The sequence below is a fragment of the Uloborus diversus genome, chromosome 5 (genome assembly GCF_026930045.1).
Source record: "Uloborus diversus isolate 005 chromosome 5, Udiv.v.3.1, whole genome shotgun sequence".
Lineage (NCBI taxonomy): Eukaryota > Metazoa > Arthropoda > Arachnida > Araneae > Uloboridae > Uloborus > Uloborus diversus.
In genome coordinates, this window is record NC_072735.1 from 93547978 (window position 1) to 93619844 (window position 71867).

Below are 71867 nucleotides of genomic sequence, written 5' to 3' on the forward strand. Positions count from 1 at the left end.
AATTTGTTTCAAATCCAAATTTGATGCGGAAGATCATAATGCGTGGCATTATTAAAAAAACATAACACAATTGGCGATTTTAGTTAAACATGTAAGGGCTCTTAAAAGCAATTTAGGAAATGAATTTCCCAATGCTGTTTCTAGCAACGAGATTCGAGATGATCCAACCCGTAATTTAAAAAGACAAAGTTATTTTAGCTTAAACCAAGGTGAACCAAAATCAGACGTCTTGTCATTTCTCTGATTTTGTAACTTTGCACTAGCAAACAAATCTCAGCATTATTTAATTTTGTATTGCGAACCACGCTTGCAAACGAACATTTTCTACAGTACAGCATACCCGGCAGGCGATTTTATGGAGCCTTAGGCTACAATTCTGTCCTCGCTGTGGATTTGGCAGACTGGAATCGGAACCAAGTAGAGCTGGATGCAGAAGTCAGGTCATTGAAGCTGAGAGCGCGAACAAACTGGTAGGTAAAGTAAATTTATCTGCTGTATACCACCGCCCACCGGCCTCTACAGGCGCGACTGTCCCCCGGTAGCCGCTTTTTCTGGTCGGTGGCGTCCATGTCCTACATACACGCACGCTCACACACACGCATTGTTACGCACATACACACTTCCACACACAAGCCGTTACACACATACACACACGCCTAAGTGCATACACACAGGTTTACGCACACACACAAGCCTACACATGCACGCACGTGCGCTGCACACGCAAACCGAAATATACACACATAACCCCAGAAGGAAGGGCAGGCTTGGGGGGACAGGAGTCGTTTCTAGTAGCAATAAGTCTAATGAGTAATGTCCTGTCGTGATTGCGAAAAACATAATTTGAATTCAAAATTTCAGAATTCAAATTTTTTTTTTGGTTTTTTTTGTTTATTCTATCAATTTCATTGTCTAAAAGTAGTTTTTTTGACTGAAGGAGACATCCCATTGCAACCAGTTTCTTGCGCCAGCAGGTTTAGTATATCAAACACATACACCACTTTTGCGGCAAATGTGTTAAAATAAAATTCATCCCGTGTGGGCAAGAATAATTATCACCCCTTTTATCTGGCTGTATTATAGTAAGAAATAAGATGTATGTAACTGTTAGATATAGTTGCTTATTGCAAAAGATTTTGCTTTCGCGACCCCGTCGTTATGCGAGAAAGGTTCCAGTTGGACTTCAAATGGGAAGTAATTGGTTTCAACTAGTTTTACATGCGATGTGAATAATTACGAAACTTATTCAGTTTAGAATTTCACTTTTCTCACCTTTTTTTGATGTGCAATGGAGTTTACTTCCATTTACCGTATAAACCCTGCATTCTGGAGAAAATGGAAAAGGTTCAGCTTTTTCATTCAGCTAATTTAAGAAGATTTAATTGGAAAAAGATTACACCTTTGTGTGTATTTTGCGTGAACTCAGCGCATAATAAAACTGCTTGCATGTAAGAAATATCATTTGCTTGTGTCATTAATAATACTCTTGGTTAAGGCTCATAACTAGTAACCAATTATTCATAGCATTGACAATTAACTCTGCCCTCTGTACACTCTAAAACCCAGTCAAGGTTTTTTTTTAACCCTTTTGAATACTCGCGCGGTTGAAAGAGTTAAGGAGGGGATTTTAGTGTTCCGCTTTTACATTTCGGAAATCTGGCATAGGGTTAGTTAGTAAGTAAACATACTAAAAGTCCTTACCCCTGGGGGGTGAGCTAAAGGTGGGAGGGAGGGGGGGAAGCAAATTTTGGGTTTTTCGAGAGTAAGTCGGGAACGGTGAAAAAAAATGCGTTTAAAATAAAAATTCAAGCTAAATAAACTTCCTATAAAACTGTTTCTACTAGTGATGGGCATAATCGAGTACTCATAATCGAATCACTCGATTATTCAAAATCATTCGAGAACTCGATTATCATGAGTTCTCGATTATCGTATCTCGAGTTCTCGATTATCACTTTTCGAGTTCTCGAGCGATGAACTTCTCGAGTTCTCGATTATCACTTTCCGAGTTCTCGAGCGATGGACTGCTCGAGTTCTCGATTATCACTTTCCGAGTACTCGAGCGATCAACTGCTCGAGTTCTCGTTTGTCCTTTCCGAGTGATCGAGCGATCAACTGCTCGAGTTCTCGCTTTGAACTTCTCGAGATGTTGAGTTCTCGAGATGTTGAGTTCTCGAGATGTTGAGTTCTCGAGATGTTGAGTTCTCGAAATATTGAGTTCTCGAGATCTCAGTCACTCGAGCAGTGTAATTTTTGATCGATTTGAGAATCGAATGAACCTCTCAATACAGTTGACTTCTGACAGGGGTGCCCACCTTGGAAGATGGGGATCGTGGCGCAGACTGCGCCATTGACATTTTTAGGGAGAAGGGGTGTTTTAAGGGGTATTTTTCTTATTTTTCGGGGGGCTCTGTGATATTGAGGGGGTGCGCCCTAACGTCAGGGGGCACCCCTGCTTCTGAAGTGATTCAACTGCAGGGGTGGATCCGTCATTTAGGGGGTCAGAGGCCTGGCTTTGAAAAGTTAATGATTTTATTTATGAATGGTCATTGTTTTTGTTGCCTTCCGAAAAGATATGCATTGAGACTCTTTAACCCTTCCCCCAGAAAAATTTGGAGTGACGGGTTGAGCTGAGGTGCCCACAGGGGAGGTGGGTCATAGCGCAGACTGCGCCATTGAAATTCTCAATGGACGTTAATCTTTTTTAGGGAATGTCCTTTTTGAGGGGGGGGGGGGTGTTTTAAGGGATATTTTTCGCTTTTTTTTCGGCGGTGGGGTTGGTCTATGCGATATTGAGGGGGGTGCCCTTGTCTTCAGGGCGGGTGGGCACCTCTGCTTCTGAAGAGCTTCAGTTGCAGGGGCGGATCCGTCATTTAGGGGGGTCAGAGGGCTAGCTTTGAAAAGTTAATGATGCTTCATTCGAATAATGTTATAATTGAATGTATGCTGTCGAATGCTTGATTATCAAATGATTATTTGGGATGCTTTGGTAGTCTAATGATATGTTTGGTGGAAGTGGGCGCGCTAATAAGGTTCCAACTTGAGAGGCATTAAAATTAAAATTATATTTCAGGTAAAAAGGTGGAATACTTAAGTTGAAAACCTGAGGGAAGTCTTTCCCCCTTACGTCCACCTTCGACTATACCATTAGGTAATGATACAAGTGTAACAGGCAACAACAAACGTTTTAGAGCCCAACTATACAGATTACTGCAAACACGTGTTTCGGGGTTTCAAGGAACCCTTTTTTCAACGCAAAATAGTGAGATTGTGGATGTAAGGACATTACTGGATGTCTTTAGGGACCATTCATTAATTACGTAAGGGTCCCGAGAGGGAGGGGAGCTTCAAACCCATTCTCACGCAATATTTTCCAAGTTGATGTTTTACATTTGAAATTGTGCAGTCAAGTGGTTTGACGGGAATTATATATTTTATTTGCGTTTGGAAAATAAAAAACTTATTAGGATGAGCTGTTTTTTATTTGTTTTACGAAGAATGAATCGTGTAAAACATGATAAAAGAATCGCACTATGCATAGCATGTTTTATTTTTAATAATTATCGCATCATACACAAAAAAAAAAAAAAATGTCGAAAAAACATTCAGTCTAGATTCCAATTTTTTATTAAATATTTCATTATACAAAAAGGATTAATTTACTAATAGTGAATTTAATTTCGATTCCCAGTGATGTTAGATTCGTTATTTTATTGTTTTGAAAAACGGAATGGAATCAATCTTACCTAAGAATAGGGGGGAGCGGTTTGAAAAATCTTACATACTTTTACATGGTGGGAGGGGGGTCAAAAAAATGCCAAAATCATCCTTACGTAACTAATGAATGGCTCCTTGCACGCAAAAGCTTACTATTTTGTTGAAAAAAGGGTACCTTAAAAACTCCAAAGCACGTTTCAGCAGTACTCTGTATATTTGGGATACAAAACGTTTGTTATTTCATGTTACTTCTCGGCACTAAGGTATTTACTTATTCCTTAATAAAACAAGTGGTTTACTTCTTGTGTAAGTCCTTCCTATGGGTGCAAATAAGAGGGGAGGGGGGGGGGGGGAGTTTTGACGCAAACTGCGGGATTGTAATTTTTAGGCGATTTTGTCTCATTTGGGGGTGTTGCTCTTTGGGAAGAGCTTCATAGGTGGTGCGCCTTCGCTCTTGGGATGGATAGATTTGGAATGATTTTAAAATACAATGAATGCTTTTCGCTTGCTTTATTCGAATGGGGTTATAGTTGAATGTTTGGCGTCGAATTTTCGATAATTGAGAGATTCCTTAATAATCAAACGATATTTTTCGAACGAAAATTGTTTATTATCATATGAGCGGATTTATGGAGGGGTGTGTGTTGTGTGAGTGGCGGATACAACGGGAAAATCATGGGGGTCATGTCCCCCCCACCCTAAACTGTCGACAACAGTATCCGTACACATTGTGTTCAAACACTTCATGCATAAAATGTCAACGATGACAGTATCTTTTCATCTCATTAATTATTTTTCAAAGTAAATATTTGAACTACTACTTCGTTTCATTGCTCATGAAATTAATTCGCAACGTTTATTCCCAATCAGGTGCCTTATTCCTAACCGATTTGGTGCTTTATTGACTCCCAAACAGATTCAGACATTTTTCGTACCAAAAACGGGAATTTCGTTCATGGGCGTGGGGGTGGGGGCTTTCTTCAACATGAGCCCCCTCTCCCCCCAAAAAATGGTTTTCTGTATCCGGCCCTTTAGTGATCCGGTAGTGAAATCTTGAAACAAAGGGTAGAGAAACGCTTTCCATACTGTTTTGAACTTGACAATTATTAAGATCAAATATCTTCAATTTTTATTAAAAAGTGAGGGATAACGATAATATGGGCGGGTCTTTGAGCGACACTAGCACGTTTGAACTTGAGAATTGTTAAACTTAAAAATATATTGAACCAGTAAGTAACCAGTAGTGTAATTGAAAATTTAAGGTGGTCTTAGGTCTTTTTCGGATTATTGTTTCTTAGGGGGAGGGGGGAGGGAGAAATTTTCATAAGATGTGTGCCATTGCTCACAGGGACGGACGGACACCCCTGTCATTCTCTAAAGTTTCAGAATCAAATAATAGCTTCTCAAGTGCTTTTTTTCGAATGGGGTTACTCAGAGAGCACACTTTGTTGAGATAAAGGTTTTAAAACGATTGTTAACGCTGTGACAGTCATGTTAAAACGTTTAAACGCAATGTGTTTAAAATGCAGTGGTGCCCATCCCCCCCCCCCTGGCGATGACATTCATCTCTCAAATGCGACGGAGAACCGAACGAGAGCCCCATAAAATAAGACTAAATGCCCTCTTATAAGTTACCCTCTCCTCCTCAAAACTTCAATGGCATGGTCTGCGCCATGAACCCCCCCCCCCCCTCTGCCCTCTCAATCGTGGGGGATCCTTGTTTAATATATTGCTTGTTGTCGAATGTTCGGTTATCGAGCGTCTCGGATGATTTGAAAACCGGATACGTAATCTGCTTTTTAGAGAAAGTTGGTAATCAATTTAAACCTTTTTGAGGACCAACGCACGGAAAATCCAAGCGCAGCTATGAAACTAAGTTCCGAAATGGACCGTCGCGAGCCAAAGCATTTTCAGCAGTTTTGCCTCAACTTTACATTAAATAAATAAATAAATAAATCTCATAAAATCAGCACATCAATTGACTCCAAATTTTTAAGTTGAGTGAATAATATACTAATCAACATTTATGAAAATATAAGGAATATCACATTGAAAATATAAGGAATATGACTTAAACAGAAGCGAGTAAAACAAGAAAAACATTTAAATTCAACTACGCACGCGAAAATAAATGCTACGCACAAAAGTCATAAATATCTTACGTATGGAATTTGAAAGAAAAAAAAATCTGTATAAAATGTTATTTTTATTTTTAAAAAAATGGGCCAAAGAGTGGAAGCTAATATTAATTCCACACGACAAACTTCCATATTTCTTTTTAATGCACTCAGAAATATTTCAACTTTACTCCCTACACTTTTATACTGTTATTGCATATTTCCCAAGTCAGCGAATGAAAAAGAAAATTACCAAAGAGCGAATCAAGAAAGAAAAAAAAAATAATCATGAACTTCAATGCAATAGGGAAGTTGCAACCTATTAAATGTTCATATTTTGGCTATTGCATATTGTTAATTGACCCTCAAAACTAAAAAATTCACCATCGCCGAATTTTAAAACACCGTGGTTGATTTTTAATGAATTTTTAAAAATCCACGCGCAAAAGTGCGCTCTTCTGAAACGTCACGAACCTACGTCACAGGGCGCGAATGGGCAGCCTTCCGCCGAAGATCCCTTGTTTTCGCTAGGGACATTTTTAGCGCGCTGATATTTTTATTTTTTAGAAATTCAATAATCCTTATGAACACACTATGGAGGCCGGATTCGTTAAAGCACAATGTAAATAATCTTCCTCAAATAATATCAATGGTGATATTCGAATATTTCCGAGAGGATGAGAGGTTTAATGTTCCAGAAACGCGAGGAGATAAGCCTTTTACGTGTTATGCGAAGTCGAATGCACGTTCTTCGATTTCTCCCATGACATGGGAACCGGTTCGCTAGCGTTTCTCTCCTATCGGACGTCACTTCCTATGCCATCTGACGTCACAGGCGCTTGAACTTTAAAAATTAATTTAAAAAAAACTACTTATCGTATCGCAAAAAATTTTTCACCTATGATGTTCATACATGTTACTCTATCATATAAAAATAAAATTGAAAAATCGAAAACTTCCCTATTCAAGCCACCCTTATAACTTTCAATGCGCCGGGAATCCCAATCTGCTGGAAAACGCAGTCAGAAATATTTTACCCGCCCTCCGCATGTATCAGTCAGATAAATATAATTCCACTAATAACAAGAACATAAAAAAAGCAAAGCAATAAATAAGAATAAATGAGTCCTTTTGCGCAGAGAGAGCAACGATTCCCCTACTTGTTTACAATATTAACTTTGTGTTTGAGTGCCCGAAACCATTTGAAATAACCACGTGATATCTGAGAATCATTAGTTTAAATACATGACCGTTCGAATAAATCACTCAAAATGAATAAAAACTAGTATGTTGTGGCCATCACGAAACTTTCTTCTATATTTTTCCTTTTTCTGATCCCTCCTCATGCTTGACGAGGAAGCAATATTCCTAACAAAAACAAAATTACACATGCAAAAACTTGACGACCATCCCAATGTCTGAATTTTTGTAATAACAAAACAAAGAGCAAAAATTGAAAGTTACTTTAAAAGCCTTACTTCAATTATTTACAAATATTTTATTTATTAACAAACATAAGATGGAAACAGTTAAAAATTTTAAATCATTGAGATAATATTTCCGATCATTTCCATACAATTAAAATCACGAGAAATACGCAGACGACAATCTATTACGATTTATCTTTCTTATTGTTGCATTAATAAAACTATTTTTATTCAAAAAAAAAAAAATCAACACCTCTTGGAGCGATTGGAGTCAAAATTGAACCAAAGCCTGTTTACGTATGGATTCACATATATTCCAAATTTCAACCAGAACGTAGCATTACTTCTTGAGATAGGGCACTCACAATGGAAAAAAAGAACGGGCGATTGCGCTACCCCCCTTTTTAGCTGTTGACACCAAAATAAAATCAGCTCTTATACCCACTAAGGGCTACTTGTCAAAAAATTTTTGTTTGATTCCGTTCGTTATTTCTCGAGATACAGCAGTCACAATTGACGACAAAAAACGTTCTATAGCTCAACCCCCGTTTGAGTTATTGACACCAAAATTGAATCAGCACCTGTTCCTGTTAATGGCAACATATGGACCAAATTTTGTTTGATTCCGCCAGTTACTTCCTGAGGAATAGCAAGCACGCGTAACTCAAAAAACGTCCCATTGCTCCACCCCCCTTGGAGGAATTCGCGCCAAAAACTAATGGGCACAAGTTCACATAGGGGCACATATGTGTACCAAATTTCGGTCAATTTCATGCGGTAGTTTTTGCTGTAGAGCGGCCACAAAAAACTGGTCACACACAGACGTGACACACACACATACACACATACATACACACACACAGACAGACAGACATTTTCCAAAAATAGTCGAAATGGACTCAGCACACCTCAAAACGTTCGAATCCGTCAAAATTCAAAATTCGAAAATTTGCACGAATCCAATACTTTCTTCTATATATTAGATATAGAAGAAAGTAAAAAAGAAAAAAAAAGAGAAATCAATCCGTTACAGAAATTGAAATGCAAGGGGGAGGGGGGGTGATACCATTTCAATCGCTACGGGGCGTCCCCTAAGGGCTACCAACAGTCAAGGGCACATTGCCAGTTTTCTAGCCGCTACCAAGCCGGGTCGCCCAAATACCGAACTCCTAGTTTCTGACAAGCTAACAGGGAATCTCGTCGAACCAGCATCCCCCAAGGATTGCGACCCCTAAATGAAGACTAAAATCTATCAAATTGACCCCCTAAAACAGTCTTGCGTTTCGAACTTTTCCGGAGGGTAGGGGGACAAGGGTGTATCTGCTCATTTTATCGGAAAACAACAAAAAAACTAGACCCACTGAAACGTAAAAACTAGATTTTTTTTAAGGAATTGGGGGAGGGGGGCAGGCCGTTATTTCGAACTTTACAAGAGAGGAGGAGGGATTAAAGAGTATCCTACGAGTTGCATATTATGCCGAATAAGAGTAAGAATTTCATTTATATGAGTACAATAACTTCTAAAAGCCAGGGGGGTTCGCCCCTTATTATACCCCTAAATGATAGGCTTGATGGCACATTCCTATTTCGAGCGCACCCCTGCCAATACAACTCGGGAATTCAACTGTTCCAAAAGTCAAAGGTATCCACCCCCCCCCCCCTTCGCAGGGCGATGGTGCACCCTCTCAAATGTTACGGAGCATCCGTCTAGAAAGAGCTCCCCCCTCCCAAAATGCGATTTAAAAAACCCTCTCAAAAAACCACTTTTATAGAAATTTCGGTTTCGCAGACAGCGCCATGGACCCCCCACCCCCTCCCGAAAATGAGATTTAAAGAACCCTCTCAAAAACCCAGCCCTAAAAATTTTAATGGCACAGGCTGCGCCATGCCCCCACCCCACCCGAAAATGAGATAAAAAACACTCTGAAAAAACCGGCCAATTGCGCAGGCCGCATCATGCCCCCTCCCCCTTATAGTGGGGCGCCCCTGTAGCAGTCTACTCAATTCTGGAAAAGCTCAGAAAATGAACTACTTGAGTACTCGATTCAAACGTCTTGAGATCTCGATTTGAAACATCTCGAGATCTCGATTAAAAACATCTCGAGATCTCGATTTAAAACATCTCGAGATCTCGATTTAAAACATCTCGAGATCTCGATTTAAAAGATCTCGAGAAGTCCATTGCTCGAGTACTCGATTCAAAAGATCTCGAGAAGTCAATCGCTCGAGTACTCGATTCAAAAGATCTCGAGAAGTCAATCGCTCGAGTACTCGATTCCAAAGATCTCGAGAAGTCAATCGCTCGAGTACTCGATTCCAAAGATCTCGAGAAGTCAATCGCTCGAGTTCTCGAATTCAAAAGATCTCGATTATCAATCACTCGAGTGATCGACTTGAAAATATCTCGATTATCAATCACTCGATTATCAGAAGTACTCGATTCCTGAGATCTCGATTATCAAAAGATCTCGATTATGCCCATCACTAGTACTTATGCTATTTTTTAAAACCAATAGCTTGTCTTCGCTACCAGTTTATGTTTTGTACTGATCTATTCTTATGTACGTAAACACATGTACTGATTGTCCTGTATTTGAAATGAAAAAATAAATGAAGGTTCCCTTTGAACTTTATGTTAAGGAGTATTAGAAGGAACTGAAAAAAAAAAATTACTTTGGCGGCATAAAAAACGTTACATGTATTTGAATCTACAGAGGATATGGTATATAGCATTCTATTAGCCTTAGACGTTGCGAACCAGTTAGAGTAGCAGAATATTAGTACATCAAAATCTATTCAAATCTATACTAATATTATAAAGAGAGAAGGCAAATTTTTTTATGTTTATATGTTCGAGGTAACCTCTGGAATCATTGCAGCTGTTTGAAAAATTCTTCACTGCATGAAAGGTGCATTCTTACTGAGTGACATAGGCTATAAATAATGCATATGTGTACGTATGCTATTTTTTTAAATCAATTGTTTGTCTTCGCTACCAGTTTATGTTTCGTACTGATCCCTTCTTATGTACGTAAACAGATACACTGATTGTCCAGCATTTTCAATGAAAAAGTAAATGAAGGTTCCCTGTGATCTGAATGCTAGGCAATAAGAGCAACTGAAAAAAAAAACTTTTTGGCGGCATAAGAACCGCCAAAACCGTTACATGTATTTGAGGCTGCAATTTCCAACAAAAATTTCTTATGCCATCACCATCATCAAAACTGAAGGTCGAACGTACGACGTTACAAAGGGGAAGATTATATTGTTCACGGGGAAGTAAAGGTTGCTCTCTCGTGAAGTGAATCAATTTCGTTCAAAACCTCATAAAAACGAAACAAAAAGTGTTTTATACCATGATATTTAAAAAAAAAAAAAAAAAAAAATCTGCACAATATTTATTTAAGACATAATTTTTCGTCCCGAGCTTGTTCGGGACGAAAAATTATAGCTAAGCCCCTAGCTAAGCCCCTAGCAAAATTATAGCAAAAGCCCCTAGTTAACATAATAAAAGGGATTGAAATAAAAACTTTGATAACATTTTAACGTTATTTTCTTTAATTGAAAAGTATGAACAATAATTTTACCAACATGTAAAATTATAAAATTGAAATGTAGTTTGAGACATTAGGATTTGAAGACTTGCCCTGTTTAAAATTATAACGAAGTCGAGCTCACACTGTCACAGTAACAGTTGTAAAAGTCACATAGCTATATATTTTGTGAATTTGATGCCCTGGGTGAGAAAAGACTCAACGAGTAGATGCAGGGTACATTCTCGATAAACCTGTGGGCTTATGGTCGGTTGCTTAGCAGTTACCATGGATGCAGGAGACTGGAGAAAATTTTCCTCCTCTTCAGAATCGTTTTCAAATTATAGAAGTGTAGATAACTGACAGGGCCGCTGAGAGTCAAGGCATGTCGCTGGCCCCTCCCGCCCCCCCCCCAAAAAAAAGGGAAAAAAAGAAAGAAAGACGGGGAAAAGAAAAAATAAACTGCCTACTAAAATCGATTGTTTTTTAGTTTTTTAATTTATATATATAACTCTATTTTAAGTGCCACAACAGTAAATGCCAAAAGAGTAATTTCTATTTAATATTTACGTTCTCATTTATTCGGAGTCTCCCCTCCTTTTCTTTCCTCCTTTCTTTTTTTCTGTTCTTTTCCTCCTTTCTTTTTTTCTTTTATTTTCTTCCTTTCTTTTTTTTGCGTCAGTGTCACCGGGCCCCCTCAAGATCCGGGCCCTTAGTTTCCGACTAGACTGACATGATCTCTTCGGACCTAATGACCGGTGGCATCATCTCTCGACGGTTATTTTAACTATACATTATCTGTGATAGGGGTAATGATGATCTACCAAACCTCTCAACAAATTACCTTGAGTTTTGAAACGTTGTAATGAGCGCTCCGTCTTTGAGGGGGATTAGTACTGTTGTGTACCACCTAAAGACTTATCATACAAAAAAGAAAAAAGAAAAAAAGAAAAGAAAAAAAAAGAAAAAAAAGAAAAGAAAAGAAAAGGAAAAAATCATGAATATTGCAGAAAAAGTTACTGTAGCATGAAATATATCGTAGCAAGTCACAAGGTAAGAGTAACCCATGAGGAAAGAGAAGCCAAACTTCATATTGCAATGATCGTGCACCTCGTTCGACATACATTTTATCGCACGAGACGTCTTCAAACTCTCCCTATGAGTGACTTCATTCATAAAAATATTGCAATTAAGGAATCTGGTGAGTGCACCTTAGATTTCATTTTATTCAAAAACACATTAAAAAAAGTTTGAAAGATCGGAAAAACTCGAAATGAAAAAAAAAGAAAAAAAAAAACCCCGCATATCTAAAATGTTTTATTTTAGACATGCGTTTCGCTTTATGAAGAAAGGCTATATTGTTCTAGCATCAGATAGAAGTACCGTTCTTCAGTTTGAAGATGATGCAATTGTCCATAGCTACTGTAGCCACAAAGGGTGATTTTAGGTATACATGCGGGGAAAAGTCGATTTGACTTACTTCCTTACTTACTCAATCATTTACTAAAACGCTTACGTATTCATTTATTATTTAATTCATTTACATTCCTTCATTTAATAATTCTCTTACTTTCTTATTCATTCACTCTTTTACTCACTCATTTATTTTCCTTCATATATTAATTGATTAATTTATTTATTCATTTGTTGCTCCATTTTCTTTTCATTTGTTCATTCAAAATTTCATTTACATATTCATTTGATCAAAAATACTTTTTATACTTAAAAAAATATATTTCGTTAGAAAAATAGCTCATTTTTCACTTTGCCCCATGAAAAAAAAAAGTGAAAATAAAAAATAATGTTTCAATGAAAGTTTTGTTATAAAATACAATGTTTTTTCGTTTTGTACTGTGGTTTTCAAAACAAATTTCCGATTTCTTCATTTAGAAAAAGGTCAGTCATCTTAACCATTTCACTTTGTCCCACATTCCCATACTATGCGGGAAATCTAAATATTGTATAAGGTCAAAAGTTTTTTTTAACAATAATATTCGACTTCATTGTTCATATCAGCCAACTTGAATTTCTTTTTTTTAATTGTTAATTTTTTTTAATGTATAGAAAAAATAATTTTTTTGTTGAATTTATATACTTTAGACCTCGTGCGACACACCTAAATATTTTTCGATTTGAATAAAAGAAAAATGGTATTCGGGTCTTTAAGAACAACTTTTTATCAACTTGACATTTTGAATTTTTAAAAAAAAGGGTTTTTTCGGGACATCCTACTATATAAAGAAGAGATGAGATGTAGTTTCAAATTCGAATTGCTTTATAGACATCGCCCTCAAAGTTTTATTAATAAACTCGACTACTTGAGCAAATTATTTAAAATACAAATAAGCTTAATATGAACTAAATAAATATGGCACCACATATTAGAAGGCCTGAATTAATATTTAAAATGTTAATAACCAGAGCTTTTTAATTTTATAATATCAAAAAAATTTTTTGACTTTCAACAAATATTACAATAAGAGTATCAATTTTTTAAATTGCCTGTATTATCAAATGCTTTTAATCTTCGGCGGTATTTTTTTCCTGACTGGAGTAGACTACATGTAGAACTACATTGTTAAAATATCACTAGATAGGTGGTGCTAAGCGCAGAGTAGATATTTCACCTTTTCACTTTGCCCCACATTACCCGACTCAAAAATAAGGATTTTTTTAAAGTTAAAAATGAATTTTTCATTGTAAACAAATTAATTACATTGAGAGGCATAAAAATGCTCAAAAATAAGGATAGTTAAAATTAAATTTTTCATTGTGAACAGATTACATAGCCATAAAAACGCTTCTGATACTATTTCTGCTGATTCTGATGCAAAATGACCTCCCGAATCCAAATACGACCTCCGTTTCCCCGCATCATCCACCTCTTTTTGAAAATGGCACACTCCAATTTTGTGTCCATTATTTTGATTTGTAGGGGAACAGAGCATTATATTAACCGTTAACATTTTTATGGGAAACTAGAAAGTGGGAAAGTTCAAAAGCATGATCATGTGTAGTGCTAATTGGAGGATTTATGGGGCTATTGCAGTTACTGTCCGATATTTTAACGCGAAACCTTATTCAAATTTGCGCATGCGTCAGGTCTCTTCTGATTTTATCGAAACAGGGGTCATAGCAAGAACGAAGTAAAGAGCAAGCGAAAAATGAATGCATCGGAAAGTGCGCTTCTTTAAACCATCACCCTTTTTTCAATTGTAACTGTTCGCAGCTGCTAGTCACGGAGCTCGAGAACAGACAGTACGTCGAAAATTTCAAGGAAATTGGTCTGGCAGTTTCCAAGTTTATCCCGGATATACAAACTTGGAGTTTGTGTTTCATTCAAATAAAGATATTGATGCTATATTATAAACTCATTTAATTTCATTTTCAATCTGAATTACATCTGCGAATGTGAGTTTCTTTACTGAAGATCTGTGGTGTGATTTATAAGCAACACGGTTGACTCTTCCATTTTTTTTCTGGTTGGTTTATTGGATTTTTATGGCACAAGAGCCCTTGAGGGCTGTACTGCGCCAAACGATTTTTTTGTTCTTTACTATTTATTTTTCGTTTAAGAATATGTCAAAAAGTAAAAGTAAGTATATTTTAAAGTAAAAAGCATAAACCTTCAAGTACTAGTATTAAAAAAGGACAGCCTTAAAAACATATAAGGAAAAATGGATGAAACAATATCTTGAAAAATAAGGAAAGGAAGAAATCACATAATGGTAAGACAAACATTAAATTAAAAAAAAAAAAAAACATTTTTCTTCCCTTACACAACTGAAGTCGATACTCTGATTCTAAAAGTGAAACATGGGAATGAGGTGTTTTCGCCGAGATCTTTCAAACAGAAACAAGTTTGTCCAAATTCGACTATTCCCCCAAAAGTTTTTTTTTTTTTTTTTTTTTTTGAACTATTCAAAATTGAGCGGAATTGTTAATGCAAACGAAAGGCAAAACGTGAGGAATAACAAGTTTACTGTTTGTCAATGGGGTCGTTTCCAAAATTTTAAAAGTATTTTTTCTGAAAGAGCACGATTAAAAACATAGAATCTGACCATTTTAAATAATTTCTTTAAGTTTAATAATTTTAAAAATTACTTAAATCGGTGCTCTTACATCGTTTAACGCTTCTGCTGATGACATCACAAATAATGAAATGCCATTCAGTGTTGCCATTCATGGTCCAAAATATTTAATTCGCATTTTTACTCACGGGTATTGGCAACGATATGGTTGATAGCAACCGTAGAGCGCAATTGTAATTCGCTTCTTGATCATCATAACGTGGAATCGCAGTAGAAAGATGTGCCATAATGCATCATTTGTGAAGTCATAAAGACCACGCTTTGTTTGAAGAATCGGACACTTTAAAAAATTAATTTGAAAATAACTGTTGGGAAAATGAAAGTATTTTCTGAGTTCATGTTTTTTTTTTTTTTTTGCTTGTTCTGTCAATTTTAGTGACAAAAAGTACTACTTTTGACTAAAGGAAACAACTCCATTATAACTTGTCACATGAACTTGCAAGGAATGCCTTTTTATATAGCGTCTTTTGTTATTTTTATTGTAATCTTTGCAGTGCGCGCTCTACTCTAAATGAAGAGCTCGGGGCAAAAAGGTGACAAGCCACAAGGAGTGACTTTTCGATCAAAATTTTTGTTTCTCATAACTAAAATTGAAATAAACATGAAAATGGATTATGTCATTTGGAGAAAAACATATCTAGTTTTAGTATTGCAGAATACAGAATGTATAATACCTTTGAAAAATTATACAAATATTTTTTATAAGTCGGAAATTGGCCTGCTGAAAAAATCACATCATGTGGTATATCACATCTTTGTCCCGAGCCCTTCAAATGCACCAGCTTTGCGTGTTTTTCCGTCACCTATGATGTCTAGGTTCCAATGCACGATTCACTTTCCTAATGAGTTGCGTGTTCTAAGTTTCAATATTACATACATTGATGCTTTTCTGCTGAAGTGTTTGCTCGCAAATGTGTAAATGAACCAGAAAAAAATGAAACAAACTATGCATCAGTAACGAACTGCGAAAATTATGTTTTTGTCCTACGTATTAGCAGAGTTGAGGATTGGGTATCTGCGCTATTTATGTATGAGATATTCAATGTGACAAAAATATTTTGCTCCAAAAAGTAAGAACCATTGGTAAAATTGTTTTATCTCCATAAAGTGATTTTCTATCTATCTTTCTTTTTTTTTTCCCCCGGATGGTAGGGGTGCAGAAGTTTTGAGCGAATTCAAAATTGAAACAAACACGCATCAATTATAATGAACAAAGAACGCATGATTTTATGTTTTGCATTGTCGATTTGAGGCAAGGTCTACCATGCCCGTCTACGAGAGTGAGGGCTCTGGGTTGGATTCTAGGTTGCAAGTAGGGGTGCGACATCAATGTCGATGTCTTCGATGCGCATTTGATGTTTTTTCGATGTCGATATTTTATCTTTGAACCAAAACTATCCTTAGTAAATGAATCTGTTTACAGTTTACAATTATAATGAACGCTTTATTATTAAGTAGTGACTGCGAGATCTATCTCATCGGAAAGAGTTTTCTATTGTTAGTTGTCTATAGAAGTAAACTCTTATATTGCCGAAAACTTAACAGCACACTATTGAAAAGAATATTAAGTGTTTCGAAAGTTTTCTCTAAACATAGACGGGTCATTCTTCAAAAAGTGTAACATTTCTGTCACACACTTTTTACAGAAAAAGAATTTAAGGAACAATTCATTTAACAATGCTTTTTACTGCTCTATTTAAACCTGCCAACAATTTTTGAATAATAATTTTTACTTTAGTATATTTTTGGTTAACAACATATGAATTCTCACCTCCGTGGCATGTCACACGCTTTGTGTGACTGTTTATGTTGCTTAATAACTCGTTTAATTAAAAGTATGTACTTATTTTTTATTATTCCTTTCACAAGTGTTTCAAATGCTAATTGTTTAAATATGTTTAATTTTTTAATATTGTGTTTTAGTTAATTTTAGTAGGACAAGGAGTCATGTCACACAATAAATTCTCACCTCCGTTACCTAAACACAAAATGCCATTCCTCATTAACACGTGGCAGTAATGACATCAAATTATATTTTCGATAATACAAGAGAGCTCCCTTAATTATTTTCAGCCATAGTTGAAGTGAGATTTTTGTCGAAAAGCAAGACGATAGATTTTGCTTTAAAAACTTAGTGTGGTTATTCTGACTTCGCACCTCCGTGAACTTGAATTTCAGGGATGTAAATTAATGTAAAAAAAGGAGTGAACATGTTTTCATATGCTTAACATGTGCCAATGGTTGCAAGGTAGAAAAAAAAAATTCCTGAAAAATGTATCTATTAGGCCTATATTAATGAAAAATTCCTCACCTCGGTAACAAACCTTATCAATGTCATTATTTCTGAGGTGAAAATAAATGATGGAGGGGAAATACGTCAATAATAGGCATTCTACCAAAATTATAAATTGCCAGTATATCCTCAAACTTAATAAATACTATCTTTTAACATACATTTGAAACTACTAATCAAGTCGTACTTTAATCAAGAGAGCTTAATATTATATTCCCACTAATTATTAAAATAGTGCATTGTTTGCACAATTAACAAAATTAGTAATTTGATATTAAATTGGCCTCGATTGTTAAATATTAAAACTTTTTTATTTTATTTTTTTATTTCGGTGAGTAAAGCAAATTTTATTTTTATTTTATTTTATTTTTTTTTTTTTGTTTATGAGTAAAATAATTGGAACTTAGCTAGGCCATTGTTTATGGTTACTTCTAGTAAGTAACACTTTCATGTAAGAATGAAAAAAAAAAAAAAAAGAAAGCAAAAGGTTTCGAAATTGAAAAATATTTGAGCTCAAAAGTTACGTTTTCTGGAGAATGACCCAGACATGAGTTTTTTTTTCTCTATTATAGCTTTCCTCTGTGATTTATATGAACCTATAATATATTGCGCCCCTCTCTCCATAAGTTGTTGATTTAAAAATCTATAACCTTACATAGGAACTTAACGTGCATTTCAAGTAGCTATAAATATTTATACTCTTTGAGTATAATTTGAGTTTTAAATATAATCTGTGCAATTCTCTCATTGAAAGTAAGTATGCTAGAACAGTCTTTTACATTATATTTCCTTTTCTCTTCACTTTTTTCTTCTTTATTTTTCCTTTTTGTTTGAACACTGAACATGTTATCATTTTTGAAAAGTAAAAAAAAAAAATTCTCTAATTGATTCTCATTACTTATTGAATAACAAAATTTCAGTTTTTGTGTTATTCAGGTAAGTATTTAAAAGGTATTACAAAACTGTTCCCCTTAATTTGTTTTGAAGCTTTAATTTTTCGTACTTTAAATGTATAAGTTATTTATTCTTTTACAATTTACCTAATTTAGAATGCTAATAATCAATCATCATGATTATTATTAGCTTTTCTGCTACAGCTCAAAAATATTCTTGATTAATAGACTAATTACTGTGAATTTAGTTCTAGCATTAAAACATTTTTTTCAAGTGTATTATGCTGGAAAATGCATTAAAAAATTAGATGTTCCGAAGCATCGATGTTTTTGTGTTGATGTATCGATACCTTTGATATTATAGTTTTGAACATCGATGTTTTTTCATCGATGTCTCACCATTATAGTTGCGCGTCAGATGCTCCGATTAGGTGGTCAGCTGAACGCGGAACCCCAGTGTTTAGTTCCCAAGCACACTCGGTACTTATTTTTTCGACGCACTGAAGGGATGAAAGGCTGAGTCGACCGTGCCCAGCCCAGGAGTCGAACCCGTGTTTGCAGCGTGGAAACGCAAAGAACTACCAGAAAGTCACTGGGCTTCAATTTTAAATCTTTACCAGCATAAACTCAGGGGTGCCTCCCCCCCCCAAGACCTAGAACGCTCCCCCTAAATATCGTAAAGAACCCCAACAGCAAGAGCCTCCCCCAAATAGAAAATTCTCCCTCGAAACACCCCCTAAAAATTTCAATGGCGCAGTCTGCGCCATGACCCCCCCCCCAGGTGTGAACCCCTGACAAAGTTAATTATTTAATTTTCTTGAGTGTAGGCTGGGGGGGGGGGAGAGTGAGACAATTCTTAGGTGATTGGGGGAGGGAAATGTGTAGCACTAATTAATTGAAAGTGGGTTAAATTCTTCTTTCCCGTTCGAATAGAAATATTATTTACTGGTGGTACCCGCACGGCTTTGTCCGTAATAGAAAATTAAAAGGTCTTTTGGTTCGCCTGTATATTTACAAATAATGTATGGTGAATTTCTCGCCAATTGGCTTGTGCCCATGTTACGGTTTCACGTTATGATAATTTCGTAATTTACTCGTCCATCTTATGATAAATCCATCTTTGTTCTTAAAATTGGAATAGGAAAAGAACCACTTCGAATTTTCGAAAAATCGCTTCGAGGCGCACACCCCCATGCTACAAACTAATGCTGTGCCAAATTTCATGAAAATCGGCCGAACGGTCTAGGCGCTATGCGCGTCACAGAGATCCTGACAGACAGAGATCCGGACAGAGAGAGATCCTGACAGACAGAAATCCTGACAGTGAGACTTTCAGCTATATTATTAGTAAAGATTAAGATTTATTTTTCAAACCAGCATCTCCCTTCAAATCGGTGTTTGATTTATGAAAAATGATCGTCACTGCAAATACAAAGCATCTATTTGTTCAAACCTATGTGTGATATTGACACGGGAGCTTTTTTCCCACATATACTCTTGCAGGCCATTCACGTTACAGCCCTCCGCAAACCGGGTGCACTGGACCATTGCGCTACATAATACATCAACAAGGCGAATGTCGTTTCCCATACTGAGTCATTTCACAGATTCGTATTAGAGGTGACACATAACTCTTCTTTCGATATCTGTTTCAATGGCTGGGACCGATCGTTTAACTATGACCGAATTCAGCTGCAAATCTGTCACCTGTGAGCTACGTTTATACGGAATTATTGTGGGTAATAAATATAGTTAAATATTTTTAAAACTATAAAATAGGGTTGAGTAATTATCTACAAATGTTCAGGTCGACATTTAATAGCGCTTACAACAAAATTGGGAGTCGGAAAAACTAATTTTGATTGATTTACTTTAAAAATCAAAAAAATTTTGTTCGTCTCCTGGTTTTGATTCGATGGTGTGTTTTCTTAATAGTTTATTTGAAGCCTCTGAGACTGAAAATTGAGTATTTGTGAGGTTTTTGTTCGTGGCTTGGATTGCAGTTTCAACAGCTGATATTAAACAGCATTTTAATTTTCATGTTCATCGAGTACATTGTCTGAAAAAACTATTTTGTTAACTTAAATAACGTTGTTTGTCATGAATGGGACAAAATATAAGTGAATTTTTAGAGTTAGTGTTTTTTGTAACTTTAGACGCTTTTAAAAAATCACCAACAAAGCAAGAACCGATTACAGAAGAATTAAAGACTCACCTTCAAGAAGGTCATTTTGAATGCTTGAAAGGCGTTCACTCTCAGTAGATTTTCAATTGTTATTTCGACCTTCCTAATCATTGCACCAATGATAACACTCGTTTGAGAAAAAAATATTTCCCAAGAGCTTTTCATTCAATGTGAAATTCTTAGACACATGCGAAATTAATTTCTGATATGACATGATCCCCTCGAACTCAGTGTAGTTAAAAATTATACGACATAGCACTTTTTCATTTTAATATGCACTTCGTTACTAGCAACTAATGTCAAACTAGACAAAAAGGAAAAAAAAATAACAAGGAAAGTGTCTCATTTAAGTTGACTATAAGTACGCTTTTGGGGAAGTGTAGCTTTTGAAAATATTTCTGTCTTGCGGCCCTTTCAATCCAGACTCAACACTAGGTACAACTACGTAGTTTTACTTTTCAGGTGTGATTTCATGAGTTACGTAAATGATTAACAATGGGAAATTGTTCAACGCGAATTCAAATTGAACAACTGTCAGCTGTTAAAAGAGCTAACGCTCGACTTCACGGTAATTTTGAGGCTAAAATATGTTTAATGCGCGGGAATCTATGGTTGGGGCAAACCTAACTTGGCAGCATTATGAAGGCTACGCATATCCTAGTCATAGCATTACGACGCTGCCAGGTAAGGTTTGCCGTAACTGTAGAAAAGATGCCTTATCTCCTCCTTATGTATAAATGGGTGTTTTTCAATTGCTTTTCAATTTTCGTTTTATACTTTATTCCTCCTCTTGAAAAAATTTGATATGACGGTCCTGCCATACCAGCCTATTGGTCAAAGGGATATGATACTTGCTCAGTCTTGCAGCAATGATTGGATAAGGCACCGACAGCTTTAGCAGTGATTCAGAAGACTCCTGGGACATAAATGTTTGAAACGATCGAACAACTATAGGAGAGTAGCTACGTCTACTACACTAACAATTTTGGCACCACTTGCGGATTCTAGGCCAAGTCAATTTCAAGTATGATTGCTTTTAACCTTTTAATTACTTAATTCGTTGCAAAGAAAAAATTATAACGCTTTAGACTACCGTTAACTTAATGATACCATAACGGGTTACAGGTTTGATGGAAAAGTAAACATTGAAGTCTTTGTCAAAACAGGGCTTGCACTTGGTGGCGAGCCACCCCTCTCAACACGCCACTAAAAAGCAGTAGCAGTGTACAAAATGCCATATTAAGTCACCCGGAACTTTTTTAATGTGATCCTATATGCAGGATCAACTAATAAGCGGCCTATTTTTTATGTGGACAACCTTATAACGAGGTTTGATTGTACTTACTGTAACGCGCACGAAGTTTTGTCTATTTCAGTCTTAAAGTCTATTTCAGTCTACACAATCTGCAATGAAAGTGAAACAATCTAAAAGTGTAGAAAGCAGAGTACAACTCATTTTCTGCGTTGTTCTACCTGATGTCCTGATTCAGTGAATCGCAAAATATTGACATTATGCCAGAATTGTTAAGTTATATTGTAAATTCAGAGGCTGTTCGCATCATTGAACGTTCCGAAAAGGGATCATCGGGAACGGAAGGATAATCAATTTTGTACAGAACGGAATTTCTGTAAATGTAATTGAAATGTCCACACTTATAAGACGCGTCATTTAAATAAATGCTTTTTGATAACCCCTGAAATGTTTTGCTTTGTAAATAAAGTACAGGCTGTAACAACAAGAAGGACACATTTAAAGATTTGTAGACTTCTATATACTAACAAAATGGTAAACAAATGGTATAAGAAATCCATTCAAGGATGGCCATGCTTGATCCAGTCCCTTCTTGTAGGGAGATCAGGGGGCAATATATGTTCCTGGCTTTGAGAAATCTATGTATTTCGATATTTGCGCTCGTAGATTTTGTTGTTTTTAGATGCTATATGCATTCAGTCCTTTGATCCCTCCGCGGAAAATTTTGAAATGGTGGGGCAGGTTTGAGCTGCGCAAAATGGTTTTTGCACTGGTTTGCAACTCTTCTCAATTGAGTTGTCTCATCATGTCGAGCCCACTCTCGAAATGGGAGCCACAGAACTGGCTAACTTTCGTCAAGAAAGAGAAGTACTCCAGAGTAATAGTGGTGGGGGACATACTTTTGCCACAAGTTATGCTTCATTTTTTTCGGGAAACATATTTGTTTTTTTATAGTCATGGTGTAAAAAAGCACGTTTTGCTCAAAAAAATAAATAAATACATGAATGAATAAAATAAATAAATAAGTAGAAAAATAAAAACTAACATTTTAAAACGCAATAAAAATATCCTTTTAAGTGTTTCAATTTTTAATAGTTATTTGTTTTAAACATTTTCTCTTGCAGAAATACGAAAACTAATAAACCGTGCCTACTCAGCTACTGTATGTTCCAACTGAACCAAAAGCAATTTTACAATATTTGTTTTTTGAATATAACGCATCAAGTGATAAGTATTCTTATTTTATTTTATGAAACAAAATAAGAAATCACTTTAGTATCACGTAGTGAAGTTTAATTCGTTACCATTCAACAATTTATCATTAATTTAATAGAGTATCTTTCAACAGTGAGAACCACTGTAGAAACTCTTCAGCTTGGTCATCCCAGATCTTTTGTATGTAGGCTGTTATTCCATTTGCCTTGCTAATAGAGACTGCAATAAAAAAGGCCCAAGGACGCTTGATTCGCAGCAAAAATGCATTCAAATGCCTCAATTTTTTTATAGCACCATGTCCCCCCATTCGTCACTCCTAACGACCCGTGTAAGTTGGGTAATAAAATCTACCAAGGTCCTTTTAGTATTACTGTTGACAAAACGGATTCAGCTTCAGTCACGAAGGTAAATCGAAGGGTCGGCTTTTCTTTTTTTCTATTTTTATCGTCCAGTCCAAGATGATGATATTGCATTTACGATATCATCCAGGGGGGGGGGGGTTGACATTTCATGTTTTAGAGCTCAATAATTCTGCGTAATGTGTCAATTTTGATGTTGAATAGGTCCACATTTGCATGTAATGTGTGAGAAATTCATAAAGTTATGCATGTTATATTAGTTTTTATTCACGGCATGCTGATGTCGCATTAGTGTTGAAATATAAAGTTTGAAAACTTCCGATGTTGGCATGCAATATCATCCAGTGTTAAACATGCAATATAGTGCCCAGTTTTGTGTAAAGAATATTGTTCATTGTTGTACAGTGTTCAGAAGATAGGGTGCTATTTTTATCAGGTGCTTAGTGAAAATTATTTTAATAGCACTAGCGCTAAAATTAATATCGTCACATCACACTCTAAGGTCCCCTTTTGCCGACCACTACACGTGGCTTTACCGGTTGCACAGCGGCCACGAATGCAGCGCCTTACCATCGAGCTACCTCAGCCCAAACTTACGACTAAACGGCACGACCTTGAGGATCACTAATTGGGACAAAATTCTAGATATAGGTCCATTCCCACTAAATATGAGCCCAGGTAAAGCGGTTTGACTGCAAAAGGGCCTTAGTTTGGCTAAAACGAGGGTCCAAAGTTGCTAGTTTGGCTCCAGAAATGCAGTGGCGGTTTCATTAGAATTTCAGACTTCGACACTCTGTTCGATGTCCCAACATATTTGGCATATTTTGTTAGTACAACGAGTGGAAGGGAGAACACCTATTTATCTATGTGCATTATTTAAGTTACTTGATGAATCGAAACGATCTTCTGTTTTTTATTTTTTATTTTTTATTTTTTTTTATGTGCCATGTATAGTTAATTAGAGATTTTTTTTTCTCCTCTCATTTTTCGCTTATTGTGAAATATTTTTGATAGCAGACGATGAATATCCAGTTAAAGTAAATGTTTTCATCAGCAAACAATTGATACTTTTTACTAGCAGATAAAACGAAAATAATTAGTTTCATTTGCAAACGATAAATATCTTGTAACTACACTGGTGTGCAAAAATTAAGGACGAAGTCGAAAAATTAGCATATCAGCTGAACGAAGATGCAGAGCGGACAGAAAGACCAATCAGGAGATTAAGTAAGGTGATGTACGGTAGCACATGCGCAGATATGCAGGCAGACGTAATGGGGGAGTGTCTGAGTAGTATAAAGCTTGTTGTCGGTGTAAGATCAGTATTTCTGGCAAAGAGATTGCACGCTGTATAGCAGTTAAAATCACACCGAGTTCCTGCCTCAGCGAAAAATGGCGAATAATCAATCTGGTAGACGACATCTGGATGCATTTACCCGAGGGCGAATCATTGGAAAGTTGGAGGAAGGCCGCATTGTGACAAGTGTGGCTGCAGAGTTCGGAATTGCTCACAGCATCGTTTCACGACTTTGGAGACAATTTCAAACTACAGGAACAGCTATCCGGGGGTTCAGTAGTGGTCGTCCACGAGGAACCACACCCGCAGATGACCGGTATATTGTCTTACAGGCCAGAAGAAACAGGCGGCAGACAGCGGGAGAAATCGCTAGATACATGACACAGGCGACTGGACGACCGATATCGCGTTTTACCGTGGCCAGAAGACTGCACGGTGATGGTCTGTTTGCACGACGCCCTATACGGTGTGTACCTGTAACGCCTGCCCATCGGAGAAGGCGTTCTCTGTGGTGCCGGGAACACCGGAATTGGAGAGACAATGAATGGGGACGAGTACTCTTTACAGATGAGAGCAGATTCAGTCTGAGCAGTGATTCTCATCGCATACTCATCTGGAGAGAGCGGGGAAGCCACAATCATCCCTCGAACATCATTGAAAGGGACAGGTATGGAGGTCGCGGTGTTCTCGTTTGGGGAGGCATCATGCTTGGTAGTCGTACAGAACTTCACATCTTCGACGCAGGTTCAGTCAACGGGACCCGTTATTGTAACGAGATTCTTTTTCCATATGTGCGTCTTTTTAGAGGCGCTATGGGTCCGCAGTTCCTTTTCATGGACGACAATGCACTATGTCATCGCAGAGTAGCTGCCGAACAGCTCTTTGAGAGTGAGGATATTGAACGTATGGATTGGCCGGCACGTTCTCCGGATCTCAATCCCATCGAGCATGTATGGGATTTTCTAGGCAGACGCTTGGCAGCTCGTACCTTTCCACCAGTAACGATTCGGGAGCTTCGATTGGCGCTGCAAGACGAATGGGCAGCAATGCCTCAACAACTCATTGACACCCTCATTCTCAGCATGGGCAGACGCTGTGAAACCTGCCTAGCAGTTGGGGGAGATCATATCCCCTACTAAAGACCGGATGTTTCTTGCTGGACACCCACCACAGGGATGTTTCGGCCTTCAGTCGCATTGCGCTCCATGCTACTTTTTCAATAAAGCTTCTTTTTATCCCTCTGATTTCTCTTTTAGTAAGTGTTGCTTACATTACACATGTCCTTACGTATTGGGGATTTTCGGTATTAAATGTGTTGATTTGGAAAGCTTTTGTACAAAGTTATATTGAAAAAACCGTCTCGTCCTTAATTTTTGCACACCAGTGTATGTTATTTAGTCATTCAAGTTATTGAAATTCAAAGTAGTATCCAATTTAAATTTGGGAACCAATTATTAAAAATTAGTATTCAACGTAATTAATTCAAAGGTGAGTGCATGCAAATAGCTCATACTGCAGTAACAATAGCAGAAAAAAGGGTAAAAATGGTAATTCTAACGAAAACTCCATTGATGGGTTCAAATTATCAACTTTGGACCCCCGTAGCAGCCGAACTTGGGCCTATGCAGTCAAACCGCTTTACCTAGGCTCATACCTAGTGGAAATTGACCTATATCTAGGATTTTGCCTAAATCCATCACCCTCAAGGTCAAGCCCTTTGGTAGTTAGAGTATGAAAACAGTTATCCAAAATAGTTGAGCAAGATCTATTTTGGATAACTGTTTGCTGATCGACGGAGTACTGCGCCAATTTATTAGACTTTTACTAAAGATTTGCTTTCTTCTGTATTTATTACTAAAAATTAAGTAAATTTGAATAATTAGATTAAGAACAAGATACAATTGAATTTGATTTTAAATACAATCGAGATTTAAAATTATTCGGAACTAAAAGTGTATTTTCTATTTTACTTGTCTCTGATTGGCAACAGTTTCGCTAGTGTTACAGACTCTATATTCGATTTTATTTTGAGTTCTTTATAATGCTGTTTTTAAATCAGTAAGAAAAACAGTTGACTACTTGAATAGCCAAAGTTGATGCTCATCCTACTATGAGATGATCCTGAACAAAATTTCATGAGTTAGCCTTTTATATTGCATAGCCATTCCACCGAAGCGTGAGTGACTTTTTGACGCTGGTTTCTTAGCAAATAACAATAAAAATGTCATCTTTAGAATGATAACAGAGAATATCTATCATTATTTCAATAGCAATATATTTGTTGTGGGATTGTTTTTTTTACAAAATTTCAAATGTAGCGTTACGCGTGTGACTCAGAAAATCCGTAAATAAGGTGTACGTCATTTTGTTTTCGAATTTCGTGTGAAGCTTTTAAAGTGAAATGAAGGGAGTTTTTGTACATGTGTCTATATTTATAAGTAACTATTCCATACAACAATTTTCTTTCTGAAGTTTATTCATCACCAGTTACAAAATAATACATTCTGTTATATGTGTGACCGTGACCAAAGAGAAACTCATGTATGACCGTGTGAAATGTGATTTAAAAGTCATTCTAATAGTAAAATATCATTTACTTAACTCAATTTTGTCTCATGTGAATTGCAATTGTCCATGAGTATTACCAGGGGTGCCCACAAGGGGGGGGGGGCGTGACGCAGACTGAAGTATGTTTTTTTTAGGGGGATTTTTTTTATAGATTTTTTTTAAATCTCTTTTTGGGAGGGTGGGTGCTTTATACAGTTCGAGGGGGCTGTGTCATTGCCTTTGGGGGATGGACATCCTTGCAATGGCTACACCTGACGGCTTTAATTTTTTTTTATACTTCGTCGCTCAGAACAAAATGCGGGACCACTTCCCTATTTCTCATTTTAGCTCAATAACAGTATTTGTTTCACTTGATTCATCACAAAAAGTCATTGTCAAATCAGGTACAGATTTAACATCTGCATCTGTGTGGTATAACTTTGCCAATATAATATTCATTTTTTGGAAGCCAATCTTGTGTAACTCCGAAGCAATATCAACTTGTAGAAACAAAAAAAAAAGTTGAAGGTCTAGGATCTTTTATTCTCTTAAACGAATCAGTTGATGACTAAACATTTATTTTTCCGAATTTACTAGAGCTTTTCTGCCTAACCAGAGATTTTGCTCTTTCTCCCACCCTATCACCTACCTCTTTGTTTTTGCCATACAAGTATGTAGATAAAAATGTTTGATTTGCATTGTTTTTTAAATATGGATATAAACAATTCTTCTTTCAGTTTTATTCTCATTTTTCAGTTCTAATCAGCTTTAAATACGTATAAATGCATTACAGAATTTACATATAAACAGCATTTATTTTTTCACTGAGGCCTAGTTTTATTACCAGCACACAGTATTTCCAGATGAATCATTTAAAACAGCCCAAGGTGTAAAATAACCCTTACAAAATCGTTACGCGTGTGACATCCTTAATAAAGCTCTCTTAAATATTTTTTACCTGATGACAGGGGCGGCAAATAGGACGGGTAAGAGGGGGTGGTCGCACCCCTAAATATTTTGAGCAGAATGATAAAAAATGGGTAAATTTCAACTCTTGTAAATAGTAAATTTCAGTAATAGTTGATGAAACTCGACACATTTCCAGGCACGAACAACTGTTTTCCGTTATTTCAAAGATGACTTATGTAGGATGTGTTCTATATAAAATGAGTTAAAATTTCGTCAAACTTTAATTCATTTTATAATAAGTCATCATGTTTTTAAACACTATTTTTGTTTGATATTAGACCCGTTTTATGACCGCCTTCTGTTAACCAGTATGTGTTTTGTACCATACTGAGGAAACTCATATTTAAGAAACTTGACCCCCCAAAAGAAGCGCTAAAATGCCGCCCCTGCCTGATGAAAGATAAAAATTAAGATTAAAAGAAAGTTATGTACCATAGAGTTTTTTCTTTTAGGCTTCTAATTTAGCTTTGGAGAAAAACTTGGTGCTTTATACACCCCGTGTGTGACCAAAAAAAGTGGTCTGAGTATTTTCTGGGATTAAAAGTCTTTGTTATAAATTATTGACACATAATGGGGTTGTTTCCTTCAGTCAAAAGTAGTACTTCTTGTCTCTGAAATTGATAGAATAAGCAAATAATAATAATAATAATAATAATAATAATAATAATAATAACATGGACCCAGAAAATATTTTCATTTTCCCAACAGTTATTTTTTAATTAATTTTTTTTTAATGTCCGATTTTTCAAACAAGGCGTCGTCTTGATGACGTCACAAATGATGCTCTTTGGCGCATCTTTCTATCGCGTTTCCACGTCATGATAATCCAGACGCAAATTAAAATTGCGCTTTACGTTTGCTATCAACCATATCGTTGCCAATACAAGTTAGTAAAGATGCGAATTAAATATTTTGTTCTGTGGATGGCAACACTGAAGGGCATTTCATCATTTGTGATGTCATCGGCAGAAGCATAAAGAATGAAAGCTCACCGATTTAAGTTTTTTTTTTTAAATATTAAACTTGAACAAATTATTTAAAAAATGGTCAAATGCTATGTTTTTAAGCATGCTCTTACAGAAAAAAAAATGCTTTTAAAATTTTGGAAACGACCCCATTATTCTAGAGCATTTGTTTCAATGGTATTTCATAGATTTTCCGAAAACAAGTGCTGGTCAAGAAAAATATCGCTTTTGAATTTATCTAACAATGCGTTTTTCTTTTTTTTTGTCACTTTAATACAAAATATCTTATCGCTCAAAATTGATTTTGAAATTGAAAACAACTGACACATTTTAGAATAAAAACGAGATTTTGTTTTTTACTTCATGTGAAAAAAATATTTCAGTTTACAAGTACTACTTTCAATGGAATGTCCCTGCACAATATTCTTAAAAAGATTCATATACATATTTACGTGTCTGTAATGTAAATAGTATTCATAAGCAAAGGACTATTTCGTTTTTTCTATTCTACTACCTTCTATTCTACTATTAAAAGTCATGTACAGTCGACTCCTGCTACAACGCGATCCGACTTACGCGAAATGGCTATAACGCGAGTTATTCAGGAGCAACGGATTTTAGAGCTAAAGCGAATTTCTCGCTCTCAACACGAAAATATTTGGAAAGGAATCGTGATGCTAAGTTTCGAATTTGTTATTGACTTCGTGAATGTACTTTCATCCTTTCACTATCACTGACTGCGCAAGTTCCCACACACCGCACTATAAACATAGCTCTATTAGTGTGTATCTATCACCACTCCTCATTTTTCATTTATTTATTCTAAATATGAAAAGTAATGCAATATTGTGGCACAGGCACGTTCATTCATCTAAAGTTTGAAGACAAACAAAAAACGAAAATTCGCGACAATTTAAGAAAAGATAAAGTTTCTTGATATACTAGAAAGTGGGTCGAAGTTAGCACGACAATTAGGTATGAGTGAATCTTTCATACGTATAATTAAAAGTCAAGAGAAAGGCAGTCCGTGTAAGTCCAGATCTTAGTTTTAATATGTTAGCTCGCAGAGTAGTGTTTAAGCAAAATGCAAATAATATGAAATTGGAATCTGCTCTTGTATTGTAGAATGTATGGAGATCCTGAAAGAAGGGTGGGTTATCGTAGATGTAAATGTTATAAAAGTAAATGCGAAGCTACTGTATTTAAAAATACATTAGAATGACGATCAGAAATTGCGAAGCATAAATCATCTTCAACTTTTAAGTTATAAATGTAACTTATTGTATCTTATGTATAGCACTCTTACAGTATAGTGCTTTAATATTACCACATACTGTACATACCGTACTGTTTTATTTTTCTCTCTCTCTCATTGATCATTGATTTTGTGCTTCGTAACAGTATTTTATGTTGCAGAATGCAGCTTTTTCAAAAATACAGAAAAAATTCAATTCTTTATGTAAAAAACGGTAATATATTGTTAAAAAATGGTCTAAAACAGTTTAAAAGGTGTTTAAAAATGTCTAAAATGATTGGGTATGTTAATAAAAAAATCATATGCACAACACTTTTCCACAACGCGAAATTTCAACTTACGTGAGGAGTCTTGGAACGCATCCCTCGCGTAAGTCGGGAACCGACTGTATTACTTCTGTCACAGGAAGGACCAGAGACGTTGAAACTGGTTTTGCCGACTGACTCCTAACATTTTGCCGACCCGACAGATAAATATGTACACACGTTATATATATATATATACATATGTACAGGGGCGGACTGACCAGGTCGGCTAGTCGGGGATACCCGACAGGGCCAACTGCTTAGGGGGCCAACTTAAAATAGTTGACTCTTTTTTGTGAAGCAAATTTTCTTTAAAAAAGAAATTAATTTCTTGTCTCTCAAATTCAAGTCGAAATTGTGCATAAAGTAAAAAATGAGAAAGTTCTACAGAACTGAGATTGATGCTATGCATCAGTGGTGCCCAATCTTTTTTATTTTTACCTCAGGTCAAACCTCATATTAAGAGGGATATCGCGGGTCAGAATAAATGTAATTTTTTTTCCTAAATAGAATGAGAAACCAAAGAAAATAAGACAATTATAAACCAAAACTTGCTTCCATTATTACTGCATGAATATTTTATTGATACGAACTTTGGATCTGTTTTTAAAAAATCAATACCTATATGACTAACTTGGCATCAAATTTTGCATCTATCATTCCTAAGATCGAATAAAGATGATTAGTGCGTTAGAAAGTTTTCAGAATATATTTTACGTTTCACATAACATTGAATACAACGGGTCACATAGATCAGCTTCGCGGGCCCATGTGGTCCGAGGTCGGGCACCACTGCGGTACATGATATTTCACTCGTAGACGAGCTATCTTTATGCATCCATTTCATGGTGACATGAATTTAGGGCTAGAATAACTTTTGAGAGAAATCAAAAACTTGCTCTCTGCAACCAGGAAAACTGTTGATTGCTCATTTAGAATTGGGGCAACAAATATAAGAGGACAATATCCTGAATTGCGGGTCAACTGGAAAAAGACAACTGTAATATTCACTATGTACTCAGCTGGTTGTGACAGATTCAACTAAATGCTGTAAGTTGGCAAGAGATTTCATTGGTCTATTGTATATTATCGCTACGAGTACTTTCATCTCAGAATCGCATATGGGGAAGCAAGACTGGGCTACTACGATAAATTGAATCAGAAACAGGACAAAATTTCAACCCAAAAGGGAGAGTTCCTAAATCTACCATTGAGTACTTCCCCAAAATCTTTTTGAAGCCTCGAAGTGGACAAATTTCCTAGGAAAGTCCCAGAATACTTCCCTTTACGTCATCAAACATAGCGCAGAAAACGTTTTTAGTTCTTCAATTTTGAAAAATTTCCTAGAGAGAGTACACGTACTTAACTTAAGACTGTGAATACTTTAACGTAGATTGTCGCAACGTGCTCTAGACAGCCAAAAATTGCATTTTTAAATCTTCAATCACGAAAAAGCTCTGGAGACTTCCTGACACTTCTACGTCCTCAAAGATAGCCTAAAAAAGACTTTCAATCTTAAAAAAGCATCCTTGAACCCTTTTATACCTTAAAAGATTTGAAATTAACGGAAAATTGAGAAAGGTTTTATGATTAAAGATTCGAAGAGGACGAACCTTGTACCCCTTCTCCCATCGTTTACAATTTAGAAAGTCAAATTCGAAAAACTTCGGTAGAGAGTCTCCTGACTCCACTTTTGGTAACGTCAAGGCTTTCTTCTAAAATCACCAACGATAGTCTATAACTGAGGACTTTGATGCAAGAACCAGGTAAGTCCTTTTTTTTCCGTAATTAATTTTTCAACCACTCTTACTCAAAATTATTATTTAATAATGATGATAAAACATAAGTTAAATTTGAAAGTCGATTAGTAAAAAATGCAGCAATAGAAATATTATGTTTATTTCTTTTATTTCATTTACTTATTTTTGTTGTTGTTCAGACGGACCTTTTAGATGCTATTTGTCAGTTATCCATGTTTTAATTTTAAAGTTGCTTGAATTGTTATGTCAAGATGCGTATACTGTAATTAAAGTATTTTTTTTAAATATTGTTGAATACCTTTTTATGCCTGTCCTGAAAATAATTTAATTCACCAAGCAAAACCATTTTTCACGGGGGTGTTTTTAGTGGTAAGGGGTCTTTCTCTTTTTGAGAGTCTGGTTCCTTAATGTTTCACGGTGTGCCACCCCTCTTGGAGGGAAGGGAATGGCACAGTTGATGAGATTAATATTTTTATTACAACATATTATTGTTATTACTGCTGTTAATATTATTATCAATTCGATCGCTTAAGGGAAGCCGAGTGTTTCATTTAAAATATGCAGGGTGTTCCGTTTTAACCAATAAGACCTTCATTTTCGCAACTGTTTGTTCAAGGTGCATACTTCCAATTGCAGAAATGTTCAAAATCAGATGCTGAGTTAAGATACTAAAAGTTTAAAGCGAAAAAAAAAAAGAGTCAAAAACTAAAAATAACTTTTTATACTGACCCTAGGTCTCCTAACTTACATTTAGGGAAATAATCTCAATTGAAATATATTACTAACAGAAACAATTTGACATTTATGCGAGCAAAACTCAAGGAGATATTCGAGTTTAAAGTTTTAAGGGACCAGATAGAAATGAGATAGGAACTTATCGTCCTTTCAGAAGAATGATAGGTTGTCAAAGTTAAAAAACAAAGTATTTATGTTTTTTAATGCTATTCAAAAACAAATGCAAATTTTATGCTGTGATACGCGAAAACACTACAAAACATTAATCAATTTGAAAAACCAGATTTGCACACAAAAATTTTAAGCCTTTTTAAACTGCTATATTTTTCCCTCAAAAGGTGTTATTGACAGTGAGTGTGAAGTGGTGTAAGTCGCGAAACGCTGCGTTTCATATCTAGGTGAACGTTGGTCGTACTAATGTCAAACTTTTTGTGTTGGAATTACATTTTAATGGTGATGACTTCCCTGAATATAAGTTGGAGAACCTAGGGTCCGTATAAAAAAATTGAATTTTGTATCATTTGACTCATTCTTATTTTTGCTTCAAACTTTCAATTCTTTAACCTTGCACCTGATTTTGAACATTTTTGCAATTAGAAGTATGCATCTTGGACAAACAGTTGCAAAAAAGAAGGTCTTGTTGGTTAAAACGAAACACCCTGTATAATCTATGTACACACAAACCTGTTTTTGTGCGGTCTTTCTTTTTGTACAATTTTTTTGTGTGATTTCTTTTTCCCGCGATATATGAAAATTTCAATCAGATTGGGACTCAATTGACGAAATTATTTATGAAACAGATAAAATGCTTTTTAAAATGAACGAAGTTATCTTTAAAACGAACAATTTGTTTTTATGAGGTTCTTATCCACCGCACAAAAACAGGTTTGGGAGTATTAAATCAAGTGGTATAATTTTGTAGGGCTATCTGAAGTTTGTATTAACTGATTTAAGTATCATTTTATGTTCCTCAGCATTAGTTTACCAACCATTGTTTTCATCATTTTATCTGTGTAAACATATAATATAAGGGTCATTCTCCAGAAAACGTAACTTTTGAACGCAAATATCTTTCAATTTCGAAACCTTTTGTTTTCTTTTTTTTTTTCATTCTTACAAGAAAGTGTTACCTTCTAGAAATAACCATAAACAATGGCCCAGCTAAGTTCCAATTATTTTACTCATAAATAACAAAAATAAAAATCATAAATTTTCATATTATGACATACTATGTATATGTTCACGTTACACAAATTGTACTTAGTAGATTACTGGGAGTATACCCTCAGGAAAATTGATGGGAACATCACTGCTTTTAAATAAACAAGTTATTAAGCAACAAAAACAGTCACACAAGGTGTATGACACGCCACGAAGGTTGTGAACCAAAAATTTTCTAAAAAAAAAAAATTAAAAAATTGTTGTCAGGTTTAAATAGATATATTTTTGATGACATTAAAAATCATCGTTAAATGAATTGTTCCCTAAAGTTTTTACTGTAAAAGCCGTGTGACAGAAAAGTTACACTTTTTGAAGAATGACCCATAAACATAACTGCGGGCCCACCCACTAAATTAAGGCACGAGCCGCCACTGCCAGAGAGACACACGGTCCCACGGGACCGTGGACCAGGGCACGAGGGCCGTGGTGGCCTGATCCGTAAGGCATCGGACTTGTGACCGGAGGGTTCACGATCGATCCTAGCCGGTCGAAGATCCGCCGTCTTTAATAATTGTGACTGGTGGAAGTTAAATATGCACGTGGTCACAAAGTCTTCCAAGTGAAACGATGCCGGTGCTGGACCAGGGACTGCTCGGTTTTTGCTCTGGATCAAAAAATCAGAGCTGTCTTCAGGGTCCCATCCAACTGGTTAAACCACAAATAGTGGTTAGTATGGGGGACCGTGGAATGAAAAGTAACCTGGGCAACACAATTTTAGCGACTCAAAAGTAGCTTAAATGCCTTTCTGTTTCCGATTTATTTTAATCAGATAACACGTTAATATCCACGAGTGTTTGACTGATTTTTTTAAAATTACGCAGCAACTACTTTGAAACTGTATGGCTTTTCTCGTGAGGGGTGACACCAACTTTTACCCGGACCTGGGCACCATTTTTGCTTGATCGAGCCCTGAACCTATGTGTTTAGGAGATCAAGTTTCTGTTAATACCAGGGCTGCGGAGTCGGAAGGAAAATGGCCGACTCCGACTCCTGAATTTTGAAACGCCCGACTCAGACTCCGGATTTTTTTTAATTGTATTTTTTCAACTCCCTCTCTCTCTTCAGGGGAAGGGGGAAAACCTCTAAACAGAGATTGAAATATTAATTCCTTTTTATGAAAATTTCACATTTTGTTTTTTATTGTAAACCCAAGACGCATACAACGTTGGAAATTCAATTTAAAAATCAAATGTTCCAATAGTTACGAGTTAAAAAGTGAGATGACTAAAAATCCTTTTTAAAAAAATCGAAAAGGATTGCCTGTAATTTGCCCCGCTTTAATGTTTAACAAATAGATACTGATCAAATCGTGTGCTTTCAATTTTTGAAAGCTGTATCTTGAGAGAAAAAAAGCTTTTTTTCTAAATCCAATTTCTTGAGAATAGGTGGTTTACCCCGGTTGAACCTATCTGGTAGATGACACTCAAAGTTAATTTCAGGGTTCTGAAAATTTTCGCGAAAATATTTTAAATTATATTTCATCAATAAAATAAAACGAAAATAGGACACATATAAGTCAGGAGCTATTTTTACGCAAAATGCGGCGGTATACAAATTTGTACGAATAGCTTTTACTATATCTATATTTCTTCTTCGCTAAATTTTTAATTTAAATTTTATTGGCTGCTTTAGAATTAACCTTAATATGAAGATTTTAAGATTAACAGCAGTAATTGAGTGTTGTAATCAAGAAATTATTTACATATTTTTGTTCCATACTTTTTTGTGGGAACCAAGCTTATAGAAATAGTCTTAATAAAGAAAAAAAAACATTAGATTATTTCATCGGATCTTTTGGATTCGTGCTTTCTCGCCAGAACTTCTTTGAATTTGCCGATCATCCTTAAACTTTTCAACTTTAACTAGGGCCTCAACTTACTAATTTGTAAAGTTTCTTCAACTATTTTATAACTGAGATCGAACAAAACACTATATTTCTATTTTTATTCGAAAGTGATTACTTGAAAATGTTAGGCAACAAAACCGTTTGCTGACAGATGCTATTAGCTAAGTTAAAAAGCTAGCAAACTAGGGGACGGCTACTGAAAGTTCGGTAAGCACTCAAGCTAGCTGATTGCCATAACGGCAGTTATTTTCTCATTAGTATCTTTTTATACATATAATCGAGCCAACTGGTATTTAGTTTTAAAAAAATACAAAGAGAGTCAGTAAAAAGGAAAGAAAAAAAAGAAGCCCGGAGTCGGAGTCGGCATGTTTTCCAACGACTCCGACTCCGACTCCTTCACCCCAAAATCAGTCCGACTCCGACTCCACAGCCCTGGTTAATACCATAAGCAACATACAAAAAAGAGCGAAAGTTAAAACTTTTTTTAAATGAAAAAAAGGGGGGGGGGAGTTGAACGATCAAAGACATCAAAATCTGAAGAAAAGAAAGCCAAAGTTTTAGTAATTCGGTCCTTTGAAAAAAAAAAATAATAATGAATGTAGGAAAGTAACCTCTCCACACTTTTTCAACTAACGACACTGCCATTCTTAGAAACTGACCACATCCATTCTTCCGCCTACTAATACAAGTCGGGTGAGATCTTCTTCCGAAGGTCAATGACAAGAGATCAGCGAAAACAAAATTTTATTAGTCATTTCCAGTCTTGTAGGAGATCAAGTTTCCGTCCCCCATCCGGCGAACCCGATCACACCTCCTCCCGCTCTCCGTTGTCTCCGAGGAGAGTGCAGAGGAGAACCGGTGTGCGGAAGAAAAAGAGCATCTGGGTCATCCCGACCTGCGCGCATGCGTGGGAAAGTTTTCAATTCAGCGGTGGGGCCGTAGGTGGCAGTGGCCGGACAGCCGCACTTGTTTGACGCCTCCACTTGTGAACACACCCGTTATCGGACACCAGCGGATGCTCTTTGCGAGAGATCGAGAGATTGCCGGAGGAAAAAGGATGCTGGAGAGGTGAGGACTTTGATCGACATTTGAATATCCCCTTCTCTCTGACGAGACTTGTTTTCTATATAGTCTCCCTATTATTTATTAGCATGTTTGCAGAAATAAATAAGCAAGATATACATATATATTTATGTATACGGTACTTTGCTTTAAATGATAACTTTATTTTTGGCATATATATATATATATATATATATATATATATATATATATATATATATATATATATATATATATATATATATATATATATATATATATATATATATATATATATATATATATATATTTATTTATTTATTTATTTATTTATTTGCGTGCTAGAACAATTTTTATTCTACTAGGCTGAGTCATAGACCTGAAAATAATCTCTCGCCACTCACCACTTGGCGACTGAAAGTCTTTGGTGACAAAGGAAAAAAAAAACTCACCCGGTCCCTTTAAAAACTCACCGGTCACTAATAAATAAGATTTTTTGTGTGTGTGGGGGGGGGGGGGGAGGGGGGGGGATTTTCAACAAAACCAGTGAAAAAGAAGAACATTTTGATAAAAAAGTGAAACTTGTTATTTCAGAGATATCCTAAGTTAATTTATCAAAAAAAAGGAAGCTTTAAAAATGCATTGTTCTTGAAGAAAAATGATCACGAAAGTGAGTGGTAGGGGTCAAATCTTGATAAGGATAAATAACTCGAATATTCCTTTATCTCGAAGTTTTCATAGGTTCCCAAACTCTTGAGACTGTTGTGGAAACTTCACGTAACTCAAACAACCAATAACTCGAACGTTTTGATCAGTGCCTTGGATTTCGAGTTATCGAGAGTTGACTATATATAACATTTCAAGACCTGGAAAAAAGACCTCTTTAAAATGTATATTGGAGGCGAATTCGTGAGCACTAATAGAAGAGCACTGCGAGCACTCATAAGATCGTTAATTGAATCTATAAACATTACTTTAGTAATCAAATTGATGAACGAAAGTCCCCAAAATGCAGCTTTAGGCTATATTTTGTCGATCGTCGGGAGGGGAGTCATGACTCCCTCCCCCTCTGGATCTGTGCTTGAAAATAAACTTATGATAACTTGAAATAACTACTTGCTTTGAAATAAGTTGATTTCAAATGATAAAATTGCACTGACGAAAATGAAAAGTAATTTCTATTCTTCTGAGAAGTAATGATTAACGACTACTGTTGGTTTATGAAGACAGATCTTCTTAAACGAAATATAAATAAAAACAGGTTCTAAGGCCATTGACTTGTTACACTTTAAATGTAGTTGAATAAATGCCTTTGTGCTCGAAAAATTAAATCTGAATTAATAACGTTTAATTGGAGATTTTTTGCAATTGAACGTTTTTATTTCTTATTGCACTTTAAATGTGTTCTATTGTGTAAAATGTGAACCAATACACTGTAGGTAAATTTACGAACACTGTGTTTAATCTTTAGAACTGATAATAGTATAATAATTCATAGATACACATATATTCTCCATTCGATAAAAGTTAGAACCAAATAGGCATTTTTACCGCTTTTTATATGTACCCATGAGTAAATCTAACTAAAATATTAGCTTTAAATTTAATAAAAAAAATATAATTCAATTTTTGTTCAAAAGCATAGTTATTATTATTATTTTTTACAAATCATTTCCATTTCTTCGCACTTAGTTTGTTCCGTAAAAAGATCCCAAATTCTCACAAGGTATTCCACAATGCCAACAAGTAAGAAATTCATATGTACACTTTAAATGTTTTTGCAGAAACTGATCGTTGAAGAAATATTAATTCTTAAGTTTATATTGCTCCATTTTAAAAAATAACTACTAATAACGCTGCAATTAGGTCTCAGATGATAATGTTTTCACTAAAATAACTAAAGTTTTCATTAAAATAAAATGGATTAAGTGGCTACTAATGATAAAAAAGTGGCTACTTAACTTAAAGTGTTTTTCGGCCACTGGCGATTAACAAAAAAAATTGAATTGTTTCCGAAAAAAAAAAAATACTCTTAAGAAATATACAGATGCTTGCCGTGATAAAATAAATGTTTTTTTTTTTCTGATTTTAATGCAACAAGCACAACTGTGGTTCAGAAAATCCTGAAATGAATTTGATTATATATTCTTGGAAATTTGGATCAAAATTAATCCAAAGGAACAAGAGTTATTCAAAAACGACAAATTTCATGGTAGGATTGAACCCTTGATTGTTTCAGCATGACGCTCTAACCAACTGAGATATACAGCATCACTCGACAGGTGCCATACATTAAAACAATGCTTGATAATAATTATATATATATATATATATATATATATATATATATATATATATATATATATATATATATATAAACGAGTCGATTACTTCTAAAAAACTACTATAATGTAATTTGTTTGTTTATTTTACACCGAAAGTGGTGAAAAATATCTTTAAAATGATGCCTTACATATCAAGTTTGATGAGTTATTGCAAACGTTATGGTTGTCACAAAAAAAAAAAAAAACTTTGAGAAATAAGAAGTGAGTCACAATAAAACAAACCAGTTCCTGAAAAAATAAATCCACAAATGAGATGAGCAATGCACAAATTTTGTTTCATTTGAAACTAATAAAGATTTTTCACTTAAAGCACAAAACTTTGACTAATACAAAAATATGAATAGGGCTTTTTCTTCAAACATTTTGTCTTTTTTTTTTACCAACAGCAATGTTCGTTCTAACATTTCCTTGTTTTTTAATTTCTTTTATTGAAAATAGATTAGCAATAAATGCATAAATAAATAAGAATAAATTTTTTAAAAAATGCGTTGTTGGAGTTTTTCCCCTAGTAAATTAATCAATAGTTTGAACCAAAAAAAAAAAAAAAAAAACTTTCGAATTTTTAAAATTAATTTGGATTCTGAAATTTTGAATTCAAATTATGTTTTTCGCAATCACGAGTTGCGATAGGGCCCTACTCATTTGGGGCTATTGTTTCTAGAAACAGCTCCTGTCCCCCCAAGCCTACCCCTCCTCCTGGCGGTTACGTGTGTATAGTTGTGTGTGTGTGCAGGCGTGTGTGTATGTGTAGGCACTCGTGCGTGCATGTGTAGGCTTGTGTGTGTGCGTAGACCTGTGTGTATGCACGTAGGCGTGTGTGTCTGTGTGTAAAGGCTTGAGTGTATGAGCGTGTGTGTGTGTATGAGCGTGTGTGTGTGTATGTGTGTATGAGGGTGTGTGTGTATGAGCGTGTGTGTGTGTGTATGAGCGTGTGTATGTGTGTATGAGCGTGTGTTTGTGTCCAGGCATGAGTGTGTGAGTATCTGTGTGTATATAGATATATATGTGTATGTATGCCTTTGTGTTTGTGCAGGCATGAGTGTGTGTGTGCAGGAGTGTGTATGTATGCGTGTGTGTCTGTGTCTGTGTGCAGGCATGAGTGTGTGCGTGCAGGTGTGTGTATGTATGCGTGTGTGTCCGTGTCTTTGTGCAGACATGAGTGTATGTGTGCATGTGTGTTTGTGTTTGCGTGCAGACATGAGTCTCTCTGTGTGTGTGTGCAGGTGTGTATATGTTGGATATGGACGCAACCTGGAGACTTTGCTTGCTAGAGGATCAGCATCAGAAGGGGCCGGTCGACGGTGGTGCTGCAGAGGGAGGCGGGGGGGGGGGGAAATGAAATCATAGGACGCCAAGAACAGTCAAATAAGAACAGTAAGTAATGTGATTGCTCAAAAAAACTCTACTGCAATGTTTACTTGACTTTATAGTTACGTTAATACCCAAATGTATTTTTCACCTAAAATCAATATTTAACCATACTTTATTTACAAAAGATCGGAACGAATTGTAAGTGAAATAGTTATAAATAAATAAAAAAGAATTAAATTTTAAAGATGCATGATAGCAGTTTTTCTAGTAATTTAGTCACTAGTTTCAACCAAAAAAAAAAAAGAGGAGACTATACTTTAGTGTTTACTTCATTTTATAGTCACATTAATACCCAAAATGCATTTTTCACCTAAAATTAACATTTATGTACCATACTTTATTCCCAAAAGATCGGAACTGACTGTAAATTGAGTAACCATTATTTTCCAAAAATTGCAAAAGTCTCGTTTAGACCTTTTATTTCAGTGTGGTTTAATCATAAAAGTGAAACGCTTCATTTCATTTTCCTGAATCATCCCAAGTAACCGATTGATATTTAATAGTATTTAATTTCTTTTAAAGGTTTTTTACGAGCTTTTATTTTTTTCTTATTTTCTTCTTTTCACAAGAATATCTCTCTCTTTCTCTCTCTCTGTTCTTTTCCTCCCCTCCTCTCCTCCTCCTCTCTCTCTCCAGGCAAGGGGTCACCTTCAATATCTAGGAAGTTTTTTTATTTAACAGATTAAAAAAAAAAACTAAAACTAATCTTTAAAAAGGTAAGTTACAGGCATGTATTTGTTTTCCCCCAAAAAATATTTTCCGAGGTACAGCTCAGCAAAGATGACAACCTGGGCGCCATTTATTACTTGCAATTTCGACAAAATTTTTAAATTGCTTTATCTCTGGGATGGTGCACGGTATTTCGTTGCTTTTTACATTTTTTTCATTATTTACTTATATTTTTTAAGGTAATAAATTGTTCTTTTAAAAGATATGCACCATAAAAATGAGTATTTTTTAAGTGGGACTTGAAATATAGAATTGAAAATTCTAAGTTTTATATAGTAGCAATTTCACGAACCTCCCCTCCTCCTATCAAAGTGACGTCAATTGTGAACGACCCCTACTGAAAAATGGAAAATTGAAAGTAAGGTTAGAATCAAATTGTTTTTGCCTTTGCAAGCTCTTGGTCAGGACACCTCATTAACATGTTTCATTTTTCGATTTGGTCAACTTTTTGTTCAAATTTGATTAATGGAAAAGGTTTTAATGTTTGAACGGGAAAATTTGAATCCCGTCTAAATCCTCCTGCAATAGATGGAATTTGTTTTGAAAGAACTTAAGTCGAAGAACTTTTTATGTTAAGAATATTTGATTTGATTACTTTAATGTTTCTTTTTAATTAAGAAGCAATACTCTGTCTAACTTTAGCGCCTATGGAAGGAATACAACGCCCCCTCTTTGCACTCTTGAAACTGCAGGTTAAATAAATTAATTTTACTCATTAATTTCTCAAAACTCGTTCCATTACCTCCCGCAGATATAGGCTCTAGAACCGCCCTTGACATTCTGAGGTATGCTGAAGCGTTTGTGTCGACTTTTCCGTTAAAAATAATTAGGGTGGGACGGACAGACTCACAGGCACGCATTTCACTGTAACCCAACTTTTAAGTATTCATTGAATCAACTAGCTTTATTTTCTAATTTTGATAACATCATCTGACTTTTTTTCTCTCATTCAAAGTCGACATCTTGTGGAATGTCAAAGCGTAGAGCAACAGTTTTGTTAGACAGTAGGGTGATTCTCCAAAAACCTGACATTTTTCAATCACAACTATCTTAAAAATAAAAATGCTTTAAAAAATCTGAAAAAAATATACTTACTCTTTGTTAGAAACTTATTAAGGGGAAAATAGACAGAACTCACTTTAACTATACTGAACCCCTCAAAACAGGGGGTCAACCTTTCACACACCAGAAGAGTGATAAGCAGTAAGTTTCATCAAAGGTCATCAAAAATTTAATTATAATAAAAGAGAAATAACTGTAACCTGAACCAAAAAATATGTTATTACGTGACAAAATCTATGTAAACCTCCCTTAACGGACTCTCCCTAATAACGAACATTTCTTCGATTCCCGGTCCATTTTTTTACGTTTTTTCATATTATTCGCTCTTAATATCTTACACTCCGAATAATGGAGTTATTTTAACAAAACAATTTTTTTTCTTTTTCAATTGCTATACTAAAATTATAAGGCAGCAAATTAATAACAATTTTCACTAGTTCTAGTGTTTGTTATTTCGAATTCTGTAGTTTAGAAAAGTATTTACCTAATTCTAGAAAGTAGTACGCTTATCTAAGTCAGAAATTTAAAGCAACTTCATTTACCTATTTGAGCAACACCAAGAAATCTCTTTTTGAAAAATTTCTCTGAACAAGAAAAAAGAAAAGTATTAAAAGATTAAATAAATAGAATTTCTCTGCACTGCTACATTTTTAATTTATTGTTTGCCAAATTCAGTTTTTGTTTTTAATCATAATCTTGTTTTCTGAATAATGTTTAGGAAATAAATTCTTTTCTACTAAATGTATTACTAATGCTTTATAAATAATGCTAGGAGAGTGACTTTTATTTTACGCCAAGAGCATAACATTTTTTTTTCCCGCCAGGAGAATGACATTTTCTTTGTAATTTGCCTGTTATGCAAGCCCAGGATTGCAATTAAGGTAAATAACGTTATTTTTCTATTCTAACCTCTTAATTCAACTACGCACTATGAGTAGAATTATTAGTTTTCTTTTATTAAACACAAAAATGCTGTCCAGGAGAATGATAGCAAAAATGTTAAATACTCATGTTTGAACTTCAAAGTTTTAGTATGAACAGCAGACAGATCATGTTAACAAAATACTCAAGGAATCCAACAAAATAGTGATTAATAAACAATTTTGTAGCACAGCAGAATAAAAAATATATTTTTTTAAATCTATAATAATTGAACTCATTCCTAGGACAGGAGAATGGCATGAAAACCCCTGTTGACAAACTTAAAAATGATGTACCTTGATCATTTAAAGAATTACATTTATTTAAAAAATGTTATTTTACACCTTTAAGTATGCGTAATTTAGTACTACAAATTAAATTTGTAGAATATGGATGCAAAATTTTTAACACATTTAATGAATTTAACAATTTTTGTCACATTTTTCGTTTAGAGCAGGGTAAGCCCTTTCTGCACTAAACGCGAAGGAAGAAATAGTAAGACGCAATCGCAAGATCATAGAAGAACTAAATTTTTTTGGCGTAATGAAGTAAAAACAAATAACTCCTTTGATCTAGCATAATTTCGGCAATGGTAGGTCGTCAGTTCGGGGGATTAGAGGGGGAACTCGAAATCACGGAATCAGAATGAAATTCGCTAATTTCTCAGGGGTTTATTAACTTCACTCTAGGTACTGCGAAAAATACTGTATACTTTTAGTGAGATATACGCTGGTCAAAATAAGAACAACACAGCAGGAGACTATAGAAATAACACTGAAAAAATTTAACAAGATTGATAATGACTTTCCTATGAGAACACATTTGTTTGTCTTTTGCGACCGGGATTTTAGGATAGTAAAACGATTGTTAAACAAATATGACAGATTATTACCATGTGAAATCCAATCTCCTATAAGTGAAATTCTGAAATTACATCAAGTTTCACTGTCACATCTGTTGAAAACAGTGAAATCTGTAACTGCTAAAACAGATGCCCTTCATTTTTTAAGAGGACTTATCTCTCAAATTGATATTTTGGAAAAAGATTCTATTTGCGACAAATGTTTTCTATTATCAACATTCATGATGTTTAAATATTCGATAGAACATCAAAGGAACGGTTTCAGGCTAGCTATTTTATATACGGTTTTCAAGAGAATACTGCAAAGCAACGCTTGTCGGCAGAACTACCTTTGCCAACATTGAGTATAAGGGGAAATTTTTCATATTGTTGGAAGAAATAACAAATATCAAGATGATTATTCAGTGCAATTTTGAACATAGTCATACTAATATGTACATCGAACTTAATCCGCAAAACTAGAGCTTTAGACAAGAGAACGATAGAAAAGAAAGATTTCCATGGAGGATGTATTTGATGCATATGAATATCGTTTTATACACATGTAAAACTTTTGCTTTTTATCTCATTTTGTTATTTATTTATTCATTTGTTTATTTATTTATTCATTTATTTATTTATTTATTTATTTGCACCAGACTTTATTATTTCACTAAAACAAGACGAGAGAAAGAAGAAAATACACAACGTATTTTCTTAAGATAATGAATTTATGAATACGGACTTCACTAATTATTTTGTAAAATTTATTATACAAAGAATAAATTTTTATCACTTTCTTATCTTACTTTTTACTATCATAAATTAGTTTGAAACAAATCTTTTTTACTTGATTTACATTTTCATTGCTCTAAACTAGTATTTCATGTTTTCAAGATATTTATTGCAGAAAGGGCATAAGTCTAAATTTAAAAAAAATATATTAATTTCACTGCTGAAATGAAACGTAATTCAAGATAATGATCCTACTTGTGGCTAGATTAGTCATAAAAAATTTCGTAGAATTTAGTTCATTTCTGAATGAAAGAATAACTTTTTATTGATTTTTGAAAAGTTGAATCAGTTGCCCTTTCTGAAATAATCGATTCAAGAATGAAATAACATTGGAAAAGTTATTTCTAGCTATTAATAAAAAAGAAAGAAAAATCTCGGTCAAACAATCCTTGTGTTAGGCTGCTGGAACATAATATCGTTAGGATTTTGGAGATTTACCCAGTAGTTATAAAATAGTTCAAGTATGAAGTAAAGTATGTTTAAATTTTGGGTTCTATTTATATGATTTTTTTTATTGTGGAGGATGCAACCACGTTATTTCAGTTTTCCCGGGAAGAGGGGAGGGGGTGTCAAAGATTTATGCTCAATTTATATTATAACAAAAGACAACAACATCCACGCTTACATGTTTGTAAGTACATTAATTTCTCAAGGCCGATATGCATAATAGTCTCCCAAGCCCTACATTTAGAGGGACCAGGAGAGGTCAATTGCCCCTTTAAATGACAGGACCTAGGAGGTTGTTATGCATATTTTTATTAACAGAGATAAGTCGGGTCTCTTGTTTATTTTATCGCCAGCTTCTCAGGTTCTTCCATTATGCTCGTAAAGATTATCCAAACTGTTTACTTGAAAACAATCACTATACTTCTAACCAGCACCACAGTAAATAACACCAGAGCAAGTTTATTGCCAATTACAGTTTTGATACTGATTATCAACTAAAACTAATAACATTTTAATAAATTTTTACTCTCTGCACTTCAATTGCGATCTCGACCGGCCTCCTCCATTGAAGGTCTCCATAATGCCGACGTGGTTGGCATACCCTCTTGGGGGCTCTGTTAGTTAATTTTTCGCTGAACTTTTATTGATACGTTTCGATACACAGTTTGAAAGTTTGGTTTTAGTAATAAATTGTAATTTCCCGAAATCTAATACGAAAACGGAACTTTTAATGGAATTTTCTAAACAAGAGAATTCTGAGAAGTTTTATTTTATAATGCAAGACATGGAACAATACATTAAGGGGGGAAAACTGAATATCTGTATGACACAAGTTTAAAAAAAAAACAAGAAGTTCTGTCTAGAACTATACGAGCCTACTTTCCCGTATACTCAAACTACTTTCTAGTACCTGATCAATATTCTCAAAAATAGTTAAAGTCGCAAATTGTTTCAAACATATTTTTTTAATATTTTAAGCTAATTTCTAGGAATAAAATATTCGTCACTCATCTAAAAAAAATCAATGCGTAAAAAATAAAATAAAAAAGTAAATTACATTAAAAAAAAATGAACAAATAAAATAGCAGCACCTTTTAAACAAAGCAGCTAATACACTTTTTTTCCATAAAAAAAATCTTTAACAGCTTTCAAAACGAAAAAATAATAATTAAAATTAATAAGCTCATTAAAATAAATACATCATATCAAAAAAAAAAAAAAAAAAAATCGTTTCTTTTTCCCCTGTTGCCAAAAATAATTTTTTAAATGAATTAATGCACTTACCAAAATAAATAAAAACAATAAAATGTCAACTTAAAGAAATACTTTTTATTGTCGAAAAAAAAATAATAATAATAATCGTCTGCGCATATCTTTATGTAGAAACATAAATGACTTCGAGTTTATTCTCCCCGAAAACTAAATACCTAAATTAAAACTTTAGCGTGAAAATAAAAACAAAGTCATATCAACAATAATTATTTCGCAGTTAAAACCATAGCTGCGGAGTCGGAGTCAATCTCATTTTGAGATAAAGGAGTCGGAGTCGAGTATCCGAGAATCAGACTCAGTCATTTGTCCTCGTGTATAAATTTTTGCCAAAGATACGAAGTCAGGGTCGAAGTCGGGGCGTCGGAGTCCGATTAATTGTCGGGCACAGGAGTCGGAGTCGGAGTCAGGTGCCCCTAAATTCTCGGAGTCGGAGTCTGGCGTCACGAGCTATTTCCAACAAAATTTGTTTGAAGTAAATCCGCCTTCAAGTACGGAATCTACATTGACTTTCAGTTTCCCCGTAGGCACTAATGTTGAGGGATTTGAACTGCTCAAAATTGAACGGAAAATTGTTCAAATCAAAAATATATTTTATATACAAGTTTTTTATCAAAAGCGTTTTCCTACAAAGTTTGTTTGAAGCATATTCGCCTCATAGTTCAGAATTGCCTTCAATTTCCCCGTAGGCGCTAATGTTAAGTTTTTTTGAACTGTTCAAAATTGAACAAAAAATAGTTCAAATCAAAAAGTGAAATATGGGAATGAGGTGTCCTCGTCGAGATCTTTCGAACAAAAAAAAAGTTTGTTCGAATCGGACTATTCATTCAAAAGTTATTAGGGGGGGGGGGGACAGACAGACAGACAGACATTTTCCCCCATCTCAATACCCTACTTTCCAATTTTTAATTTTTCGATATTTATTTAATTATTTTATTTATTTTTGACTTTTTTTTGTTTTTCGCGATATTTTTAAGATGCATTAGGCCTTTTTTCATGCTTTTTTCTTCTTTTTCTGACTTATACTGGGAAAGTAGGCTAAAAAGGATGAATTTCTGAGCTGACAAAACAGGTTGACAAGTAGTGCACAAAATGCGACAAAGCGAAGATTCGTTGATAATTTACTGCTTGCAACTCTACTATTATTTTTTATTTTTACCTCTCGACGGTTGAAGTGGAGCCACCGTCCTCCATCATATTTGCATGTTTATGACTTGCTGAAGCGAGCATCAAATTCGTACCTAAGAACTTCCATTGTTCCTCTTTATTTAGACATGATAACTGTGTACTGCTGCATTAAAATTTAATGAATGATCTTGTGGCACGAGGCATTCAAAATGTCATTGCACTTAATTCGAAGTATTGAGTGCAGCCTGTCTAGATTCTAAATATTACGCATTTCATTACTGCATTCATTTGTGGAGGATTACAGCGAACGTCTGCTCAGTAATCAAGATATGATAAGGATATAAGAGAGTGCCGACGAGTATGAGAAAAATTTATTGATGCTTTTTTCAAATTTCACCAGCGTAAGGAACTCTGTATTTTGATCACACACGAATCACTACAGTATTAATTTCTTAAATTTTATTCATAAATTTGGTTGGGAAATGCTGCGCAAACCGCGCATGAGGAACCTAAAAATAACGCAGGGGGATGTGGAGTAAAATGTAATAGAGAGGCAAAGTAAAATGCTAAAATATTTTACAATTAACAGTGTTTCCTATCACGAAATATTTTAACTATGTTTTTCAACATAAGTTGATTTAAGTCTAAAATAAATAAATAAATAAATAGATACCTCCAAAGATATAGGATGTGATAGTACGTCATTTTCGAAACTTTACTCTTTTTAGAAGCAAATAAAAATATTTTCGCTATCATCAAATGATTAAAGTTCTTGTTATTATTATTTCAAATATTAATTTATATCTACTGATGTTCATGTTCAGTGCAGTATTTATTTTCCAATAGTGAGCGTGTCGAGTTTAAATTTTAAATGATTAGAAGTATTTACCAAGTGCCTGCGGGGCAGAATAAATGAGGCAAAGTGAAATAGTTTATTTTATTTATTTATTCATTCATTTATTAAATTCTTTGCGTATTAATTCATTTATTCATTGACTTATTTTCTTATTCATCCGCTAATTCATTTACTAATAAATGAATGAATATTTATAATTCATATTTTATTTTTCGAAGGGAAAAAAATGAAATGGTTTGTTGCAACATCGCTATCAGTGTTGTAATTGATAGTGGATTCATACTTATTGCGAGAGCAACTATTAATTCGTCATAGCCTTTCAGCGCCCATAATTACTTCTACATAATTTAATTAAAACGCCCTCGTGTTGATTCATTGGCATTTTTTATTCAACCATTAGAAATTATTTTTACCCAAAATTCTGTTATTTTTTGATTGCTCTATGAGTCACAGTGAAACAGGTTGGTGAATCTCATTGATAGTTCAAGAACCGAGGTAACTGGCAGTTAGGACGGACACATTTTGTCGTTGCCGCAATGACTATGAATCCACCCGAGCAACTTCCGCCTGCGCATAAAAACTTTTCTAAAGTTTCAAATTTGATAACGGAATCACTCATATCACTCAAACTACACAAAGCCTCACTGCCGTGGGGAGGTGAGGGAGAGAAACTCAGAAACGAGTTTTTGGAAACAGCGCACTTTGGATTCCATACTAACGGTAGGGAAATGTTGGGATTAGATGTTAATTTTGTGCTTTATTGTCGGCGGAAACCAGATAAGCAAGCTTCTCTACTAATAATAAAGCTGAAAGTCTCTCTGTCCGGAGGATGTCTGGATCTCTGTGACGCACATAGCGCCTAATTCGGCCCGATTTTCATGAAATTTGACACAAAGTTAGTTCGTAGCATGGGGTGTGCACCTCGAAGTGATTTTTCGAAAATTTGATGTGGTTCTTTATCTATTCCAATTTTAAGAACAAAAATATCATAAGATGGACGAGTAAATTACGAAATTATCATAACGTGGAACCGTAACATGGGCACAAGCCAATTGGCGAGATACGAAATTATCATAGCGTGGAACCGTAAAATGGGTACAAGCCAATTGGCGAGAAAATTCACCATACATTATTTGTAAATATACAGGCGAACCAAAAGACCTTTTAATTTTTCTATTACGTGCGGCTACCACTAGTTTACAATAAAGCTAAAGAGCAACAGAGGACAAAAATGCACAAAAATAAATAAATAAATAACATTAGAAAAATAAAAATAAAGAGGTGGACAACTTTGCTGTTACAGCATTTTACTTTCCCACGGCAACATAAATGTTCTCCTGTGCTCTTTTCATTGATTCTGAAGCAATCTAGCAAAATTCCGAGACTGTTCGAGACTTAAAGAAAACTGTCTTAACGATCAGTAATAAAGAACGGAGCGCAAGAGTATAGTATTTACAGTAACAGCGCGGAATAGCATTTTGGTAAATTAAATTTCAGTGGAAAGTTAAGTACGTTTTTAAAATCTGCCGGTTTATGTTAGTAATTCGGCTTATTTAGGCGAACTGAAATTTTAATTGCTTTATTATTTGGGTTATTGCTAAATAATCAGTTATGATACAGTGTCCGGCACATTAAGCCCCGTATATGGAGATGGCACTGTGTGAGTTGTAGTGGGGATGCGATTGGAGGTGCATATTCGAAATGTCGATTTTTTGATTATTACTCAGGTTACAATTTGGCTGACATGATTCTACTCAGTTAGGAACTCTAGTCCGGTTGTAAAAGTCAATGTGCAGGATTTTTCTTACATTCCTGTCAGAAAATCGCTGGCCAGCTGCATATAAGTGCTAAACACTTTTGGAGGCTTCTGGTTGAATGCTCTTAGGAGGGTCAAATTTTTCAGCGTTGTAACGGTCTGAGGTTGGTCACGGTTTTTTTTTTTTTTTTTTTTTTCAGTGCGGCACTTGTCACTCTTAAAATTTTGATGCCCAAACATCATTTTTCGTTCTATCTGGAACAGGATCGTGTTGTTCGACTTGGAACGGAGCATGAAATTCTTGCTGATGAGTAACAGAAAAAAAAAAAGAAAGAAAGAAAGAACACACCATTTCGAATATGGCTCCTGCTCAACACATAACGATGTTTACCGCGCCATGCCATCGCTACTACTACAAATGACATATATACTGCTATCTGTCGATGCCACTTCCACCACCAAAACTCATACATATGCGTAATTAAAAAATAAAATTAATATAAAAAATTGTAATATTAAAATAAAAAAAAAAATAAATACTTTGAAGTAAACAAAAAGAAAATGAGTAACAGTGTCCAGATGAATTCTTTTCAATAAATTTCCTACAAAAAAAAAAAAAAACTTTTAAGTTAGATGCGATTTAACGAATAACAGTTCATAATCGTATCTACCATCTTCAGTAACTATGGTCTTCAGGTAAGCGATACGACATTGGCATGCCAAAGGCACACTCTATACAAACGAGCTGATGTGTGCATCACATGACTTCCTTTTACTCCAATTTAGTGTCATTTTCTCATTATTGGCAGTTTTAATATGATTCAATAGTTTTCTTTCTAAATATCACCAATAGTGGTCAAATTGAAACCAGATTTTAAAAATAATTTTTTTTTTAAAATCGCCAAATTTTTCGCCAAGTTGGCGACAAAACTTGGCGACCCAAAGACTGGCGATATATCGCCAAGTATCCGCCAAATTATAACCACTTGAGATTACATCGAAATTAACAATGATTTCCCCCAAAAAAGGGGCAAAAGATCCCCTTTGGAACATCCGAATGCAACCAAAAAGGAAGGTGCACAACTAGACCCCACTAGGAGTCTACGTACCAAATTTCAAATTTCTAGGACATTCCGTTTTTGAGTTATGCGACATACATACACAGCACATACGCACATACATACGTACATACAGACGTCACGAGAAAACTCGTTGCAATTAACTGGGGGATCGTCAAAATGGATATTTCGGGTGTCTGTACGTTCCTAGGCACATATCCACGTGTGGTCGGGTTGAAAAAAAAACTCAACATTCATTTGGGGGTGAGCAAAATGGAAATTAAGGCCGATTTTTGGGTGAAAATTTTTTCGCGAATACAATGCTTCCTTTTTTGTAAAAGGAAGTAAAAACAATGGATCATGTGATTCACTACCTTCTTTTCAAAATGCGAATGAAGGAACCGCCCCGTCAAAATCAAATCAATAAGCAATCTAGATTGCCCCCCCCCCCCCCCAAAAAAAATTTAAAAATCAGTAAAATGATTTGATAACTTTTACTTAAATCTGGAACTGAAAGTTAATGGCTGCGTTAAAATATTATCAACGTCCTTATTTACTGCATTTTAGTTTGTACCTGTGCTTCATTATTTCATGAAAAATATTGTGCTGGGTCTCACTAGGTACAAATTCAAGCCAGAAGCGAATTTGGATCAAGTTTGAAGCACTTCAAACAAATTAGATGTTGTATTCAAACAATGCTCTTAAAACAAAGAACAATAGATGTTTGTACCCCGCTTTCTGTGCCAGTCTGCAAATATGGAAATAAACCCTTAATTTTTGTATCTCAGATGCATTTTATAAGTTGCTTTCTTGTCCAAAAATAACATACGTTCGGTATAATTTTCCGAGTCACGAATTCGAGGTGATTTGTAATATTTGATGACTTTTTCAGCTGACGCAGATTACATTTTTATTCGCTGAGGAGGACAAGGAAAAAATAGTGAGTGCGACGCTAACGAAGTGGCTGCAAAATTGCGGCATCACGGTATTAAAGTGTTATTATGTTAAAAAGAGGGGAAATTTTTTTTTTCCAGGGAGAAGAATCAGCAATATTTATTTATTGTTATTTATTAGTTTCTATGCATTTATTTATTTATTTTATTAATTTATATGCATTTCATTATTTATATTTATTAATTTATGTGCATTTCCTTATTTATATTTATTTATATATTTTTCGTTTATATTATTGATTGATTGATTTATTTATTTTTTGTAAGCGTAATTTTTTACTCTCACCAAAAAATTTGTAGTTAAAGCATTACTATTTTGTTTGTGATGGATTTTGAGACTTGATCTAGATGTTTTAAATTTAAATAAAATGTTATTTTTTTATTTATTTATTTACTAACATCAATTTATTTATAGGTTATTAAAATTAATTTACTTACAAATAGCATTTTATGCGTATTTATTTATCCTCATATATATAATAGCCAATGATCAAGTAACGCTCCTGACGTCATCAACAATGAAACTCGCGCCACGGCATGATAATTCTATATTATGTTTTGGTTCTGTTTAACATGCAGGGAAAGGCTTTATTGCGACAAGGCTGAACTGGATCTGGTAATTTAACTGTTTTAGTGTGTCATTTCAGGGGAATGACGAAACGAAAAAGTGGCCAACAATGAACGTTATCTGCTGAAGTTTATGGTTAATCCACTGGAGTTAGGGTTAAAATTTCAACTTTCAAAATATTATCAAACAGGCAGTTGCATCGTTCAAATGTAGAAGCAATTTTCCCCCGTCGTATCTTGATGGGCAATTTTCTAGTTTATTTATATTTATTTATTTATTTACATTATTTATTTATTTATTTGTATTATTTATTCATTGTTTTTTTTCCGTTCAAGATTTTTTTTTTAAATTTTCCTTTATTTTGCGTGTTATGGATTCTGAAAATATGTCGTTCCATTTTGGTTACTAAATGAACTTGATACAACCAGAGTTTAATTTAGATTGGGAGCTCAGGGAAACAAGGTTCCTGAATTAATATTTATTATAATATTTTTTTTCTTTCACAATTTTATGTGAATTTTTACACGTTATAAGAATTTAGGATATTTATTTATTCATTTATTTAGTTAGTTTTTTTTTTAGAGATTTTTTTTTTTTTTCAACTCTCTTATTTTTCGTATTATGGATTTTATCTTTCAACACAGGTTGCTAAATGAACTTGATATAACCAGGGCTTAATTTAGATGGGAGCTCACAAGAACTCGACTCCTACATTTTTTTTTTTTTTTCACAATTTTATGGGAATTTTTACACGTTAGAGTATTTCAGGCTATTTACACCTCAAAATAATTTCAGAAAACTATGGTATTGGAAATAAATAAATGAATAGTATTCATTTGTAAAAGATAAAGTCATCTTACAAATATTAATAACTTTTGGTTAGTTCTGAAGCTGGTTAATGCATTTATAAACTATTACTTGTTTGTATTTATCTATGCGTTTCCATTTTCTCTGTTTTCTTGAAGGTATGACTAATTATTAAAGATTGAAGTTAATATTCCTCAAAAAGCGTATATTCTATTTGAATCAAACGCGTTGCCTCTTTCAGCTCGAGTAAATATTTATGGCTTTATGGAATGATAAAAAATATTTTCTAGTCTGCATTTCATATCAAACTAGAGTTTTTTTTTTTTTTTTTTTTTTTTTTTTTTTTTTTAACGACTAAGAGAATTTCGAGGCCTACTCCAGTCAGAATAACTTCTATTTATGTATATAATACAAAAAATAATTCTTTAAATAAATATTGCGCTGAAGGATAGAAAGTAAATAATAACATAGTTTTAAAAACCACGAAATATTTGTTTACAAAAAATGTTTATACGTTTATGATCAATAATGTTTTCTATTACTCAAAAGTTAAATTAAAAATCAATATTCATGTACTAAAATGAGGACACGTACCCTAACTATGTTGACACGCTCTTCATTCTTTCTAAATTGGGGAAAAAATTTATTTTTAACAATCATTAACATATCAGCGATTAAGTAAAACTTCGGACGCAGTGTGTCTTTAAATGTTGTTTTTCCGCAATGATAGTCTCACTGCTGAAAAAGCAATCTACCCGATGAAGTTTGCCGTTATTAAACGAACTCTTTCTCGCACAGGGGAAAGTGAATACACCATGACTGAAGATGTTCTGGAGTGGTTGGCCATCCTTCCTCAAGCGATGCCCGCAGACAATCAGCAGACTCCTTCTTCTCACACTCGCAACCCTTGGCATCCTGGGATTCCTTATCAACATGCACCTTTCGTAAGTACTCTTTTTTTTTCTTAAACCAGAAGTGTCAGTTCAAACTGCGACTGGAAAACTTTTCGTGGATGGCAGTGAAGCAGAACTGTCGGGGGATGGGGGGGGGGTTACACATGCATTTTACCTTAGATATAAAGTTGAACCACAGCTAATACGAGATCACGGCTAAACCGGACATTTTGTTAGCTTGGTTTGCTATTTATTTACGTTAAAAATTTCACGCATAATACGTGTACCGTAAACGCGCGCTACTTTGGCCCAGATTTCGGAAATTTTCTCATTTTTTCTCAATAATTTTATACCGTTTCATATTTCGAAGTTGTAGAAACTTGTTTTACGCATCTAGAGATCTCTTAATTTAATTTTTGAATAGTGATCAGTTTACTTCCAAGTATTTTTACCCTTCATTATTGTTTTTTATTTGGGACAATGTTACCCTTTATGTTTTAATCGTACTTTTAAAACTAGCTTTTAAATTAGCAAAACAAATAAAAGAAAAGGCTTTTGAAAAAGAATAATTTAAACTCCTAAACATCCCTCAACACAGTATACCTTTTTCATTTATAAGCTCGTTTGCAAAGAAATTAAATGAATTGTAATCATTTTTCTTTAACTTTCAGACTCATATCATCAGTCTACGGTGTTTGTTTCCCAAAGACGAACATAGTCTTCCTGAAGACACACAAATGCGCCGGATCTTCCATCCAGAATATTTTGATGCGCTACGGTGACAATCACAACTTGACCTTCGTCCTCCCCAAAGATGGCAATTATCTGGGTCACCCAGAATACTTCAATAAAGCTATGGTGGCTTGGCCCCGCTTGCCCAGTTACAACATCCTCGCCCACCACACTAGATTCAGTTACTACGACATCAGGAGCCTTATGCCGTGGAACAGTATCTACATAACCATTGTGAGAGACCCCGTGGAGATATTCGAATCTTCGTACGCCTATTACGGTTTGGACAAATTCTTCGGGGAAGACATTCACAGTTTCATCCGTAAGCTTCCAAAAGACAGTGAGAAAGTCGCCAATAGACGGTATAGAGAAAAATTTGGTGTGAACCAGATGATGTTTGACCTAGGCGCCGATCCCAAGATCTTCAACAATGACTTTTCTATCCTGCGGTACATATCTAAACTGGATTCCTGGTTCGATCTGGTTTTGGTGGCTGACAGGATGGACGAATCTTTGGTGCTATTGAGGAACTTACTATGCTGGGACATAGACGACGTGGTCACTTTTAAGTTAAATGCAAGAAATCCCAAATTTAAGAGCAAGCTGAACGACAACGAAAAGGCAAAACTCAGGGCATTTAATCGTGCTGATGATCTTTTGTACAAGCATTTTTTAGAGAAGTTTAAACGGCAAATTGATGCATTTGACAAACAGCGCTTGTCTGCCGAAATCGCGGAACTTAATCGCAAAACGCAAAATTGGTATGATCTCTGTGTGAAAGGCGAAAAGGCAATTACGACTCCTAGTTCAAAGCCAAAGTATTATTATAACCCGAGAGTGATGATTTTAGAGCCAAAGAGTAATTCAAATAATATCACTTGCAAATCAATGACTATGGAAGAATTGCCATACACAGACATTTTGAGGAATAAGCAAATGACAAATCTGCCTAGAACTTACAGACAATTATTATTGCGCAGTAGAATGTATTCTAAAGAATATAGTATGTATTTAAGTAATTCTAAAAAATTGTAATATATATATTGAATAAATTATTTTCAAATATGGTTTTACTAAATTTTTTTCACTTCACAATAAAGTCAGTAACATTACTTTCCGGTACATGTGTGTGCAGAAGCTATTGGAGGTGAGAGTGAGGGTCTAACTGGCCTATATCCCCTCTATGAGGTCAAAATTTAAACTGGATAAAACTGAAATTTCGGAAATTTATAATACGCAATACTTTTACGAATTTAAGTTTGTATTGCAACATTTTTAAGTAAATATCGTCGCCTCAGAACAACAGCAAGATATCTAATCCAAGGAATTATAGTAAGATATCCTACCGCTTCTTTCAGGCGGCGATATATACACTATTACGTAGTGGTATATTATTGGGAGGAAGAGGGGGCTAAGAACACTCTTTTCCCCTTCTCCCATATTTTAAGACTTGCAACAGATTAAATTGTGATTTGCAACGGTCAAGAGGGGGTGATTGCTCCCTACCTGACTTCGAGAAAATAATGTACAACTTATGTGTGGACGTGTTATTTGTTGTGTTTCGATATAATATGCGTTGATTATGTACCTTTTGACTCCCTCTAGAAAATTTTTAAAAGACAGATCCACATTAAAGTTTGAAAATAATAGCTGTTAAAATAGATCTAATCGTTTCATGAAAGTTACCAATATTAAAAAAGAGAGAGAGAGAGAGAGAGAGAAAGAACCTGCTTGAAACAGAATTACAAAAAAACGCATGGATATCATATGTATAAAGCATGTGATCCATCTAAATTTAAATTTCATACTGAAAAAGAGTAGGTTTAAATGTTTGGGGAGAATTAAAATATACCTTCATCAAGGGACTGAGATTCAGGCGGGTATAATATCAGACCGGTAGCAGAAACAGCGCGACGCTGCAACGTGCATCGTAGATTCTTGGAAAGTCTGCAGTCAACATGCAATGTACCACGGTAACTTACTGCTTAGTCTGCTGTCTTATTTCTTATTTGGGGTAGAAACAAAGCTAAAATTTAAAAAAAAAAAATCTTAAGTTTCAGCTAGTGAAGGTTTGTAAAGTAATTTCTGGGATATAATCCGCAGGTATACCGCATTTGTATTAGCATCATATTTTTAAGCATTTCGCGGTATTATCAGCACTTAAATAAAAATAGTGGGGTAGAGGTGGAGAAAGTAATATGAATAAAAGACAGCTTGTTTGCATCTCAGCGGGTATAGGAAGTCCAAATAAATGTGCAGCGGAGTGTATTTAATTCAGCCATGAAGTATGACTAACAGGTAATTTGAAATCTAAAAGGTGGAACTTTACGCCTTGAACGCCTAATTTAAAAACTTGGTCGATGAAATTGCTTCACATTTTTTCCCTTTTTATTGCAGGAAAAAAAAACTCATTCCATTATCATTAAAACTATGTTTATTTTGAGCTCCTTACGCAATTTTTAGAAGCTTGAATTTTCTTTTAAGACGAATCGCTTTTTCTCCCGTATATATAAAACAAAAATTCCAGTATCCAAAACTATATTGTCGTGAAAGTATATACAGAAATGAGTTTTTGAGATATTTGAACAGAAACCAAATAAACAAGCTTGTACGACAAAGCAAAAGTATAATAACAACAACTGACAAAATGGAGAAAAAAAAAGGAAGAAATGAAGAATGAAAGTGTTGCACAAACTGCGCTTTACCTTTACACGGCAGTATAATACGTTACATTTCTGAATTTTTCCAAGAAGAAAATTCAAAGCCAAGATTTCACCCTTGGGGGGTTTAAAATAATATAAGTCGAAGAATTTCTTTAGATTAGTTTTTATCTTTTTCCCAGTGGAAGATTTTCAAAAACCAAGACATGAAAGGGGAACTACTTTGGATTTTTTTTTTCCTGGAGTCAAACTAAGAGAGTAATTTGAAAAATATTGAGCTGTGCAATACGAGTCTTATTTACTTACTGTTTCTGTACTTAACTTTTACGCAAGACGAGAAATATTTTTTTTTTTAAAGAGGACCTTTAGAAATAAACATAGAATAGAGGGGGGGGGGAGTTTTTTTCCTCAAAAAAAAAAAAAAAACAGGATTAAACAAAATTAAAGTTCCCCAAAAAATTATTTCAAATTATTTCAAAAAACTTCAAAAACCAAAAAATAATAAACTAAGTGTAAAACAAACAAAATTCAAAACTTATTTAAATTTTGAAGCAGAATATATACTTTTTCATTCAAAAATAATAATAATTTAAATAATAATAATAATAATAATAATAATAATAATAATAATAATAATAATAATAATAATAATAATAATAATAATAATGATGATGGTGATGATGATAATAAAGGGTCTACAGTAGGGCTGGGTGATATATCGATGTATCGTAATTTATCGATATATATTTATCACCGCGGTAACAATATTCTGATTTCAATCTGTCTGAAATAACGACTTAAAAATACATATTCATTCATAATTCCTTGTGCTTAGTGGATCGTGCCTGACAATTCCCCCAGATTTCCTAGAAGTTTTACGGATTTTCCTGCCTTTTTTCGTTGACCTGATCACGAGCAAAATTTTTGAGTATTTTCGTGCTTTGCAGAACAAAAAACTGTATCTCGCCAATTTTGGTGCTACGAGCGTTTTGTGAATCTGGAAAGCAGCACCGCGCCGTATTTAAATCCAACAGGGTTGCCGTAAGAGAATTCACTCGTTGCATTGTATCTTGTTCGTTCAAGATCCGATATTTTATTTGAGAAGACTTATTGAACATAGGTTGCGGAATTAGGGTAGCATATATTAGGATTTCCGGTTCTTTGCGAAACATCGATTGTTGTAGAAAACCGAGAATAAGCTTGCATTTCTGAACTTGTATGGGTTTTGCAAAATATGTAAAGGAAGAAAATTTTAATGTGCAGATGATTTAAATATGGGTGTTACTTACCCTCCCTCGAAAGTTTACACGGCACCTACTCCCCCTCTTATATTGCGATTCCCCGATAATGAGGTCGATCTGTTTCATAAAGATTTGAAATTTTCAAGCACCCTTTGTAAAAATTTCAACAATTTGATCTGTGCTGCGACCCCCTCTCACCACATGAGCGGGGGGAGGGTCTCTGTAGCGAATATAATTAGAAACAATTACTCTAATATTACTTATCAAGATGTCCGAGGGCTTTTATCAATTGCAGATCTTGTTACGCATAGATATAGGTTCAAGTCTCCCCCCCTCAAAAAAAAGATGACTGCTTCAATTTTAACGAGCCCCCCCCCCCTGAAGAAAACGCGAACTCTTGTTAAAGAGATCAAAATCCGATTCTAATAACTTCATTAAAAATTTCAGTGGTAAAGTCTGTCTCATCACCCCCCCCCCCCCCGCCCATACGCACAGGCGCCCTTAGTTCCGCTGTTAGTGTTAGAACAAATTGCTGAATTATTTACTGATCAAGATTTCCGATGACTTTTCTCTATTGCAGACCTTAATATGTAGATTATATAGCTAGGGGTGCCAATTATCCCCAAGTGCGTTGCTCCCCTCAATTTTGCCACCTCCCTCCCCCCCCCCAAAAAAAAAGCAGGATCCTCTATTAAAGAGGCTAAAATCCTTTTTAAATAACATCTCTGATAATTTCAGCTACATAGTCTGCCCCCCCCCCCCGCTCCACGGACATCCCTGTTTTAGCAATTATTATTGCGATAAACTACTTTAATGTCCTATCAAAAGGTCCGATGGCTTTTCTGCATTGCAGATCTCGATATACAAATAATATAGTTAGGGAAGCCCATCCCCCCCCCAAGTGCGACGACACCACTCAATTTTACCAAGCGTCTCCCCTCCCCCCCCCCCAAAAGTAAGAAACGGGCTCCTCTATTGAATTGAAGAGTCTAAAATCCTATAAAAATAAATTCTCTAGTGATTTTAGTGATATATTCAGCCTCATGCCCCCCTACCTTCAAATGGGTCCCCCCAAACTTTAACTATTATTAGAATAAATTCCTGGAGTATTAACTTTGAAGATTTCCCTAGGCTTTTTTCCATTGCCGATCTTAATATATAGATAATAATGCTAGGGCTGCCAACCCCCAATAAGTAGGATGCCCCTCCTCAGTTTTAATTTTACTGGACATCCCCCCCACCAAAAAAAAAAACCATGAATATTTAAGAGACTAAAATCCTTTCAATATAAGTTATCTCCTAATTTCAATGGTGTAGTCAACTTCAAGACCCCGCCCCCCCAAATGGGTACCCTGTTCTAGTTATTATTATTTGACTAAATTGCTTGAATATTTGCTTATCAAGATGTTCGATGACTTTTCTGTATTTCAGATCTTATAATGTATATGATGTAGCTAGGGGTGCCTATTTCCCTCCCAAGTCCGGTGGCTTCCCTCAATTTTATCACCCCCCCCCCCCTACAAACAAAAACACGCCACCATCTATTACAGAGATTAAAATCCTTATAAAAAACTTCTCTATAAATTTCAATGGCATTGTCTGCCTCATGACCCCCTCCGCCCTCTACAAGGACCCTGCTTTTGCTATTATTATTCGCATAAATTGCTGAAATAATTACCTTCCAAGATATTCCATGGCTTTTCTCTATTGTAGATGTTAATAAACAGATGATACAGCTATAATTGCTCCCCTCCCCCCAACTGCGATGGCACCCTCAATTTTTTCGTGCTTCCCGCAAAACACGATCATCTATTGAAGAGACTTAACTTCTTTCAAAACAAGAACAACTTCTCTGATAACTTTAAAAGTATACTCAACATCATGACCCCCCCCCCTTAATTGGCACGCCTGCTTTAGCTATTGTTATTCGAATAAATCGATGTAATATTTACTTATCACAAGATGTCCTATGGCGTTTCCTTGATGCAGATCTTGGTATTCAGCTGATGTAACTATGCAAAAAACCCACAATTTCTGCGAATCGGGAAAAAACCCGGGAACTTTGGGGAATAAACTCGGAATTTTGGTGATTATTGGGAAATTTTAATGTAAACAAACACAGTAATTTTTCGCATAGTTGTTACGCGTGCCCGTCATTTGAAAAATTTGGGGAAGGTCTTTTGACCTCCCCTGTATTTTCAAAACAATATAATTATGCATTTTAATTGTATGTTGAGGTTTTTTCTTTCCTGCATTGAATACATACCCTTTTTACACCCCCCTCCTCTTTTAAAACTTTGAAATGACGGGTCTGTTGTTATGCCTAATTAATTGAGTAAGAAAAGACTGGGATTATTTGAGCTAAAAATGCAACTTTCAAAATAAGTGATACTGAAATAAATATTTTTAATTTAATAAAAGTCCCTCAGACAACCCAGGCTATTGCAACAAATATTCAAAGAAATAATCAAATTTCTTTTGAAAGCAAAAAAAAAAAAAAAAAAAAAAAAAAATTTTTTTGCTATAAAATTAAGAAATTTCACTCAGCAAGCATCGAGTGTTTATAAGTGATCAAGCGGCGAAGTAAACTGCAAAAAAATATTTTTTAATGCAGGAAAATTGAAATCTCCATGAAAAGAGAGAATTGATTCTTAAGACTTTTTTCTGACAGCTAAATTATCAATTATTTGTCAACCTACCGAAGTAGGGACTATTGTAATCAAAATTTTTAAAAGTTACCAATTGTTTGCATACTCATCAAGTAGCGCAAACGCAGTCGAACTTCGAATGCGATATAGATAAAAATCTAATTGCTAAAAAAATGTCAACATAAAATTTCTTAAAACTTTGAAAATTCCCAAAACTCCCAGGAATTTTCAAAATTCCCTTCCCGAAAAAACCCGATTTTTCTCGAGAATAAACAGGGTTTTTCCACCCATTGCATTAGATGTAACTAGGCGTACCCATTTCCCACAACTGCAATGGCACCCCTCAATTTTACCCAGCCCGCATTTTCCCCCAAGAATTGCGACCCACTAATAAAAAGACTAAAATTCTACTAAAGTAATTCCTCTAAAAGTTTCAATCTGCCTCATGATTCCCCCCCCCCCCCGCACACACACATGAGGATACTTTCTGCAGCTAATATTCTTAGAATAAATTGCTGAAATATTTATTCACCAAGATTGCCGATGGCTTTTCTCTGCTGCAGACACTAGGCATTGCATTTATATGGTTTTCAACACCCTCCCCCCAATAAAATGTTGAATTTAACGACCTAAATATATCGAAAATATCGATTTTAGGAGAGCGATATATCGCGGTATGAAAGTTCTGATATCGCCCAGCCCTAGTCTACACCCTAATTATCATTAGAGACCTACTGGTTCTGTTTGGAGGAGGGGGTGGGGGCAAAATTTATAAATCACTGCTGCACGCTTGCGCCTGCACGATATAATCCTGCATACACGCTACCACAAAACTTGCTTAAAATTATGTTTCTGATATAAATTTTGAATTTATGCCGGGAGGGTCCTGTCCTGACACCCTTGTCGCATCCACTTCCCCTTAAATGCAGTCTTCTAGCGACAGCTGCGGTATAATATTTGTACCATCCTTGTTTTTATTTTCATTTTCCCGATGTGAAGCCGTACCATGTTTGCTGGCCTTTCGCGAGTGCACTAAAATATTTTTAGCAACCAATATGAAGATATACGAGATATATACTCAACTTATTTGGCAGACTAGTCATGGATATTCCAGACTGATTAGCCCGAAACTAAGGCGCATCAGGCATCAGCAATCTCTGGATGCTGATATTTTCGGTGTTTGCTTGTAATTCCGCATTAGCACAGTATAGGGGGGTAGGGTGTAGCTTTATATCCAATTAAGGGGCATATGGAGTTTTCAAACTATTAAAATGTGCGTAATTATTGTTTCAGAGTCAAAGTATTTGTATTCTTTAGTATGCCATATAAGCAAACAATTTAGTATAATTATCTTAAATCCTAACTTTTTCGGTTGGTGGATGAGGGACCTCCTCTTTTATAGAAAATTTCATATTGTTCAGACGGATATGCCCATCTCTCTAAGAGCAATGACCTCCTCCCCCAAGATTAAGAGTCCCCGCAAAGACGGAGGAGAGAGATTCTCTTAAACCGTGACTAAAAGAAAAAATGAATTTCAAACTTAAATTTAATTAGATACAAAAAGGATTTTCTACAACAAATTCCTTTCATCCTTTTGGTCGCCACACTAAACACATGGCACTGGTTAACCGCGGTCGACAGGTTGCTCTATGCAAACACAGCCTGTGAAGGAGCATGAAGGGAAAATTGCTGTAACTGTAATCTTCCGTGTAAATAAGTAAACAAACAAGCATCGAGTTAGTTTATTTCGGTGGGAAAAACGTTGACAAAAACCTTTTTTGTAGCATTTCGTGGGGTCCTGAAGCATTAAAAAATCTTCCTGTAAGTATAAAGAACGATTATATTTTACTTAGAGTTATTTTGTATTTGTTGAAAATGTTACTTTAAAGCTTTTCATATTTGCTTCAAGTAGTAATAAAATGTGGATCCCAAAATCATATACATGCACAAAATGCGACTTAAGAAGACTTAATCATAATCTATAGTCATTGAATATTTCTGCAACTTTTTTTGCGCGTCCTTAATTCACTTGATTATGTACCTCAATCTGTTAGTATGAATATCTATTTTACATTTCAGGAACTTTACAGATATCAATTTTTTATCAATTTAGGTAAATTTCTTGAAAATTTTTTCAATGCAGAAATTGATTTAAGTTATGTTTAATTTGGGAAGAGATTCTGTTACAAAGTCTGCTTTATGTAAGATTTTCATATTAACACCGATTATAACTAATAATTCTAGGAAACTTTCAGAATCGCTCAAACTCTAATGCCGAACTTGCTCTATTCGCACATTTTTTTTTTATCCAAAACTTTATCTGCTCGAAGGGTAAAAAATTGTTTAAATGGAAGTGAAGCAAGCCTTAGTGTGGAACTAGTATCCCGCAGACTGTCACAAAAAAACGGTTTATGTTTTCTGGATAAATTAGTACCCATAAAAAATAAATAAATAAAATATTATTAGTGTGCAGTAGACAAGAGTGTATTAAATGATCCTATTGTTATATTTGTAACAAATAGTGCAGCTCTGGTTTGTTGCGAGCTAAGACCTTGACAATGTTTAACTGCTTTTAGGGAATTCAATGATAAGAAAAGTGTTATAGGTGTGGATTTGAGTTGGAAAATTTTTTGCAAAACTACTATGAAGACAACCAAACACTACTCAGCGATAATTACCCTCCCCTATTACCCAAACCAGTGGGAACCATTGATAAAGTCAAAACTTAACTTATCTAAGTCTCACTGTACAACTTAAGCATTGTTTTGATTGCAGTCAATTTGAAAATATTGCTTTTTGCTGCTATCTATTCTGGATGCAAAACTTTTTAAATGTCTTTTTCATGAAACTTTTCCAGAATGTTCAGCACTACTTTTTTTTTTTTTTTTTTGAGTTTGAATTTTTAAGAAGTATTTCTCAACAGGCAAAGAGTAGCAATTTTATAAATGTAAAAATCTTAAGCAAGCACTAATGAATCTCATTCATTTCCATTTCAAGTTATATAGATAGAGGAGTTTTTCAAGTGGGCCCGCCCTAAAGAACATAGGCAAGTTTTTTTTTTTTTTTTCATGCAGAGCCCAGTTTGGCGGACCCCCTGCTCTGACAAATAGAAATGACTAAATTGACATGTTCATTTATTTATTTTTAAATGGATTTTTATACATGTATGTCATCAAATGTATTGCACTTTTTTTCTTAACTGTCAATGTATTGACTTTTGCCCTTAATACAGTTTCATATTGTTTTTAGGTTTTGGTGGATACTTGCAGTAACAATGAGTGGTGGTTTGTGTCCCAGCAAAAGTACAGTTTACATAAGTAATCTTCCTTTTTCTTTGACCAATAATGACTTGCACAAAATTCTTCAGAAATATGGAAGAGTTGTTAAGTAAGATTTTGGCACATTTTGTATTGATTCAAATACTAAAATTTGTCTGCCTGTTCCTAAGCTTCAAACTATTTTACACAAGTATGAAAAGCTTTAAAAAAGAAATTTCTGTATTTAAATAGAATTAAATAAAATTAGCAAATAATTTAAAAATAAATAAAAAGGTAAACTATTGCATATTTTACCATTTTTATGTTTCATAAATTTTTATTTCTATTTATTTTCAGCCCAAAAAGTATTGTTTAATGTATCAATCATTATTTACTTTAGCAAGAGTCAAGATTCTTTTGTTTCAAGAAATTCTTATCTGTAGATTTCTGTATGTATGTGAAATCTATATTTTTAATACGGATTTAGCCACACAAATACACTGAGGCAAAGAAAATATATCTTCTCAACAAAAAATTCATGTAATACATAAAAACTTTTATAGCTATTGTGTACAAAAGATAGTCATTAGTTCAGTGATTTACTTTGTTTCTTAAAAAAAGTGAAAATCAAGGTTTGGAATTTTTACTTTGAATTTTATTTAATATGAACTAGAACATACTTTTGGGAGGCTACTACAAAATTTGTACTTCTTGTTACATGAAGTTTTTCATGTGATGCTGTTGAAAGTGTTTGTACATTGAGTTTCAAATAGTTTTTAAGCTATCAATATTCAACCTGTGGCCTATATGGATTTAGCTTTTCCGAGTGTCTACACCATTAAGGCAGTAAAAAAAAGACAAGTTATGACATAATAAACTAATTTTTTACCAGGTGAACCTTAAAAACTGTTGTAGCCAAAAATATTTGTCTACTGAATTTGGTACAGCAAAAAAAAAAGTCAGTGCAGCTGTTTTTAATCCTCCAGTACGGCTACAACAAAGCTGCCTTATTAATATGTAATAAAATACAAACTATAACAAAAATTTTTCAATTCAGTATCTACAGCATCAATTAGCAAAAAATATGCAATGAAAAGCAAACTGCAGTGAAATCCCATTACTACATACTATCCATTACAACAAACAAAACATTTGGTCCCGTTTTAAAACCCATTACGGTAATGTATAAAACATCTCATGTTAACAAAATGAATTTCTTCAAAAATTCGTTACAATGAAATGTTTTTCTCAACATCAGTTTGAATATTTTTTACTTAATACTGTTTTTAGAAATTAAAAAATGACTTTCACACGTCATAACGTGAGAACTCCATTTTTACTTTCAAAACAGAGCCATTCAAGGCGCAAATCAGCTCATGCTGAAACTTTAGCTGATGTGAGATAATAAAAACCAGTATCTAGTCATCCTTCGTTGATTTCTGAACACCAAACGTAATGCTCCCTGCAAATGCACAAGGGAGCATTACGTTTCTAAAATCTGCAAGATTTTAACTTTTTGTGAAGTCAGTAGAAGTAGTGTTAACAAATTGGAATCTTTTATAATGTCCCCTGGGATATTATCTCTCATAAGAAAGGTAACACTTTTTGTGAAGACCCACCAATGAATAAAGGTCAGTGTTCAATATTTTCCCTCTTTGTTTCTACTGAATAACTGAGTTTAATTATATTTTAGCCCCTTAGTAATGGTAAATGTTGTAGATTGGTATGGTATAGGTTTGCAAATTTTAAAGTTTTATGAAAAATACAGAATGTTCTAAGACGATTCCGTTACAACGAATATTTCGTTACAACAAAATTTTTTATCAGTCCCTTGGAGTTTGTTGTTACGGGATTTCACTGTATAACTTAAATGTTTGAATTTTGCATTCACAGCATTAATAATATCCCTGTTCTTTTCTGCCCAACCACATTTTCTTCTTTTCAGTTTAACTTTTAGTTCCTTTCATTAAATCACTAGTGTTTGCTTATTAAATCACTAGTGTTTGCTTTATTTGTTATTGTATCTAAACATCCAATAAAACTAGTTATTTGTTAAATGAAATAGGTTTTTCAACTTAGTTCATTACCATTGGAAATTTTTGCCTTAACCTGTTTTACAACAATTCTAAAGTGAGTTTTGTTAAACCTTGAACATGTTAAATCAAACTCTTTGTGTGTTTTCCCCCCCATAACTTGATGTTTTAGCAAACATCTCTAGTATATAAGTGCAGTTCTGATAGAGCAAAAGTTTGTCCATTTTTAGATGGTTTTAAGTCTTATGAGATAGTCCTTAACATATGATAAAAAAACTTTTACTGTTAAGTAATGCTAATTGTAAGCATTTAAATTTACTGAAAACATTTCAAATCTTTTTCCCTTGTTGATTTAATTAACTGTAGCAAAGAGTTTATAGTACTAATAAATATCTTCCTCTTTTGTGTCTTTTAAACAATACTTTTCATTGTTTCCCATAGAGTAACAATAGTGAAAGATAAAGAAACCCACCAAAGTCGAGGAGTTGCTTTTGTTTTATTTTTAGAAAGGGAATCTGCCTTCAAATGTGTTAGGGCTTTGAACCGAAAAGAATTATTTGGAAGAACTCTAAAGTGTAGTATTGCCAAAGATAATGGGAGGACAACTGAATTCATACGTCGAAAATATTACACAGATAAAACGCAATGCTATGAATGTGGTGTAAGTTACATTTTATTACTTTTATATCGCAATTCTTCTATTTTTTAAGCATATTTCTTTGTTATTTTAAAGTAATATAAAAATCTATATTTTTTCTGCTTGTAGTATAATGTAAGAAATTAAGAATAAATTATAAAAAATTTATTCTTGATTTTGCTGAGCAATGCATATTAATCAAAAAGTGGTTCCTGTTTTCTAAAAGTTTCTCTTCATAAATATATATTGATTCCAAATTAATGTATTTTTTTATTTAAGAAGAAAATAAAATTTCAACAGTATTTTCTTCCTATATTGATTGGCATGATTTTTAAATTAATGATTTTGTTTTTTAAAAAATAATCCTTTTCTTTTCTGTACATTCCTAGGAAATAGGTCACCTGAGCTATGTTTGTCCAAATAATTTGCTTGGCGACAGAGAACCAGAAAAAAAGAAAAAGAAGAAAAGGTTTCAGAGAGATGATGAGTATGTATTCATTTAAACATTTTGAGAAAGGTACCTGTTAAAGGCTCAGGTATTGCTCAAACCAATGACTGCATGAAGTTTTTTTTTGCATTATACTTTTACTGTCACACTGTTATGTGTATTAATGTGATCGGCAACAAAATATTGAAAAATAAGAACATGTTAATTTCAAAACTTGAATCTTTTTTCCATTTTCATGTTTCAAAGTTTTCCTTTATACAGTAGAACCTCATTAAACTGGAGGAATATGGGATCTCGGTTGTCGGAATTAAGGAAAGTATGAATTAAACAAAATAACCTATAAATTGAGCCAAGTACATAAACCAACTACTGTACACAGTAAAAATTGTATTTTGAATTCAAGAGAATGATACATAAAACTGCATAAGAGAAACTCACAAAAATACAAAATACATCCTACAAAAATACATGAATGCACTAACTCCCCTTTTATATAGACTTTATGTGCATCTAAATGGCTGTCTGTTTAAAGCTAAGTCCAGTTTAATAGAGTATGGATTAATGAAAATTTACTGTATCATTTTTACTTTCCATATGAACATTAGTTTGCTTGATATTAACCACGGTTTCAGAGTCTGAGTTGGACTGATGTTGGGGAAAAGGCGGTGGAGTAGCGAGTCGAAGGTTAAAAATTCCAAGAGTTGTAGTCGGTCATTTTCCCTCAAAAAACGAAACTCTGCCAGTGCTTGCGAAGTCAGAGTCGAACTGATTTTGGGGTAAAGGAGTCGGAGTGGAATGCTCTAAAACTCGGCCATTTTCCCTCCAACTCCGCAGGTCTGATATTAATAATATATACATGATATAAGTAAAAATCCTTAAATTTAAAAACATTGTCCTAAAGGTACCATGGTCAAAAATAAGGGCATAACTGCAGTCTCTGCATTCTGTAATTGAGTTGTTCAGTATTGCTTTAAGTCTGATTTAGCTCCATTTACAGGGTGGTAATTTGTAGTTTTCTTTTTTGTTGTACTTAATATGAACTATAAAAGAACTTGAATATCTTATTCAAAACATTAGGAAATCAACATAGCAGTAAAATGTTATGCATAGTTATACAAAAATTACTATGTACTATATTCGGTAGTAAAGAAATGGAGTTACTGAATTGGATAATGAATTTACTGAAGAGAAATTCAGTAGAAGTGAATCTAAAACTTACACTTACAAAATTTGAAAGAAAAGAGGCTTGAATTAACATTTTGACATTATCCGATATCTTAGGCATTAAATTTGGCACCCATCAGGGGCAGCAAATAGGGGGGCCAAGAGAGGGCGATTGCACCCCCAAATTCTTCACTGAGAATAATAAAAATGGGTAAATTCAATTTAGATAACTTAGAAAATCATTTGCCTGCATTTTCAGAACAGAAAAAACTGCATTTGGAGAATAATGGTTTGCCTTAACTAAAGAAGTAATCTCTTCATATGGGTTAAATATTTCAACATTGTGTAATCTATGTTATTATGGTGCATCGTGTATGAGATGCCTGTACAGTGTTGAAACTGCGCAATTTTTACACGTAAACTCCATGTTATTATACATAAATTTAATGCTCATATTATAACTTAATCTTTAGCTAGTAAGTGTTCATTGATTCCCTGTACTGGAAACACATTTTAGCAGCTTGATATATTATATGCTTTCATAGAAACTTTTTGTAAAAATATGCTATTTTTGAAAAACTTCCCACATCAAAAGATATTTTCATATCAACAAATATATCTTCAGGCTCTTTACTTGACAATCTCTGAGTGACACAAATGGTATTCAAGAGTTAAACCTATAAAAGCTCCCTGGAAGAATGACTGGAAAGCAACCTTCTCAATGATTGAAAATCTAATGTTATTTTAATATGTATGATTTTGTTTGAATTTTTGTTTATTTTATTTCCTGAAGAGCGTTTTTGAACACTGCTACACTCTATCATAAAAATTCCAATCTCAATTATTGGACTGACAATTGAAACTCTTAGTAATTTTTGCACTAATGCATATTTGAACCAAGTGTGGAACTTTGTGACAGAACTTTCTATAACAGTGTTTACTGTATGCCAATGTAGAAGAGGTGACAAAACCCACATGAAGTTGTAGTTAAAATATTAAATTAATAATTTGAATAAAATAATCAGTTCAGATTCTCAAGAAATTGAGACAGGATTTGATAAGATACATTTATCATTGGTCTTCAGTTCAATATTATGTAGGTTGGTTATAGAAAACGAAAAAGAAAATATTACACTTATGCACTAGCGCAGCCAGAAATTCCTTCTGGAGGGTATTTTTTTGATCAAAAATTCCTTCTGGATGGGGTTTTTTTAGTGAAACATACCTTCTGGAGTGGTTCTTTTGATCAAATACCTTCTGGAGGGTTTTTTTTTGATGAAAAATACCTTCTGAAAGGGATTTTTTGATCAAAACAGCCCTTTCATATGCATAAACTACTGCATTAGAATCTGCATTAATGTTAAAACCAATGGCTCTGGAATTTGTTTTTACCCCCTTCCTTCGTTGCGTCACTGCACTTAAAAGAAAAATTTATAGCATGAGGGAAGAGAAATTGTTTTGCGAATTACGACTATACTTTTCAATGACGTAAAATAAATACTAGCCCAATTTAAAAAGCTTTCTTGATTATTTTAAAGAGAGAAATCTGAAGGAAGTGTGTTTTTTGACATAACTTTCTTGCTTCCATTGTTTTTTGTCTGTTTCAATCTGGTCAGTCATTTTAAAGATGGCTTTTGTGTCACAGGAGGTTAGAGATTTTGAGAGAACCTTCAAAGCGCAATATGGCAAGCAAGACCTTCATCTTTAGTTGTACTGAGAATAAAGCAAAATACTGGATATTGATTAACTATAGCTACAAAATTTTCTGTTCTTCTGACCCCAAGAATAGCAGACTAAGACTTTACTAAAAAATAAAAACTAATACCGAGATAATTTGTGAGATAACTTGTTACAAAATGAATTTAAAGCTTTGGTCGCAAAAATTTTAATTGTTTTTAACAAACCTAATTATTTTTAGCATTAAAACTATTTTATTATTCCTTCCTGTTAACCAATATTTATTTTATACCGTACTGAGGAAATTCATGTTTAAGAAACGCTTCCTCCTAAATGAAATGCTGAAATTCCGCCACTTGCACCATGTTAGAAATCTGAGTGCCAAAACTAAATAGTTGACTGCAAAACATGCCTAGCACCTACTAATTTTCAACACTGTTCTCAACCCGCTTATTAAGCATTTTGTTTCAATAAAATATTGTTGCAGCTAAAATTATAATGAAGTATTCAAGTTTCATGAAAGTAGTAACAAAATTAAGATTGAGAAC

The 71867-nt window shown here is 34.4% G+C and overlaps 2 protein-coding genes across 3 annotated transcripts; both read left to right on the forward strand.

Annotated features, from left to right (window-relative positions):
• Positions 1-36931: 36931 nt before the first annotated feature.
• Positions 36932-56609, forward strand: LOC129222384 (galactosylceramide sulfotransferase-like). 2 transcript variants are annotated; one of them, XM_054856886.1, is made up of 4 exons: positions 36934-37050; positions 43355-43411; positions 54728-54873; positions 55494-56609. In XM_054856886.1, exons 3-4 carry the CDS (start codon positions 54755-54757, stop codon positions 56587-56589), a joined length of 1215 nt encoding a protein of 404 aa, XP_054712861.1. In that variant the 5' UTR covers positions 36934-37050; positions 43355-43411; positions 54728-54754; the 3' UTR covers positions 56590-56609. The 2 variants fall into 2 exon arrangements, with proteins under 2 accessions (XP_054712862.1, XP_054712861.1); XM_054856887.1 differs by lacking the exon at positions 43355-43411 and having other exon boundaries at positions 36932-37050.
• Positions 56610-63798: 7189 nt separating this feature from the next.
• Positions 63799-68533, forward strand: LOC129223018 (zinc finger CCHC-type and RNA-binding motif-containing protein 1-like). The gene is made up of 4 exons (XM_054857582.1): positions 63799-63924; positions 65353-65490; positions 67835-68054; positions 68420-68533. The coding sequence occupies exons 2-4, from the start codon at positions 65378-65380 to the stop codon at positions 68531-68533; spliced, it is 447 nt and encodes a 148-aa protein (XP_054713557.1). The 5' UTR covers positions 63799-63924; positions 65353-65377.
• The last annotated feature ends 3334 nt before the right edge of the window (positions 68534-71867 follow it).

What these genes read in the sequence shown, in the direction of transcription:
- LOC129222384 (XM_054856887.1), top strand. Translation starts at nt 54,755, where the DNA reads ATGTTCTGGAGTGGTTGGCCATCCTTCCTCAAGCGATGCCCGCAGACA. An exon ending in CTTATCAACATGCACCTTTC is followed by an intron (nt 54,874 to 55,493) that starts GTAAGTACTCTT and finishes TTTAACTTTCAG; the next exon opens with ACTCATATCATCAGTCTACG.
- LOC129223018 (XM_054857582.1), top strand. Translation starts at nt 65,378, where the DNA reads ATGAGTGGTGGTTTGTGTCCCAGCAAAAGTACAGTTTACATAAGTAAT. An exon ending in AAATATGGAAGAGTTGTTAA is followed by an intron (nt 65,491 to 67,834) that starts GTAAGATTTTGG and finishes TGTTTCCCATAG; the next exon opens with AGTAACAATAGTGAAAGATA. An exon ending in CGCAATGCTATGAATGTGGT is followed by an intron (nt 68,055 to 68,419) that starts GTAAGTTACATT and finishes GTACATTCCTAG; the next exon opens with GAAATAGGTCACCTGAGCTA.